Raw genomic sequence first — 72,089 nt, 5'->3', positions numbered from 1 at the left:
GATGCATCAACTGACAAAGTTTGATGATCAAAAGCTAGGCCTTAAAATGTCCAAAATATGTCTCAAAATCAATTTGAAAACAAATGCCTGCAAAATTATAAAAGAAGGTCACTGTGACCTAATTTTGAGTTAAAATGATGTAAAGTCCTAAGATTCACCAGTCGTACAAGATTTGAAGATCCTTGTCTTTATAGTACACAAAATATTAATTAACAAATTTATTTACTGTAAATTTTGGTCAACTTTGAAGTGACCTTGAGACCACGCCCTTTGCCCCAGGGTAATTCCCCTTGCAAATTTTAATGTTAAACATATGCTGATCCTTGTAAGTAAGTTTGGTGAAAATTTGCCTGGTGGTTCAATCTGGAATGGAAGATTTTTAGAAACCAGTACCTTTGGTTTTATTTTCCTGATTATCTCCCTTTGTTTAAGAGTCCCAATGCTAGTTTTAGTTTATTAATGGTTAATTTTTTTACTACTTCCACAATAAAAGCTTTATGTACCCCTTGGGCCAAGGATATACCCTGTTACAAATTTGGGGAAAATATTTAAATCTTTGGAATTGAGGTACATTATATTATATATTTAAAAAAGGAGGAAGCTCACCGATTCAAACTGTGCACACAGTGCCGTTATTGTTGGAACACCCTGCTGTCGTGAACAGATCCGGGCCAGCTTGCAACACAACTTGTAATCTTAAATGTGTGGTCACAGCACATCTGTATGATTAAAGTGTAAAGAATTTTCACAATTACTGACAAAAACATTAACAATATAAGTATAGTAAGTACATTATGTTCCTGAAATGAGTATGAAAATAAAATATCTAGTAAATTAAGTCAAAATGAAATGATTTCAGATGTACCAAGATATTATTTTACTGGTCAGTAAGCATATGATATGCATTATGACTTATACAGGTATACTTCTTTTTTTCTTATTTTTTTAAAACAAGTTCCTAAAGGATATAATATTTATACAACTCTTACATTTTTTAATTGAATGCATCATATTTCTGTTTACTCATATAAAATTTTCCCTATCATACATGATTAAATGATTGTTCAATCATTAGATCCAGATGATCAAACTATACTCATATTTTTACCTGCACATTCAAAGAATGATAGCCCTTTCTGTTCACATAATCTACTTCATTCAGTTTTGGCTTCCTAATTCTTATATGAGTTCCATCCAAGCATCCAAGGACATTTGGAAAACCTAAATTTAATTCATTAGAATAAAGAATTATTGTGTCACACTCACTGGCCTCTCCAGATAACTTAATAATTAATGCAATTATTTAAAATAAAAAATAGTTATGCTCTATAATAATACTTTATATTGTATATAATATTAATTATACAATACAAAAAAGTTCAAATTTGATAAATAATTTTCTTTCTCTTGTTTTATTATTGTATATCACTAAAGTATTCAAAAATATATAGAGTTCCGGTTCTCTAAAAAAAAATAGAGTGTACAGTCCAGTAATTTTTTTTTTATTAACTACAATTAATGGACAAATATAATTACACATTCCATGTTTGATTATTAATTTATTTATCTTGTTTTTTATTTATAATATTGTACTAAGTATTGCATGAAAAAAGAAAAAAAAAGTGAAACAGTATTGTATTTAAGGTAATTTCATTCACTGAGGTCTATAAATAACTCTAGGACCAAAACTAATGGGAGTCTAAACGACAAGGTTTCGAATTTCTAAAGTCATTTTCAACAACTTTCGTTTTCTTACCTGCAATGGCAGAGAAAGCACGCTTCACGGATAAGGCGTCGTTTCCAGTAGGGAATCTAACAAATCTCCGGCACAGATTTGAAAGATGGGAAGCGATTTCACGAATACATCTTCAGGTGTAAAGACGAATAATGACCCCCATCGAATAATGACCGGGGGGTCATTTTTCAACGACAAAAAATGACCCCCACCCGTAGAAAAAAATTATTTTTTGTAGAAAAAGGGTCCTAGGGGGTCATTATTTTATATGTTAGTCCTATAAAATAATGACCCCCATTAAAAAATGACCCCCTTTAAAGTGATACAAAATATACACTCTTTGAAATCTTTTTTACAGCGAAACTAACCAGAAAAATACAAAAAGTCGTATGAAATAACTGAGAGGTTCACGTAGTCTTTCAATGCTAAAATTGTGTTTGAAAAAGAGATTCTTTAATTGTCAAGTAAATAAAATTTCTTTTTAATATTCCTCCTTACAATGTTTGCTTAAAGAATGATATTCCAGTTGTTTTTAGAAATCAAACCATGCAAAAATAAGGTTTAAATACACTTTAATAGGAAAAATTAAATTTTCCGTCATTTCAACTTTTAGTTTGTTTAAGTTTGGCAAATCCTATTTTACAATGAAAGAGAAAGAAATTTTTATCCCCCCCCCAAAAAAAAAGAACATTACGTTAAATCAACAAAAAAAAAAAAATAAATAAATAAATGAAAAGCAAAAATATAAATAAAACTCTATACCTTTCAATAATTCTGAAAGAGGCTCTAGATAAAATATTGAAATGAAGTTAAGCCTTCACACAAGTACTATCATATCATAATTTACTTCGCCATGATTAAAGCATACTTTAAATGTTGGTGGAGGTATACTTGAAAGTATTGTGGCAAAGTAACAGTTAAAAATTAGTAGAATAGTAGATTATTTTTAGCTTATTTTTAATTCCTTCTTATAGAAAAATAAAGGTAAGGTGTTTTTTTTGCTTTTGTTCAATATCGACTTCCTCCTAAATAAGAAAGGGGGTGGGGTAAGTATAAGACCTAAAAATATGCTCTGTAAAGCTATGGGCTAGTGTAAATACACAGTCATTCTAATGCAAAAACTATTCATGTAGGCATAAACTTTTGATTTAGCACACAGTATTCATTACATTTCTTTTAACGTAGAACCTACTTCGTATTACATCATAACTTGTAAATGTGTTTCAACCTGTGCTAACCCATTAAGACGTCATAATTAATTTAATGCCACTTTTTCCCGTACTTGACAGCTTCAATAAAAATGATAGAAAATACTGCATTTTGAAATTCACAGAATTCAATCATGCCAACATAATCTTGATTCAATTCATATATTTTTTGTCTTATAATGCTTAATGGCAATATATTTCTGGAATAAGAGAAAATATGTAGGCACCTTTTATTTACTAGATCTAGACCTGAAGTTGACAAACCCAAGACTATCTAGTGTAATGGAATTACAATGTACATACAACTTTCGTAATAGTTTGAATGGTATGTAACCATTTTGAAGGAATGCATAAATCGTAAGAAATCTTTAGTTGCCAGCTATATAGTGTAATATCTTGATGAAATGTGTCTAAGTCAAAGATGTACGTGTTGTAGATCGTTTGATCATGTGTACATTTTTGTGATATCTATAATGAAATGATGTGCATTCCTTTTAACAATTATTTGTTACCTATTCATATTCTTGGTGTCTGATTACAATTTTTCTATTAAATATGATCTTTTTAAAGAAAAAGTACAATTTCTGATAAATATTTAATCTGAAAGTAACCCCAAACAGTCATTTAATTATTAAATCCCGTGTAAGTGCAAAAAGGTCAAGAATATGAGTATCGGTAAATAGCCTATCTTTCATTAGTTAGAGGGGAAAGGTATATATTTTAATCATTTTTTGTAATTGTTTGGCTATGTTCTTCATCATATTGAAGATTGAAAACATTGTGACAAAGACGTCTAAAAAATATTTACAAATATAGGGTGAATAATTGACTAAAAATAAAAGAGTTCATTTGACTATTTTTTTTAATGGTGGACTTATCTTTTATGTTAATTGAATAAAAAAGAAATTATTCTTGATAAAATATTGTTTAACATTATTCAGTTAAAAAAGTTTATAAACGACGATGTTTGAAGAAGTATATTTTTGTGATTTTGCATATTCCCTTTATGACAAGTACCCCTAAAAATATTTGAAAATGTGAAGTCGCAGTATGTAAATACCATACCAAGTTTCACAACCTGTTCTAGATTAAAAAACAAGGAAACATATCATGATATCTTAACTGATTGATAAGCAAGTACTAATTTACCATTTTGAAAAGTTTGAAAATCTTGTGACAAAGACTTTGCCGACATAGGTTCTACCTTAATTCTTGTTTTACTCCACCCTTTTACTCAGTTCTGAGTATATTTTTCAGAGAATTTAATATGAAAACCAGAACAAACATTTTCATTGTTGTAACGTCTTCTTTATAATGTATATTAATATGAAAAGTTAATTGAAGACCATTTCTTTTTATGTCCCTGTAATCGAAGATTCGGGGGTATATAGTTTTATCGTGTTCGTCTGTATGTCCCTCTGTCTATCTGGCGGTTTGTTTGTCCACAAAAACCTTAACCTTTACCATAACTTTTCATTTATTGGAGCTATGACTTTCATATTCAATATGTAGTTTTGTGACAAGACCTTACTTTGGGTACCACCAAATTTGACCTTTTGACCTTTACCTTGGAGTTTGTCCCATTTTACACAAAAATGCCAAATTTTTACTTTGGCCATAACTTTTAAACGGTAGATACTAGTACTCTCATACTTCAAATATGTAGTTTTTTGGCATTACCTTTCATTGGATACTAAAAACCTTGACCTTTTGACCTTGACCTTGGAGTTTTCCGTACTTATGATTTTTTTTTTACCTTAGCCATAACTTTTGAACGGTAAGGGCTAGGGTATTCATACTTCACATATGTAATCCTTGTTACATTAAACATTTTCTTAAGAAATCATCAACTTTGACCTTTGAGTTTGACCTACCTTTCAAAAACTTATCCTTAGCCATTACTTTTGAACAAGTGGTGCTAGGGCTTTCCTATTTTGCAGTTGTATTTCTTGTGAGAAGACCCTACGTTGGGTAACAATATATTTAAATTGCATTTAAGAAAAGTTTAATCTTCGCTATGTTGCCATACAGGGGCATAGCTGTTTCACAAACACATCTTTTTATATATGAGAATTTGCGGATAAGAGATGGATACCTCAAAGCGTAACAGACGGACGGACGGACATCCCAATCACTATATACCCTCCCGCTTTTCAAGCGGAGGATATAATAATATATTATACTGCTGATTTTTTCTGTCAGTTCGATGATTTCCACCATCAAAAAACAATGTTTACCTAACCCTTAAGGCTTGATAAATCTTTTACTCCTTTAGATTCTGAATCATTGCATTTACCTTAAAATATAGCTATAATTGTATAATGTTATGAGATCAACATATCATCAGTTTATTCCCAATAAGCTCAGGTGAGCATTTTGGCCAATATGCTTCTTTATCCATTTTTTTTTTTGCCCCTTAAAAATTTTAGCTTTAATATACAGAGGGTCATTTTTCTACGGGGGTCATTTTTCTTCACGTGGGTTCTGCAAATTTTTAGGGAAGTGACACTTTTTCTACGGGCAAAAGGGTCATTTTTCTACGTCGAATAATGACCGGGGGTCATTTTTCGCTGTCGAAATATGACCCCCGGTCATTATTCGATGGGGGTCATTATTCGTCTTTACACCGGCCGTACTTCGAGAAATATTCAAGGAGTCCCCGATGAGCAGGTGGATAGCACCAGTAGCCAAGAACCTCAGGCATAACAGTACCTGCAACAATGGTGGCAAGGGGTTGTTGCGCCCTGTGGGTCTAACAAGATTCGGAAGAAGCCCAAGGATAAACATGATCGTCTGAGGACGGAAACGATATCTCTCGAAAACTTCGTCCTCGTCCAAATCTTCCAAAGGATTGGAACGGTCTCTAAACAATCTCGGACGCCTGTGCTGTTGTGCATTTCGAGCTCGCCAAACTAAAACCCTGTGAGCTGCCATTTTTGTTTACATACAGATGACACTGGAGATTGACTCTGAGATTGGTTTGGAGCATACTTGAAAAATCTCGAGTTTGTACTCCGTTGGAGTTTGAGTATGAGTATAATAAATTTTTTAAGCTCCACTTTGGAGTACGAGTATGAATTTGGAGTAGGAGTTTGAGTTCGAGAACGAGTTTGAACTCTAAAAAGTTTTATAACCTCGGGGCCAGATCTATTTTTTCCATGATAGATTTCTTCCGTATAAATCCAGAACAGGTGTCAATTCCCAGCCGTTATGGGTTACATGTATCAAAATAGCCCGATTTTTAAAGGACAGATGTTTAATACAAACAAACTTTTCTCAGAAATTTTGAAAATAACAACTTGGGTCATGTTTTAATGAATAAAATTACCAACTTTCATAGCGTAGGTCTTATTTTCTTATTTAAAGTTGCAGAAAATAGAATTTAAAGTGTAAAATATTTGGATAGAAAGATAAGGATGGTTTCAGAAGGGTAGAATTTTGAACGTCACAGAAGGTTTACAATTTCTTTATATTCTAGAAATTTATTATTTACATCATTTGCAATGGCATTAGGTCGAAAAATAAATCCAGACATACATTTTTTTGTTTGTATCATCTCTCCTTAAACTGACAAAACTAAAGGCTAATTTTTGGAGATAAAAAATTAACAATTTTCCTTTGAGACTACAGTCAATCATAAGTAGGCAGATCATTGTAGAAAATGTGTACAAACCTATACATGAATATTCACTACACCTACAATTCTTTTAAAATTGAATTTCGGTTAGAAACACATGCATATGGTCTACATATTGCAGTCCTTTTATAAAGGACAGCAACTTGTTTTTCCATTTCCGTGGCAATACAATTTTTTGGGGGAAGATACTCCATCCAGCTGAGTGTTAATTTGTTAGGGTATATGACATGTTATAACTATGGCACGCCAAGTTCACAAACATGATATAAACATAGATTCACAGTCGATAAACTAGGTTTATCTCATACGTGTGGGTGATACAGGTCGTTGGATAAACTTGTGCTTTATCAACGGGTAGATGCTTTATCAATAGCACTTCCGGTTTTGACACGATCCCTCGCTTCAAAATTTTATTTGAAACTTTTATTCGTGATCCCTATTATTGCCCTAATAAAATAAATGATAAAGAGCGATAATATCGTTAAAAGCAAGAAAAAGGCTCGTATATGTCAAAGAAGTTTTATCAAGGAACCTGTATTGGCTACTTGAAGACAGATGTTACACCTCCCCCCCCCCCCTTTTAAATCGTTTTCGGAGAAAGTAAAGCCTAGCAGTTAAGTTGTTGTTATAAGATTCCTTTAACATCTTCAATAATGCTTTCTTATATTATACTACGTATGCCTACCTAGTAACGTAGGTGTAACTTACCATGGATCAACAATGAATCTACCAGTAGGCCCCTAACGTTAGCCTTGCCTATCACGTTTTGTACTGCCATCGTCCAAACGAGTTCATTTTCATGATCCAATGGTCCTTACAACTTTCAGTCAGAAGTCCGTTTGATGTAAAGCTCCAGCAATTGTCACATAATGTTTTCAAAGACGCAGACAGCAAAAATTCTAAATTTTGAACAAGATCTACTTTCTTTCGAGGGATGTCAACATCAACGGTGCTACGTCATCAAGTTGTACGTCATCAATTTGAATTTAGCAATCATTCATGTAGTTTCGCAGGGGAAGTCTCAAAGTTTTGTTAAAATGAAAGTCGTATGAGATAAATAGAACATCTATAATTGTGTGATTTGATATTGGCTTTATCCAACTCGTTGAAATGGTGTATATTCGCTCGGCAAGCCTCGCGAATATATACACCATTTCAACTCGTTGGATAAAGCCAATATCAAATCACACAATATAGATATCCTCTATTTATCGGTTGTAAACTATAGGTTACGGACTGTTAACTATAGTTAACAACGGTAATCTATATTTTACATTTGTAAACCATAGTTAACGCGATAACCTATGTTTCAGAACCGTAAACTATACTTAACACCAAAAACAATCATTTGCGATCGCAAAACATAGATTATCTGATAAATACAGCTTCACGATTTGTAAACTATGGTTTACAACTCTTAACTATAGTTAATGATTGTAAATTATAGTTTACAGACGTGAATCTATGTTTATCAACAAAATCTATTGTTAACGTTTTATTACAGACAGATAAACTTAGATTACCATTCGTAAACTATAGTTAACGAATTGTTAACTATAGTTCACGGTTTGTAAACTATAGTTTACATTCGATAAACCTAGTTTATAAACTGTGAAACTATGATTAGCTCATTTTTGTGAATTTGGCGTGTCATATATAACAGACCAGGAAGGAATCCCCATACCATGAGCGTGATGTGAATCTTTCAATTATTCTATTTCTGCATTATTTTGATTAACAATGTCTATTATTTTTTAAACTGGGTAACCATCTCAATTTTTCCTTTTTGAAACTAATACTCTTATTTTTTCTGATCATTTTTTTCAGAGTTCACTTTGTTGACAAGAAAACCCTAAATTTATCAGCTCCATTCAAACAATAACTGACGCAAAGGGGCAGTCTACATGCCTAAAAATCTAAAACAAACATGACGACATGATGTTGTATATTACCTAGTGGAGTCCTACAAGGCACAAATATAAATTAGGTCAAGGTTATATAACTATATCAAGGTGGTACATAAACATCGTGAACTTAATCTATTGAGGCTTAATAAAGCTATGAAATTCTTAAATTTCTGAAGTGTCTACATTGTTGATTATATATGCAATGTTCATATTCTCTAGATCTGATTCTTTCTCTAGGTCGTCCATTCTGTTTTACTGGGTGTTGGCTCAGGGAGTGGGGCCGCAGATGTCTTTGATGGAGGAGACAGTTCCTAAAAAAACCAACAAACATCATAAAGTTTCAGAGATTTTTTGTTTAAATGAATATTTACTTACACCCTGTTTCATATTTCCTTACTTATACAGCAATATACCTTCATCACCTGCATACGGGGTTTATATATCTCAGTTGATTCAATGTACATGAGCATGCTCTACCTATGAACAATTTGTAATAGGAGGTGAATTAATGACAAACAAGTTTTTGAAACAAGAATATCAGCAGTATCGTTTTGTAAGTTCTATGGTGGATACAATGGCCTTGTCAGCAAATACAATTTATCATTGAGAAAAATGCTGACTGACGTTTTTCATACTAATTTACATGCTGAATTGTCGACGGACTTTTCTGTTATTTTCTAACCATGACAGTGGAGCATGGCCACACAGCGGGTGTGACTGGTCGGCAGGGGATGTTCACTGACCCCTCCATGGCACCTGATCCACATCTGATGTTTTAAAGGCCCGTGTTTGCTCTGCTCCTATGTTGTATTCTTTAATAGACTTTTGATTTTGAATACTGTTCGTCATCTCCATATGTTTCATGCATAATTTTGCCGTTCTTGAATGTTGCTGATAAAATCTCCCGTCACATGCTGAAATTATCAGCCAAGTTTGGATGTATGAATGACATGATGTACATAGCCATGTATTCTTACAAAGCATAGATACATATGGAAGTTTTATCTATTATAGAGATGACGGAGGTCAAGTTAGCACAGCCGTATGTAATGTATATGTTTTATGTAGATATAGAGATGTATATTGAGGATGTAGGGCAACAGTCCTGGTCTACAAAGATGGGACAAGTTTTAGCAGGGGATATTATACTTTATTATATACCTAATGTGTAATATCACTCATTTTTACTGTAGATTTAACACAGTCATGTGACACCGTGATCCGACTTTCCGGATCACCACATTATGGTTTTCTGAATCAATATCACCACTCTCTGAAACTGATGACGTAGTACACAAAAACATTATGCTATTTTTCTTGCGTGCTAAATAGTCCATTGTTCTTATGCTTTGTTTTATGGATTAATATTATACATTTGATCTCTAAAGTTCTATTTTGCTATATTTAGCTAGTTATAAGGGGTTATATAATATATTTATCATTATAACAGTAACTTGGTCCGAAGAACCGTATCACGTATCGTTGACAGGCGCGGATCATCAGATCAAACTCAACGCTTCACGTCTCGTTTGATCTGATAATCTGTGCCTGTCAACTCGACGTGATACGACCCTTCGGGAGAGTTACTATTATAATTAGAGATACTGTGAGTAATGAGCTCACTTGGAATATACCCCCGCCTCCCATATGAATATAATGGGAGTGTCCATGTTTTGTTATGGAAAACCCAAATTCTGTGTCCGATCAAAAAGTAGAATTGGAGGCGCAGAATGGGAATATGTGAAAGTTTCATCATATTACATCCAGTGGTATGAGAGGAGTTGCGGATAAGAGATGGTACCCCAAAGCGTAACAAACGGACGTACAGACGGACGGACATAACGATTACTATATACCCTCCCGCTTTTCAAGCGTGGGTATAATTATAATATATATACAGTGAAATCCATTAAATCAATGAATTGATACCAGAACAACAGTTTGCAAAACATTAGTACTGGCCTGCATTATATATCTCACCATTTGTACTGTTATACATACTAGAGATCTTGTGCTACAGACATGTAGACACAATGAGAGTACAAACAGCTCTAGATGATCTTCAGATCCTAGTTCATTATGATCAGGGACAGTTTATAAAGGCCTTTACATCTCAGAGACATATCGTGGCAGAGTCTGGGGATTTTTCAACAGGTGACAGGGAACCTTTATGCTGCTCTATACTCATACAAATATTAACTCCACCAGATGTCATATAATAAGATACAGACTGCCACAATAATCAAAATTTTAACAGGAATTTATAATTTTTAATGTCTTTTAGTTATAATGTATCTGAAGGAAAAGTAGTCGAAGCAACCGATTCTTGGTGGAGGATGCAGCGTAGTGACAATAATGGCAGATATTTGGGTTACATCAAGCTTTCTTATGTTACTCAAAAAATAACCCTAAATACTGATGAGATCAATTATTAAGGTCTTCCGTTTCCAATGGAAGACCTTCTACTGATTCTGTTTGTAAAGATTATTAAGGTGTTCCGTTTCCAACGGAAGACCTTCTACTGATTCTGTTGGTAAAGATTATTATTCTTTTTTTTTTTCTTCTACTTCCTAGACGCCAACTTTGAAGCCTCATATCTCACTCATTTCTAAACTGATTTCGCTCAAATTTTCAGAGGTACTAGAAGGTACTAAACTCTATCAGAATAATTTAAAAAAATTCAAAAAGTCACTTCCGATTTTGAGTTATTTCCCTTTAAACGAAAATTTATAGGCTTTCGTTTCCAGACAAAGGCTCAGAGACGGCTAAAGCTGGAGCAGAAATTCTACTGATTTTAGATAATAGAAAGGATTGAAGTTGTGCACAAAGGTTTTTGTTTTGCGATTTCTCCATTCAAAATGGCGCTATATAGGGGTCAAAAATTAGAACGCTTAAAAGAACCAAAAATTACTCATATTTTGCTTCTTAACTTCTAAACTAAAAATATTTTGTTAAGACGTATAGAACAAAATTTGTGCAGAATTAGAAGATCTTTCAAATGATATCTCGGAAAAAGGGCTGATTCCTAAATTAAGGGATCTAGAGGGTCCAAAAGTTTTTTCCAGATATCTTAAAAAGTATTGAGAAATTGTAATACGTCCAAGAAGCAAAATTGTTCAAAATGTCAAGCCAAATCTATAGAACTCGTCAAAATGCGTCCGGCGACGTCATTTCCAGTCAAACCGGAAGTCGTCAGAAAATGCAAATTTTTACTGTTCTTTGGATAACATTTGTCACTGGAAGCATAAAACTTAATTTTCTGTCCCTCGACATCACTTCCGGTCAAACCGGAAGTAGCCAAAAAAGCTTCTTTTCAAAGGTTTTGATGCAAAATTGAAATTATAAAGTGACTGGACACGACTGAGCTCATTGCTTTCTTTTGTTGATGTCACTTCCGGTCAAAACAGGACGGAAGACCTACTCGTTGCTTTGAGGCCTCATATCTCACTCATTTCTCAACGGATTTCGCTCAAATTTTCAGAGATTATAGACGTTTATAAACTCTATCAGAATGCTGACTAAAAATTTCAAGAAATCACTTCCGGTTTTGAGTTATTTTCCTTCAAACAAAAATTTATAGACTTTCGTTTCCAGACAAAAGCCTAGAGACTGCTAAAGCTGAAGCAGAAATTCTACTGATTTTAGATAATAGAAGGATTGAAGTTCTGCACATCGGTTTTTGTTTTGCTATTTTTCTATTCAAAATGGCGCTATATAGGGGTCAAAAAATTAGAACGCTTAAAAGAACCAAAAATTACTCATATTTTGCTTTTTTTAATCATCTAAACTAAAAATATTTTTTAAAATTATATAGAACATAATTTGTGCAGAATTAGAAGATCTTTCAAATAATATGTCGGAAAAAGGGCTGACCCCTTAATTAAGGGATATAGAGGGGCCAAATTTTTTTTTCCAGATATCTCAAAAAGGGACAGACGGAAAAATGGAAGACGTATACATGACAAACAATATATGCCCGGCCATTTTTATGGGAAAGCATGAAAGTGTTCAATGAGAATGTTTTATTTGAAATTTGGAGACTTGTAAAATGATGCGTGGAGACCGATCCCATGGATGAGAACGGATAAATCAAGGTCTTGTGTCGGGATAGGTGCTGGCATGAAAAGTATCCAAAGCACCTGATTCCATCAGGCATAAAACTTGAAATTAATATATGCACAAGCGAATACAATTGAATATTTACATCCACTGAATATTTTCTCCTTTATTTCTTAAGAAACCCCATTGCGTTCATCACTGCATAAACTGCAGTAGGCAGGTCGCCTGTACAGATTTCTTAATCAGTGGCTGTTCCATCAATGAAACGTATAAAGACGTTCGCATCATTAATACAATAATTAATCTTTTTTATCCTACTTTAATTGATTATTTAAACAGATATAAATATAAACAATAAAATGTCTTTCTTTGTTTGTTATTACTGGAATGAACGGTCGCAGCTATTGCAGAAAAAATCTACATAACCCGCTTACGCGGGTTATATATTTTTTCTGCAACAGCTGCTTCCGTTCATTCCAGTAACAACAAACAAAGAAAGCATTTTATTGTTTAATTAAAACAAGCATGAGATAGAGTGAAATAAAATACCGGGTAATTTTTACTGCTGTATATTTTTACGAATTTGGGTAAAAAAAGGGTGATTTAAATTTTTACGTATTAATCTTTTACGAATTGAATATGTCCGTAAAAATTAAAAACATCAGACGTAAAATTCCAGATCACATTGAATGCATTAACGTACAAATAATGTGTTCAAAAACCCTATGTTAGAGATAGAAAGAAAGAGAGAGAGAAGAGAGAGAGTTATTAAATTGATATAACAATATGATAAATGCAACAAATTACATTATGAATTGTATAATTTTTTTAATTACCTTTATATCTCGAGCAATGTACCCTTCATTTATTCATGTTTTTAAAACACATAGTTAGGCACACCACATGCACGTCTTGTATTTACCGAAAACAAAGAGAGACAACTCAAACTAACATAACTGAAGTGAAGTATTCATGTACAGCGTATTATTAAAGAAGTCGAAGTTTAATTCAAAGCACATGAATCAGAAGAAACTGTCCAAGATTAAAAACACGGGTATACATTTAATTGGAAGACCTGTAATTATTCAGTCATTATCAGAAGTGACTCGTCTCGAAAAAAATACTAAAAAAAAAAAGAGTAACCAGGTAGGTCTAACTGATTAATTAATTGACGATGTTTGTATAATTTATCTACAAGTTAATTGAGATTTACCTGTATGGTCCCAATTTATGATTGGCTTAAAAGTGCTCAAAATACTTACAGTGTACACTACTAATTATATAGCCTCCATGGAGTGAGCTTAATGGCAATTAGCATTACTTTTACACATACCATATGTTAAAAATCTATACGAGCCGTTTTATAAATTATGTGAAATTTTACGCGTTTAAATTTTACGGATTTATAAACCTTTAAAAAAAATACCCATTATTCGGTAATATGAATGAGGCGAAATGATTTCAAAGCCAATTTCCAATTATAACTATTGGAGTACACGATATATTTTTAACACCGACATGCCCGCGGCTCTCTGTGGCCACGCACGTTAAAAAAATAATAGAGAAACAAGAGTGATAGTAAAAATAAAACGTACATATAGTACGTACATTACCTATCTCAATACTTCCATTACTAATTATAATTATTTGCCGAAACCCCTTTTCAATTACAATTTCAATAAAATAGGGAATAGAGAATAATTTTGCATGAACAGACCAAAGAAAGCGATCACAATTCAAAATGATTTTATTCACCAGTGTTAGGAATTACGAATTAAAAAATCGGTGAAGTATTCTTATTGAGTCGATATAATTAAAAACACAATTTTCTATTAATTGATAGGTCTTTGTACACAATGGATTTTTAACACGATCACAGACACTTGCTTTGTTTACGACCACAGGTGGCTGGTACACGCACTAGTGACCTCGATTGGCAGCGTGGAATTCGGGCGTTGGATTACATAACTGTTACAAACATCTAGGCGAACGTTGAGATCGTCAAATGTATACAACTAAATGATCGTGAATTATTCGATGAATAAAGTTTAAAATTACTTAATATAATAATTAACGTAAAAAGATAGATTTAATATATTCCGATGAAGACGTGTTCACTATAAAACTAATTAATAATACATAAAAAAGAAAGACTAATTGTTATAAATAATTTAATAGTGAACCGTAAAGCATGTATAAAGACCTTTTTAGAAGAAATTAGTAGTAAATACCATAGGGTATATTATTGATAGGAAGTTTGTGTAAATTATACACATGAAGAGGTCTGATTTCCTTTCCGAATGAAAAACGTTACCTTCTTACCTGGCCTGCTTTCTGCTTCATGTTACGCAATACCCCCGGTATATTCGAACAAATAAAGATTCTCATCAGATCAGAAAGGTGTTAAAAAACAATTTTGCTCGTAAGATCCAGATCGAAATATTTACCGTTTTTGAGTTATAAAGCAAAAACTTCCAAGCTCCATAGATCCCTAATTTAAGGGCCCAGTCCCTTTTCAATAGTATCAAATGAAAGCTCTTGCAATTATGCACAACTTTTCTTCTACATGTCTTAACAAAATATTTTCAGTTTTCAAGGTATAAAGGAAAAAATGTCAATTTTTTTTGCTATTTTCTGCGTTCTAACTTTTGACCCCTCTCTAGCGCCATTTTAAATGCGAAAATCAAAAAACAAAAATCGATGTACACAACTTCAATGCTTCCTCTTTTCAATTTCAAAGGGTTTTGTGCTCCAGTTATTATCTTTTCTGAGCCTTTGTCTGGAATACAGAGGTATGAAAAATTCAATCAAAGGGGAATAACTTTTGAATAGAAGGTGATTTCCGAATTGTGTAACAATATTCGAAAGGGTTTGGGAAAGTCTAAAAGCTCTGAAAATTTGAACAAAATCCGTTCAGGAATGAGGAAGATATGAAGCTTCAAAGTTGTCGTCTAGGAAAAAAAAGAATAATAAGACTAGAGCAAAGCTCGTTACAAAGCAACGAGTGGGTCTTCCGTCGTGATTGACCGGAAGTAGCTTTCATTTTTAACAAAAATGAGAAATAACGCCAAAAATGGTTTGAATCCTCTAAAGCTATGTTAATTAATGCAAAAATAAGCAATTTTTTGCTACTGCCGGTTTAACCGGAAGTGACAACGACGGACTGAAAATTAATTTTTAAGCTCCCAGAGACATATGTTACCCAAAAACTTGTCAAGAACGGCTAAAATACGCGTTTTTCGACTACTTCCGGTTTGGCCATAAGTGACGACGACGGCCGTATTTTGACGACCCGAATAGATTGAGCTTGACATTTTGAACAACTTTGCTTCTTTGACGTATTACAAATTCTCAATACGTTTTGAGATATAAAGAAAAAAACTTTCGGCCCCTTTGGGCTCTTAATTTTAGGGGCCAGCCCTTTTTACAAGACATGATTTGAAAGGTCTTGGAATTCTACACTTCTTTTGTTCTATGTGTTTTAACAAAATATTTCCAGGTAAAAAGATATCGTAGAAAAGGTGTTAAAAATTTTGAAATTCGCGGTAGGACTATTTTCGCACCATATCGAGCGCCGACGTGCGGCACTTCAGATAGAAATGAAATAAATTTTACATATCTATAGACTTCGGACTATCATATCTGAAATTTTCAGGTTTCTATCTATAGCCATTTTTTAGAACGTCCGAGGACAACCTGACCCTTCAAAAATCATAAAATCGACAATATCTCCAAACCGGAAGTGACGTCATCAAATCAGAAAAAATGCATAAGGTTCAAGTAATGTTACATAAGTTCTGGAAGTTTCATGGAAATCCATCGAACCGTTTCCGAGAAATCGCGTGCACAAAGTCGGTAAGAAAAAAAGAATAATAATAATAACTAGAGCAAAGCTCGTTGCAAAGCAACGAGTAAGTCTTCCGTCCAGTTTTGACCGGAAGTGCCGAAAGTGACATCAAAAAAGAAAGCAATGAGCTAAGTCGTCTCCAGTCACTTTATTATTTCAATTTTGCACCAAAAACCTTCAAAATAAGCCATTTTTGGCTACTTCTGGTTTGACCGGAAGTGACGCCGACGGACGGAAAATTAATTTTTATGCTCCCAGAGACATATGTTATCCAAAAACCTGTCAAGAACGGCAAAAATACGCGTTTTCCGACTACTTCCGGTTTGGCCGGAAGTGACGACGCCGGACTTCAGTAGATAAACATTGACATTTTAAACAACTTTGCTTCTTTGATGTATTACAAATTCTCAATACTTTTTGAGATATAAAGAAAAAACTTTTGGCCCCTCTAGGCCCCTCGTTTCAGGGGCCAGCCCCTTTTTCAAGATATCATTTGAAAGATCTTGAAATTCTACACTTCTTTTGTTCTATATGTTTTAACAAAATATTTCCAGGTAAAAAGATATCGTAGAAAAAGTGTTAAAAATTTTGAAATTCGCGATACGACAATTTTCGGGCCATAGCGAGCGCCGACGTGCGGCACTTTCGAAAAAAAATGAAATACTTTATACATATCTATAGACTTTGGTCTATCATACCTCAAAGTTTCATGATTCTATCTTGAGCCATTATTGAGAAAGTCTGGAGACAACCTGACCCTTCAAAAATCATAAAATCGACAATATCTCCAAACCGGAAGTGACGTCATCAAATCGGAAAAAAATGCATAAGGTTTAGGTTATGTTACATAAGTCCTGAAAGTTTCATGAAAATCCATCGAGCCGTTTTTAAGAAATCGCGTGCACAAAATCGGTAAGAAAAGAAAGAATAATAACTAGAGCAAAGCTCGTTGCAAAGCAACGAGTGGGTCTTCCGTCCTGTTAGACCGGAAGTAGCATTAATTTTTAACAAAAATGAGAAATAACGCCTAAAAATGGTTTGAATCCTCTATCGCTATGTTAATTAATGCAAAAATAAGCAATTTGTTGCTACTTCCGGTTTGACCGGAAGTGACGACGACGGACTATAAATTATTGTTTTGCTTCTAGAAACATTTGTTACCAAAAAACTTGTCAAGAACGGCAAAAATACGCGTTTTTCGACTACTTCCGGTTTGGCCGGAAGTGACGACGCCGGACGTTTTTTGATGACTTCAGTAGATTAAGTTTGTCATTTTGAACAACTTTGCTTCTTTGACGTATTGCAAATTCTCAATACGTTTTGAGATATAAAGAAAAAACTGTCGGCCCCTTTAGGCCCTTAAATTTAGGGGCCAGCCCTTTTTTCGAGATATCATTTGAAAGATCTTTAAATTCTACACTTCTTTTGTTCTTAATGTTTTCACAAAATATTTTCAGGTAAAAAAGATATCGAAGAAAAGGTGTGAGAAATTTTGAAATTTGTGATAGGTCTATTTTCGGGCCATAGCGAGCGCCGACGTGCGTCATTTCCGGTAAATTTGATATACCTGATGCACCTCTCCAGACATAGCTCTACCTAGCCCCAAAGTTTGAAGTTTCTATCTAAAGCCGTTTTTCGGAAAAATTGTGGACAAAAGTACCCTTAAAAATCAGAAAATCGACGATATCTCTAGACCGGAAGTGACGTCATCAAAACGGAAAAAAACGCATAAGGTTCAAGTGATGTTCCATACGTCCTGAAAGTTTCATAAGATTTTGTTGAGCCGTTTTCGAGAAATCGCGTGCACAAAATCGGTAAGAAAAAAATATTAATAATAAAAGTGAAAAAGAAACCGAAGAAAAACAATAAGGTCTTCCGCTGAAGAGAAGACCTTAATTACAAAATGTCGCTTAGGTTCACGTCAGAATATGGCTACCGCAAAATAATTCCTGAATTTCCCCCTTCAATTCGTGCATTTCTGCATTGGACAGGTCTGATATTTGTTATGAGATGATAAACCATGTGTAAACTTTCTTAGTTTAGCGGAAACATGATCAATTTCGACGTGATGACTGTTTTGTTTATAGTAGCGATGAGGCCATGCGCAGCTGCTGGAGCGGATCCCTGGATTTATGAATGAAATAAAAAAGATGAAATGGAGTTCGATTTCTTCTATATTATTTAATGGCATTATTCATATGCAAGTAATAGATATACAAGAAAATGCGAAATGCTAATAAATACAGCTGACAACCTTTATTTTCTCAATAATTTTTTTTTAAATAAAATAATTATAAATTCTACAGACAAAACATAGGGAGAATGAATGAAAGCAATTTATCATATGACATTAGGGGAACTGATTTTTATGAATGAAACTTTTAAAACGTTACTTGTAAGTTGTAGATATTATATCTGCGAAGGCTACCTGCCTGCGCACTTTCGGGGGGTTGGGGGGGGGGGCTGTCTTGAATATAGACTTGTAAATTACCATTATTTTGAAGAAAGAATTAAGCCTTATCATTTTCTTAACTTCAAGAAGAGTGTCTTGTTACATAAATGTCAAGATCAGTTGATGTAGAATGGAAAACATTAAAGCCGAATTAGCATTCATTTCAATATGTGAGAAAGGTGGGAGATAGGTCTTTTACATTTCAATAAAAAAAGAAATGGGGGGGGGATAAGATGAAGACATTTAATATATATTCTATACACACTTCATTCACTAATATCCTGTCTCGATTGAACCAGGGAAGTTTTTCTTCAGGTCCTTTTGCCATCCCGAGAGAGACTTTACCCTTCAAACTTGTGTATTACACAATGTGTATTGAACGCCGCGAGGTCTATTTATGAGAACATGAAATGAACATTTTTTAGTGTTTAAGGACACGTTGAACCTACGTTTGCGAAAGTTCTCAGATATTCCAAGATATTTAATTCCTTCTTTACTAAATTAAGAAACTGGCTATACGTAAAATCAGCAAATAGGGGCCTTTACTTATGCCATGAATATCACAGAAAAAGAAGGAAAGAACGACGAAGAAATTTGAAGAATCGACTTTTTATTCCCTTTTCTGTGACGACCGAAAGACTTGACGACGGAAAAAAACGTTCTTCGACACATCTTCAAGTCATGATCTATGATATCTGACACAATAAACTTTCATATCTTAAGCTGTTCTGGAGAAATGGACCGGACAAAGGTCATTTCCAAAATTTGGTCAATACGAAAATAGTAAGAATACTAGAGCAAAGCTCGTTGCAAAGCAACGAGTAGGTCTTCCGTCCTGTTTTGACCGGAAGTGACGTCAGCAAATAAAAGCAAATGAGCTAAGTGGTCTCCATTGACTTTATAATTTTGATTTTGCATTTAAACCTTCAAAAATAAGCTATTTTTGGCTACTTCCGGTCACTTCCGGTTTGACCAGAAATGATGTCAACGGACAGAAAATTAAGTTTTATGCTTCCAGATACATATGTTACCCAAAAATATGTCAAGAACGGCAAAAATATGCCTATTCTGACGACTTCCGGTTTGACCGGAAGTGACGTCGCTGGACGCATTTTGACGACGCCAATAGATTAAGCTTGACATTTTGAACAACTTTGCTTTTTAGACGTATTACAAATTCCCAATACTTTTTGAGATATAAATGAAAAACTTTCGGCCCCTCTACGCCCTTCATTTTAAGGGCCAGCCCTTTTTTCGAGATATCATTTGAAAGATCATGTAATTATACACTTCTTTTGTTCTATATGTCTTAACAAAATATTTGTATGTGAAACGATATCGAAGAAAAAGTGTTAAAAATTTTAAAATTCTCGACATGCCCTTTTTTGGACCATGGCGAGCGTCGGCGTGCAGCACTTCCGGTAAAAATGAAATGCGTATGTCACATCTACAGACATTGCTCTGTCATTGCTCAAAAACTCAAGTTTCTATCTTAAGCCGTTTTTGAGAAAACTCGCGGACAAACTGACCCCCTGAAAATCACTAAATCGCAAAAATCTCAAAACCGGAAGTGACGTCATCAAAACAAAAAATTATATATCAGCTTTGTTCGATGTTCTATCAGTCCTGAAAGTTTCATGAAAATTGAGCGAGCCGTTTCTGACAAATCGTGTACACAAAATCGGTAAGAAAAAAAACCAATAATAACTAGAGCCGAGCTCGTTGCAAAGCAACGAGTAGGTCTTCCGTCCTGTTTGACCGGAAGTAGCTTTCATTTTTAACAAAAATGAGAAATAACGCCTAAAAATGGTTTGAATCCACTAAAGCTATGTTAATTAATGCAAAAATATGCTAATTTTTGCTACTTCCGCTTTAACCGGAAGTGATGACGACGGACGGAAAATAAATTTTTATGCTCCCGGAGACATATGTTACCCAAAAACCTGACAAGAACGGCAAAAATACGCGTTTTTGACTAATTCCGGTTTGACCGGAAGTGACGACGCCGGACGTATTTTGACGACACAAATAGAGTAAGCTTGACATTTTGAACAACTTTGCTTCTTTGACGTATTACAAATTCTCAATACTTTTTGAGATATCAATTAAAAACTTTTGGCCCCTCTAGATCCCTTTTTTTAGGGGTCAGCCCTTTTTTCGAGATATCAATTGAAAGATCTCAAAATTCTTCACAACTTTTGTTATATATGTTTTAACAAAATATTTTCAAGTAAAATGATATAATAGAAAAAGTGTTAGAAATTTTGAAATGCTCAATATGACTTTTTTCAGTCCATACCGAGCGTTTACGTGCAGTACTTCCGGTGAAAGTTAACAACACAATGCAAATCTACATATGTTGCTCTATCTTCCTGAACAGGTTTCATCTTTCTGTGGTGAGCGGTTTTTAAGAAGAGCGAAGGACAAACTGACCCTTAAAAATCACAAAACTGCGAAAATCTCCGAACCGGAAGTGACGTCATCAAAATAAAAAAAAAGGGTATCGAGATTTTTTAATGTTCTATCAGACCTGAAAGTTTTATAAAAATCTATCGAGCCGTTTTCGAGAAATCGGGTGCACAAAATCGGTAAGAAAAAAAAATAAGAAGAAAAACAGTGGAAAAGAAACAAATGAATAACAAGAAGGTCTTCCGCTGAAGACGGAAGACCTTAATAACTAGAGCAAAGCTCGTTGCAAAGCAACGAGTAGGTCTTCCGTCCTGTTTGACCGGAAGTAACTTTCATTTATTATAAAGATGTGTAATTACAACCAAAAATGGATTAAATCCTATAAATAAATGTTTATTAATGCGAAAATAAGCCTTTTTTGCTACTTCCGGTTTGACCGGAAGTGACGACGGACCAAAAATTCATTTTTATGCTCCCAAGGACAATTGTTACCCAAAAACTTGTCAAGAATGGCAAAAATACGCGTTTTTTGACTACTTCCGGTTTGGCCGGAAGTGACGTCGCCAGACGTATTTTGACGACTTCAATAGATTAGGCTTGACATTTTAAACAAATTTGCTTCTTTGATGTATTACAAATTTTCAATACTTTTTGAGATTTAAACGAAAAGCTTATGGCCCCTCTAGGCCCCTAATTTTAGGGACTGGCCCTTTTTTCGAGATATCATTTAAAAGATCTTGAAATTCTACACTTCTTTTGTTCTATATGTTTTAACAAAAGATTTCCAGGTAAAAAGATATCGTGGGAAAAGGGTAAAAAATGTTGAAATTCACGAGAGGTCTATTTTCGCGCCATAGCGAGCGCCGACGTGCGGCACTTCCAATAAAAATGAAATACCTTACGCATATCTATAGACCTAGGACTACCATGCCTGAAAGTTTCATGATTCTATCTAAAGCCATTTGTTAGAAAGTCTGCGGACAACCTGACCCTTCAAAAATCATAAAATCGACAATATCTCCGAACCGGAAGTGACGTCATCAAATCGAAAAAAATATGTATCAGGTTCAAGTAATGTTACATAAATCCTGAAAGTTTCATGAAAATCCATCGAGCCGTTTTCGAGAAATCGCGTGCACAAAATCGGTAAGAAAAAAAAGAATAACTAGAGCAAAGCTTGTTGCAAAGCAACAAGTAGGTCTTCCGTCCTATTTGACCGGAAGTAGCTTTCATTTCTAACAAAAATGAGAAATAACGCCTAAGAATGGTTTTAATCCTCTAAAGCTCTGTTAATTAATGCAAAAATAAACAATTTTTTGCTTCTTCCGGTTTAACCGGAAGTGACGACGACGGACGGAAAATTAATTTTTATGCTACCAGTGACAGATGCTACCCAAAGGCTTGCCAAAAACGGCAAAAATACGCGTTTTCCAATTACTTCCGGTTTGGCCCGAAGTGACATCGACGGACGAACTTTGACGACTTCAATAGATTAACCTTGACATTTTGAACAACTTTGCTTCTGTGACGTATTACAAATTCTTTATACTTTTTGAGATATAAAGGAAAAACTTTCGGCCCCTGTAGGCCCTTTATTTTAGGGGCCAGCCCCTTTTTGGAGATATCAGTTGAAAGATCGTGTAATTCTACACTTCTTTTGTTCTACATGTCTTAACAAAATATTTCTAGGTAAAAAGTTATCGTAGAAAAGGTGTTAAAAATTTTGGAATTCTTTATAGGACTATTTGCAAAGCAACGAGTAGGTCTTCCGTCCTTTTTGACCGGAAGTAACTTTTTATTTAAAAAAAAAAAAAGAGTAATGACGTCTCCAATAATTTAAAACACTCAGATATGTATTGATTATGGCAAAAGTAAGCCATTTTCGACTACTTCTGGTTTGACCGGAAGTGACGTTGACGGACGGAAAATTGAGTTTTATGCTTCCAATGACATATATTACCCAAAAACATGTCAAGAACGGCAAAAAATATGCATTTTATGACTACTTCCGGTTTGACCGGAAGTGACGACGCCGGACGTAATTTGATGACTGCAATAGGATGCGCTTGACATTTTGTTCAACTTTGCTTCTTAATTTTTTATCGCTACTTATCTTCATATGACGTCACTATACAAAAAAGCTTTATCGGTCATAGACATAACAAAGCTGAGGTTAGCACAGCCACATGCAATTTAAACCAAAACTGAGGTTAGTACAGCCACATGCAATTTAAACCAAAACTGAGGTTAGCACAGCCACATGTAATGTATAACAAAGCTAAGGTTAGTACAGCCACATGTAATGTATAACAAAGCTGAGGTTAGTACAGCCACATATAATTTATAACAAAGCTGAGGTTAGCACAGCCACATGTAATTTAAAACAAAACTGAGGTTAGTACAGCCACATGTAATTTATAACAAAGCTGAGGTTAGCACAACCACATGTAATTTATAACAAAGCTGAGGTTAGCACAGCCACATGTAATTTATAACAAAGCTGAGGTTAGCACAGCCACATGTAATGTATAACAAAACTGTTCACAGAGAACGGTATACTGAGGCTGAAGGGGGACAATCCTGTTGTACAAAGTTGAGGTAGGCTGTATCACGTTAAATTCGACAATGAAATGATTTACTTCAGTGAATTATACTGGAGCAGCAAGCCTGCGTAGAGAACATTATGTCATCTCTGTATATCCCACCATCAGTTCAGCTACATTTTTGAGGTCTTGAGCTGCAGACATGTGGATAAAACGAGAGCCCAGACAGCATTACACGATTTACAGGTCTTAGTCCATCAGGACCAGGAGATAGAAATTCCTTCCCGACTCAGAGACATATCATGGCAGATTCTGGGAATCTGTCAACAGGTGACAGGGAACCTACTGGATGCCTTATACTCATTCAGACAATCTTTTGAACAATACCCATAACATGAAACTCAAAAAATTTCAATTATAAGAATCATTATAATCATATTCAGATGTTTAGAGGGTTTTTAATGTACTTGACTAACTGTGTGGCTAAACTTTGAATTGTTGCTAAGCAAAGAAAGTAACCAAGCAGTGCTGTATCTAAATCTTGTAAAGGGTTTATTGAATAAATGAAACTTATTAGAGATCTAACTTCTACGTTTTTATGTTTTAATCCATGCAGGGATAAAAATTCTCAGCTATATTTTCTAAAATAAAAGGGGGTGTAGGCATCATCGAGTATATTTTGAAGATATTGATTATGGGTTTTATTAAGAATAATGATTTTGATTTATTCAATTCTCAACCAGTCATAGCTTACAGCAAACACAAGAACATAGGTGACGAGTTTATCAGGTATCACCTAAAATGAACACAATGATTTATGTCTGTGACCCCTGATGAGCCTTCTTAATAGCCGAAACACTCTACAACTACTTGCATAATTCAAATCAAATTTATCTGCTCTTTGCAAAAAAAATGTTTACTATAAGTGTGGTTTGGAGTGTTGGGTCCTAATAAATCTCTTACAGGTTTGACTGATTGGTGTCGCTAACTTTCACACTGTCCTAATTTTGTTATTTCTCTGAAGAACATTTTTCTGGGTAAAATCTATGGTGAAGCACAATGAAATTCATTTATTAGATGGTAAAGATTTCACAAGGAAAATTGGGAGTGTCTGCCTCGGAGTTCCTTTATTAGTTCTCATAGTTGTAAATGCCCAAGATAACCGTCCATTCTTTATAAGTGCAAATGACTACACTCTCGTATGAAATATATGGATATAACGAACAGTATTCAAGATCAAAAGTCCATAAAACAATGCAACACAGGAGTCGAGCAAACACGAACCTCTAAAACATCAGAGGTGGGATCAGGTGTCACGGAGGAGTGAGAATCCGGAAAACATCAGAAGTGGGATCAGGTGTCATGGCGGAGTGAAAATCACCTGCTTACCGGTCACACCTTCTGTGCGCTCCTTGGCATGATTGGGAAATAACGAAAAATCCGTCGTCTCTTCAGTGTGTAAATAAAGGTTCTACAATTAGATCAAGAACGTCAGTCAGCATTTGGCTTAATGACAAATTGTATTTGCTGTCAAGGTCATTGTATCGATTATATAACTGACTTTTCTCGAATATGTCAAATTATCAGATTATCATAAGACTCTTTTCTTCTCTAATATACAGATTTTTCTGACGGAATTCCAAGTGATCTTAAAGCGGGTTGATTTCATTAAATGTTCTCTGCAACCATTCAATCAAATTATTCGAATTGATTTTTATCTTTAATCAGCAAAATTGTACACTTTACAATTCAACCAGTTATAAATATATAGGAAGTTATTGATAATGTCCAATAAACCACTATGGTTTTAAGGATATTTAAATTGCAAGGAATACTCGAATAAACTTTTATCTAGTCATCTATTGATTAGCAAAATTTAACACTGTACAATTCAAACATTTATTTATGATTATTTGAAACTGTTGTAATAAACAAAAAAAAAAAATATTTACATCTACTAAACAAATAAAAAAAAGAACATATGTCTTGGAAAAAATACTCGAATTAAATGTAATCTACAGTAATCTTTTTATCAGTAAAATTTTGTAAATAAGCAAAAAACAAAAACAAAACAAAAAAAACCAAAAAAACCAAAAAAAAAAACATTTACAACCCAACCCTCCCAGCACAAATGTCTTGTCTAAAGAAAACATATTTATTCATTTATTGTCTTGCAATCTTGTGCTACAGACAAGTAAACACAAAGATAGCACAAGAGTACCAACAGCTCTAGATGATGTACAGACCCTAGTTTACTATGATCAGGGACAGTGTATACCTAGAGATAACCGAGACATATCATGGCAGATTCTGGGGATCTGTCGACAGGTCACAGGAGACCTCTAGGCTGCTTTATACAAATACAAACTGCTTAAGAAATAATAGAAACATAATCCCCTTTCCTTAAGTAATAGGGGACTAACAAAAAAATACTTTGGTCAACAATAATTATGTTATAGTTAACGGTAGTTAGTACTTTGACTTACTCTGAAACTATTCTCTGGAACTTTTTCATGATCTAGAGGCTTTATTTAATTTTTCTTAGATTGCATATTAATGTAATTTTGACAACATAATTTAATATTCAAGAAATGGTTCTTTTTTTAAAATCAGAAATAAAATAATAGTAATTTTAAAAAATAAAACATATTTATCTGAAATTCATACTAAGAATAAATTGATTTACTGAAATAAAAACATTGATTTACTATTGTTAATCATAGTTAACTTCAATAAACTATAGGTAATTATAGCATTCCTTTTTTTTGGGGGGGGGGTCGAGCAGATTTCCTTACAAATGTCCCCGTTTCCCAGATGGGTTCAATACTATTTTTAGTTACAGAGCATTATAATTACCTTGCCCTATAAATGCCATTTTATTTATTTTATTTTCTCAGAGAACACAAAAGGTAAAAGGTAGATATAAAATGAAAGAAGATTTAAAGGGATTTTCTGTACTATTTATAGCACCTGGTAATTTTCATATCTTACCTGTAAAAATGAATTCCTTTAGAACTTCACCAATGTGAGTTTTAATTAATATTTGTGTATTACTTTAATTTTTGGATCACTTAAACTTCATATACAAGAAAACACTTTTATTTTCTTCTATTTTGCTCTTTGTAAATTTAATGATATGCTGAGAACAATTGATCATGATTCACAATGAAAGTGAATTTTCATTGTAAAAGTAAAAGCAATTTTTGAAGGCTGAAAGTTAAATAATTATAGATTAGCCAATAAAAATATAATCTTATAAAAATTATGTAAGTATTGAATGGTTAAGTAAATAACATATATCACGTTTATCAAGACATCTTAAATTCTCTTTAATCATCATTAGAAAGACAGCCCTACAAGGTGTGTCTGAGTCAGTGTTCCTGGGACTGTGTGTTAAACTGGGGACTTCACAACTGGTGGCCATGAGGAGAGATGTAGCAGACATCTGGGATATGGTGGTAAATGAATTGATAAAACGTTATGAGATCAGTCAGATGATAAGTGGAAGTCTCAGAGAAGGATTCAGACTGAATGGATCAGATGTAGACTATATGATGTGGCCAAATAATCACCGTGTGATCTGGGAATTCTCTCAGTCTCAGTATTACAACACACACAGACAAACACTGATCCTCTGTGACTGTTCTGATAGTCCACCAGGATTCACTTTTTTATACTTACTGTCACCAAGCATGGACAGAACAATCCAGAGAACCTGTCTTAGAATAAATGATAAGCTCTATATCGCCAGTTTAGAATACAGAAAGATTATGTGTTCTTCAACTTTTTCTGACTCCATTCCACATGGACCCTGCGCAAGCGGATTTCATGAATCACTTGAATATGATTTTGTCCACTGCTTTCTAAGTGATTTTTGGCCTCCATCTGCCTCCTCTTGGATAGAAAGATGTCACTCCTGGCCCAAGTCTCATATTGTTGATGATATAGTACAAAATGGATGTCACTTTGTAGCAATAGGACATAAATTAGAACATCATGTGCACAATGAATGGAGAATTTCTTTCTCTCTTGCAGAACATAAACTTGTGTGTGCTATGAATCACTCTCAATTCTTAACTTATGGCTTGCTTAAATTGTTCTTAACAGAAATAATTAACAATGGTAAAAGTGATGATGATAAATTACTGTGTTCCTATCACATGAAGACAGCAGTTTTCTGGGTGTTACAGCAGAATACATTACAACATTGGTGTCCACAAACTCTCCTGGAGTGTTTTTGGGTTTGTTTCAAACTCATCCTTAAGTGGTTTTATGAGGGCGTATGTTTTAATTTTTTTTATTCCCCAAAATAACATGTTTCTGAGTAAAGTCCATGGTGAAGCACAGCATCAGATATTTATAAGACTAAATGGGTTTTATGAGAAGGGTTTAGCATTCCTGCTACACATTCCCTCCATTAGATCTTATATCATAAATGTCCTTCACAACCCCCACCTCTCCATCTGTACAGATGAACATACTCTGATTTCTGAGACCAAGTTTGATAGAGAGCTATTGAAGGAGATATATAGATTTGAAACACTTTAGACACCAAACCTAGAAACCTGTATGAGATATTTACATACAGTAGAACAGATGATAGGTTCACCCCTCCTGACACAGTATCAAGTCATGATGCTACAGAAAGTTACAGCTTCTGTCCTTCAGAGAACTGCTTTTATATTACATATGGAAACTTACACACATAAAAACAAACAGAGGTATAGAGCTGACAAAATGTCCTGTCACATGCTGAAATTAGCAGCCAAGTTTGGATGTATATTTATAACTGACATGATGCACATAGCCATGTATTATTACAAAACACTTAGATACATGGAAGCTTTATCTTTTATAGATATGATCAAGGACAAGTTAATACAGCCATATTTGATATATAGGTTTAATATAGATACAGGGATGTATACTGAGACTGTAGGGGGACATTCCTGGTCTACAAAGATGAGTAAAGCTGTAGCATGGAATATCATACTATACAATGAAATCCATTACATCAGTGAATTGGTACAAGAACAACAGTCTGCCCAACAGAATGACTGGTCTGCATTATATGTCCCACCATTTGTATTGGTATACATGCTAGAGATCTTGTGCTACAGACATGTAGACACAATGAGAGTACAATCAGTTCTAAATGATTTACAGTCCCTAGTTAAATCTGGTCATGGACAGCGTATACCTTTAGATTACAGAGACATATCGTGGCAGATTCTGGGGATCTGTCAACAGGTGACAGGGAACCTCCAGGCTGCGCTATACTCGTATCAATATTCACTCTACCAGATGTCATTTCAGAAAATAAAGACTGCCACAATAATCAGAATTATAACGGCAATCTATAAGCTCTTTAGTGTCTTTTAGTTATTATGTATCACATGCTGATGCGTCGCAAGAAAAACGTGACAGAAGCAACCGATTCTTAGATGCAGCGTAGAGTAACAATAATTGCAGATCTTTGTATAACATCCATCTCTCTTCTGTTACACGTAAAATTAACTTTAAATACTAATGAAAATCAGTGATTCTAAATTTGTTTCCATTTATATCATAATAATTTTTCTTTGTGAAAGTTGTAAACTGTGTTTGTAAAAAAAAAAGCCAAAGTGTTTTACAAATTATAAGTTTATTTTTCAAGAAGTTTTGTAATAATCTTAAATTTGAAGTCTCTATTTACCATTATTATATACATGTCTAATGTTTGTAATAAAAAGCATTCAGAACAGAAAGAATATCAATTTACATATTTTTTTTAATTCGTTTTAATTTTCAAGATGACACTTTGGAAATAAATAATTATATTTTAGACATTCAAGCACCCTATTTAAAGAGTTAAAAAAAGACACGTATTTAAATTAAATGTACAGTGTACAATATTTCATCCTTAGATCGAGCTGATTATCTCCTTATAAACTTTTCAAATATTTTCAAAAGATAACAAGTCTTCCATGTAAACAAATGATACAGAAAGACAAATGACAAATTAATTTTAAGGACAGATGATACGTTCCTATTATAAAAAAAATTTTCCCCAAGAATTTGTCTTTGAAGTAATGCTGTTTTAACAAGTTAACTCACAAAAAATTGAGGTACATTACCAGGAATTTGTGCAGTATACCAGTGGATGGTGTTGCCTATTAATCTCTTTGGGAAAAAAACAATAAAAATTGCCGAAATATAAAAGTTAAGCGTTAAATTTTTTAAGACAATTAAAAACAAGTTTATAGAAATTACAAGGTAAATATAATTTTAAATATCTTTCATATATCACGAAAATACACAAAACAGATTTCTGAGGAACGTATCGTCTGACCTTAAGTAAAAAAATCTTATCATGGTGAAAGTGAATGGAGATTCAACATTCATCTACAATGCAGATAAATAAATTTTGGCCTCAAGATAAAAATGGTCCTTATAAGTAATGTATTTCAATCTTAAAGTAAGTCTTTATCCAAATTTGTGTTCTGAGCAATTTTTTTTTTCATTTTTAATTTCTTGTTTAATATATCATATTCTTTACTTTTTCATCTTTAACTGGCTACCTGAGAGAAATATGTATCTCTAAAGACCTACTGACAACAAATTTCCTTAAGACTGGATTATTTTTTTCAAATGCATGTACATTGCATTTATGGAAATGATTCAGGTAACTGTAAATCGCTTTTCATTAATTAGGGTAGGCTGTCATTCTCATGTATATAATAATAATAATATTTATAAACAACAAAAACTATAGCTAGAAATAATTTTGTCTCGCTTATAAAAAGGTATCTCGTAAAAATAATGCTTGGGAAAATATAATGATATACAGTTATAATTATTATTTCATAAAATAATAAAAGCAATTATCTGTTACACGGCTGGTTCTGAATTTCCTCACAAAGCTGATTTTAAGTAGTGCCATTTTGATCTATTTGTGTTATTCTGTGAGTACAGTATTGAAACAGCTGATTTCTACTTTACAAGATACATGTCAATTTGTTTTCCAATTTCCGAAGCAATACATGTAAAAAGATTATTTTCTATTAAGGTACTCAAAAGCATTCAGCTGAGTGTTAATTTTTTAGGAGCATGCAATATAAGTTTAGGAAAGAACCCCAATACCATGAGGAGATGGGATAACATGATTACCAATTATTCTATTTCTGCATCATTCAAATTAACAATATTTGTTTACAGAATCTAATACTTTTTTCAAATGAAATATATTGAGATAACGAACAGTAATCAAGATCAAAAGTCATGAACAATACAAAATAGGAGCGGTGAAACATGGACCTCCAAAATATCATATGGGATCAGGTGCCATGGAGAAGTGAGAATCCCCTGTCGACTGGTCACACCCGCCGTGTGCTCCTTGTCATGATCGGGAAATAACGGAAAAATCCGTCGTCGATTCATTGTATAAATAATGGACAAACAATTTGTATGAAAAACGTCAGTCAGCATTTGACTCAATGATAAATTGCATTTGGTGGCAAGGTCATTGTAACGACCGTACAACTTATGATTGATTGATTGATTGTATATTGTTTAACGTCCCCCTCGAAAAATGTTCATTCATATGGAGACGTCACCATATGCTGGTGAAGAGCATAAATGTTGACCTTTACTCGGCACCGAGGGCCATTGAGGAGTGAGGGATCTTTATCGTGCCAACTTCTGCCGCTGACATGGGGCCTCGGTTTTTAAGGTCTCATCCGAAGGACCCGCAACTTTCACTTCAAAGTGCCGAGCGCATGGCGAAGGAACAGCTAATTGCTACCCATTTTTTATCGACTTATTTAGACGCGGTCGAGATACGAACTCACGACCTCCCGATCACGGAGCGGGCGCTCTACCGACTGAGATACCGTGAACGATACGACTTACGAAATGATGGCTTTAAACGAGACTGCTGATATTCTTGTTTCATCAATTTGTTTTTCAATAATTTACCTTGTTTTAGAAATTATTCATACGTATAGCAAGCTCTTCATTCATTCTTTCTTTATTTATTTATTTCCTCCTATTATAGATTCATGAACATATAAGAATAAATATTGGAAAGACAAAAGATAACTTTACATAAGGGCTTATTATTTTTATGAGTACAAAAGTAAATTTGAAAATGAGCTTAAGCTCGGAGAAATTAACATGTACGTTTGCCACAAAGTTAATGTACAGGGATTAGAAATATCTAGTCCATTCAAGAGAACGCCGTTGTCATTCTGTGATAGACCGCTGCCACATCTCTTTCATAATGAAGTTGAAGATATGGAGTTCCGTGGCCCGTTTTACAAAAGGACTTACGACATAAGACTAGATTTAATTCTTCATATAACTTTTTAATTAACATTATATAGAAAATTATTTTTAAATTTTTCAAAGGAATGTGTTAAGATATTTTTACACAAACAATTTCAGGGAAAATTATTAATTTTGCATAATTTTACAACCATCTGAAGTTTTTAGGCTTACTCGTAAGTTCTTTTGTAAAACGGGCCCCTGGTGTGTCAACGTTCAAGAGTAAGGGTGTTGGCACTGAGCAGAAATAAATATCATTCATTTCCTGAGAGCCCTGAAAGTTCGGCGCCTAGTTAGATGTCGTAGTCCTCAATCACAGTTTACCACCAGGCGTCGCGATACAGAGATGTTTCAGGGCAGACAGTAGTCATGTGCTCAAACACGATCGTGAAAGATTTTGCGCAGAGGCAGCATGTTTCCGGTAGTGTATCTAAAGGGGTCCATAGCTTAACAATGAATTTACACAGAACAATTTCATGAATATTTTTTGGGATGGTCCACAGATGCTTAGATGGTTTGCTTGCGCAGGGAATGCTTAATCCAGTCAGGGTCGGCAAGCATTCGGTTGAGCGAAAAGACATCTAGAGAAACGAGGTGACAGAGGATTTCAATAATGTATTTTCCACTGAGACATATTGGGGAAGAATCCACTTTCGAGATAATCAGTTAACACACGGTTTAAATTGTATTTCAAGAGTGTAGGAATTATGTCCTGAATAAACCCATAATATTTATAGTACTGGTGATAAAAAGGCAGGAGAACAGTCGAATGATAAATACTCGCTTGGTAAGGTAAGTTATGTTGACTTCTCTGCTGTGATTGGAGGGAGATTTAAAAGGCTTTCGCACATGTCTGATCTTGTATGATGGGGCATTCCAATAAAATTCTTAACGACGAAATGTTGGAATGCGTTGTGTGTTCCTATGTCTTTTGTCCGAAGATTGCACCATAATTCGCTGCTGTAAAGAACTGATGGTAAGATAACTTTTTTTAAATACATTTTGGCTCTGTTATTGGTCTGAGCTGTTCGATTTTTTTTAATGCAAAATATGCTTGCCGTCCTTTTGCGCTAGCATTAGATGTTCTTTCGCCAGGGTCAAAACTGGAACTTCAGAGAATCCAAGATGATTGTATACGAGTTGGAAAATTCAATGAGTTCATTACCGAGACGCAAGCTTACAGTGTCAGCAGGATTTGGACGTTTTTGGTGGAAGTAGAGAACATTAGATTTTGCGTTTTAAAATCGTTTTAGAAATTATTCATACGTAGAGCAAGCTCTTGCATATCGAATCAACTGAATAAATAAACTCCGTTTGCAGGTGATGAAGGTATATTGCTGCATAAGTAAGGCGTCACACTGTCACGATTTTTGCTACGATTCCACACAACTTACAAAAAACCATAAATCGCCACGCTAGCCTAGCATTATTTGACAGAGGGTGATTTTTTCCAGTGTGTCACGATACGACTACGATGTCCGCTCAACAATGTACGAGGCTTATTCGATAACAGAGCGAGTTTTGGCGAGTAATGTACGAGCAAAGACGATCACAAAACGAACGCAATACGATCTTTATACGAATTTGTACGATAAAACGCGATTTTATACGATGCTCTTGCGAATATCTACGAGTCTTTACGATGCATATACGAGTTCTTACGAGTATACTTGGTTTGAGTATATATATCGAGGGGTTGCTTGAAATTCTTTAGCATAGTTTCGAAGTTGTATAATTATGACAGTAGCTACAGTGCGGAGGCATCAAGTGCTGCAATATTTGGGGGAACTTGAACAGAATATTGCTGAAAATGACGAGGCAATTGCGCATTTATTACACAACGGACGTCCACGGAGGCAAAGAAGAAGATACTGGATAAGACCCTGGATCACTAGACGTACTCAGTATGGATATTTTGATCGTCTGATGAAAGAACTTGAAACGGAGGATGTATTCAAAAAGTTGGCCATAACACTTCGGTATTTAGCAACAGGAGAGTCATACACAAGTCTTATGTACGGATTTCGAGTTCCACATAATACAATTTCCTTGCTGATTCGAGAAGTTTGTGAAAGTATAATAGCGGAATATGCTAATGAAGTAATTGCATGTCCTACAACTACAGATGAGTGGCAACAGATAGCTGAGCAGTTCAAAAATAGATGGAACTTGGACCATGTCATTGGTGCTTTGGATGGGAAGCATATTGCTATAAAATGTCCCCGAAACGGGGGTTCACTTTATAACTACAAAGGGTTCCACTCCCTCATTTTTATGGGGCTTGTTGATGCTGATTATAAATTCATTTGGGTTGACGTAGGTGCAAATGGTTCTGCATCAGATGCTACTGTGTTTAACAACTCAGAATTAAAAGATGTCACCAAAAATCAAAATATTGGATTTCCAGAAGCTGACCCTCTACCAAATGATAACAGAAACATCCCGTATTTCATCGTGGGTGATGACGCCTTCCCTCTTAGGACATGGCTTATGAAACCATTTGCAAGAAGGACTTTGACCAATGAGGAGCGTATATTCAATTATTGACTCAGCAGAGCAAGGCGCGTTGTAGAAAACGCATTTGGAATACTTGCCAACAGATGGCAATGCCTCTTAGCTCCCATGCGCCAAGAACCAGAAACTGTTTCATCTATTGTATTAGCATGTTGCTGTCTTCATAATTTGATGCGAATGAGATTTCCAAATCTCCAAGACGAAAAATCTTGATCAGGAAGATCTAAATCATCACGTGGTTCCGGGGGCTTGGAGAGACTGTGCAAACCTTACAGATTTGGATAACGTTGGTGGATGCAATCGAGCAACTATAGCAGCAAAGACCCAGAGGCTCTACCTGAAGCATTACTACAACTCACCCGTTGGGGCGGTTCCCTGGCAGAATGACATGATATAATGACTATGATTTAGAGATTTATAAGTGTGTTCTGATGATTCTTCTGACGACCGTTTGATTGTTAATGTACTACATTGTAAATTATTAAATAAATCAGGACATTGTTTTAAATTTATTGTGTATTAATAAACGTGAAACATTGGACAATGTTAATACTCATTCTCTGAACAAACCAGAAATAAAACAAACTTAAAATACAAACTCGTAATAACATATGTGTATACTGAAAATGAACAACTGAATCACATGTACATTTACTTGTAGATCAGTAACTTTAATGTCTTATGATAATTATTACAGTGCAATGTACTTTGCAAAGAAAAGAATAATAAAAATAAAATAAAACACCAATCATGACTAAAAATGTTTCATTCCGTGAATGGGCAAATTAAAAAAAAAAGGTTTGGATTTTTTCCTCAAGAAAAGGAACCTTCACAATTCTGAGTGCTATATATTATTGATTTTTCGGCATGAAGGTTAGATTCATCACAAGGTAAATCTGACTGAAGGTTGTTTAGAAATGAACTGATGTGGAAGGAGTTTGAGGACGATCTTGGAGTTGACTGAACATGTTGTTGTTGGTCATAACGAGGCTGTGTTGTGTCCCAGTTGATTGGTTGAAAACCGCCACAACTTTGTCGCTGTTCTACACTTGCTCTTTGCTGTTGCTGAGATGATGACAAATTTGTCAGATTAGAGGCTTGTGCTCTTTCTTTTCGTATTCTGTTGAATAATTCCAAAGGAGACTGTCGAAAAACTGTCGAAGATATTGTTCCCACAAGTCGTCATGGATATAAGGAAGCATGGTGCCCATCCAATTTGCCCAAGCTGTGCGGGTATTATCTGCTGACTTGACAAGCTCGTCAATTCTGTTCTGCAGTGTCTTTGACTCCGTAACCCTCTCATTAAGCTGAGCTAACATGTCCGAATCTCTGATGTTTGTTTTCTTTTTTGCAGTACGTGCCTTCATGCTTGGAAAGTTTGTAGAGCTTGGGTCTTAAGTGACAGTGGAAAAGTTACACGGTTGATTTCCTTGATCGTCTTCCTCATTTTCGATTTCCTCTTCACTATCGACCGTCTGAGGTGTGTCAGGTCTATCTGAGCTGTCAAGGCCCAATTTTGTCCGGAGCTACAGCAATAAAATAATTTATCAAAAATAAATAGAAGGAAAAAAATATAGTTGTCTGCATTTATAAGTAGTGTAATATATGATACTTACACTTACGGCTTGTCTACTGAATACACGAACTTTATGGCCGGATAGGAAAGAAAATGACTCTTTGACCCGTTTGTCTCTCTCAGTAAGTTCCTTACGGCCGTCACCTGATTTCGTTTGAGACAATGTTCCATACATTGTGCGCATACTTTTATACCAGATTTGTAAATCTTCCACTAAAAAGAAAACATGCAAAATTGTTATGTAAATTAACAAAACAATTGTGTCAAGAGTAACAATTTTCTCAAAATGCAGCATTTAATATAAAATTCATGCCTGAAACATCCATTTCTTGAGCCCTCTCCTGCCAAAGGCGCTGCTTTTTCTGTGTATCTTTATATTCTTTTGAGCCGTTATTGTAAAATATAGGGTGGTTCTTAAGCCATTCAACAAATTATGCCTCTTGTTCCTCACTAAAATTAAGGTTCTGTCGCCGCTTTTTATGTAACGGCTCTGATTCTTGTGGAGGTGGTTCTTCTGTAACTGTTCTTCAATTTTAGGACTACAAGTCTTTTCAGTTTCTTTTTGAGTTTTCTTCCCCTTTTGTCTTGGCGGCATTTTGATTTTTGACAGGAAAATCAACAGATATCTTCTTTTATGGTCAACGCGTATTCGTACAATCGTACTATTTCGTAGTTCACTCGCACGGTACTTGTATTGCACTCGCCGTCAATCGCCTGTGTTCGTATCATAGTCGCATGAAATCGTACGACATTCCTTTTGAGTCGAGAAACACTCGCAAAAACTCGTGGGACAATCGCAATAAATCGTAGGAAACTCTCAGAGTCGGAAGTTCTACGATTTTAGCGAGTGTCCCACGAATGTTGAAGATTTACAACGGTTATGTGTACGAGTGTATTGCGATTACTGTACGATCGCTTACGGATAATTAAAAATCGTATCTGGCCACGATTGTTTTGAACATGGAACATGGAACACTACGACTATCTCTACGATGAACTCCGAATTACCGCGAGTTTTTAACTCGTACTCTGTCGTAGCCAAAAATCGTGACAGTTTGACACGGGCTTAAGGGAAGTTGACGATAGAATGTCATCACGTTTATCAAAGATCTGGGTTTTTATATAATCAATAAGGGTCTTTCTCAAATAAAATACCCATACATGTGTATATGAAACAGATATGGCAAACTCTGTGATATCTTTTATCTTAAGCTCACCAGGATATAAAAACTTCGATATGAAAAGGGTGTTGCTAAAACGCGGAACGGAAAACGGAACGGGAAGCGGAACGGAACGGAAAACGGAAAATATTATTTTCGATTAGATGATTTAAAATGCATAAATTTTCTCAGAAACGATGTACTTTATACATATTTAATCACTCCTTAATAAATACCAGTTGATTTAGTCATGTTAAGTCTCTTACGAAATCCGCTGAAATAGTAGTGACGTAGCATCCCTTTTGAAAGGGGGGGGGAGGAGAAAAAAGTCGAACTTGACAAGCGAAAAAAAAAGACAACTGAGGATAAATTCCGACTCCAATTTCTTTCAGTACTATTTTTTTTACACCAACTTACTACATTAATATTTACAGACAGAAAGTGTTGGGAGTTTCAATGAACATTTCGTTTTTGTTTTTGTTATTTTTTGGTAAACAGTTGAAGGGGGGATATTTGGTATCTAAATGAATAATGGTAATTGGTAAGAAAAATAAAAAGTAGGAAAAAAATCTTAAGATTACTGTTAGCGCACCCCTTTCCGGCAAGCTCGGATAAACACTTCGATTGTAAAACTGGTTCTTAAATTTTATACAAAATAGAATCGCTTCCTGTCAACTAAATTCTTGGAGAGATCGAGTTGTAAATCTTAACTGTAGTAAAATTACTGTATCATCTTTACATTCAGTGAAGATAAAGTGTGATTTTTTGGAAGGGGGGGCGTAAAACATTTAGAGTTTGTTTTTCCTCTCAGGTATGAAAAGTTGCGATAAAAGGGAAATTCCTTTGCAAGAAAATTTCTTATATTTCAGCAATAAATTCAATTTGCATATCATGCCACTCATGGATTTATAGGGGACTAGGACCCCTCTCCTTTTTGTGACCAAAATATAAGATTCAATAAATAAATCAATTTTTTGTGTGACTGAGGGTACCTTCGACGACCTTAGCTGCCCTCCTTTTCAAGATTCCTGGATTCGCCAATGCATGCATAATCTGAACGTCATAACTAGTTCTTTTTTCTTTACTGATACACGTATGTTTGTATACTTACTACTAGTCTTTTTCCTTCGACCTATTTCAGAACAAGATTTTTTGTTTTTTAAGCATACTTAAAAAATAATTTGAACGCAACGTTTGACAGATTGATACTCAGGATTTGAGTCTTGTTATTTGAGTCTTGTTAGTACATCTATTACAATATGTATTTCATTGACCATCGCATGTACATGTGCAAGTTTTGAGGAACGCATGATTCATGTATATATCATATTTTACGATAATTTTTCATTATATATGATGCCTTTTATATCATGAATAATGCTTATGTTAATGATTTAACATACAACGAAAAAACCAAATCCAAACGGATTTTAGATTGAATATGTCAACGGAGAAAAAATAAAATTTAATTCTATTATAGATCCATTTTTTCTTTCAAATATTAGTAAAGTCTGATTTATAATTTAATAAAGCAAATATACCTGTCCTCTATTCCAATAGGTGTTCATTAATCATTGTACAGTAATTATATGTTTACATAGTTAATTATTTATTTACACACAAATTCCACCTATTCCCATATAAAATCTTACCTTTTTCTATCCGATTTTCAAAAAGTGAGAATAGGTAAAATGAACCTATACATACTTCTACTAAACACAAAAAAGGAAAAAAATGTCTTGTTTAGCTAGAAAACATGTGCTACAGATATGTAGACATAATCAGAGTATACGGACAGCTCTAGATGATCTACAGACCCTAGTTCACTATGATCAGGGACAGATTATAGATTTACGAATTAGAGACATATCATGGCAGACAACAGGTGACAGGAACATCCAGGCTGCTCTATACTCATACCAACAATCTCTCAGACTAAGACCACTCAATATAATATTTAATATGATACAAACTGCTTAGGTGACGATTATTTGATTCTGAAGAGTGTGGCAGTGTATCTATTTGAGGATCTGAGGAGTGTTTCAATTTTTTTATTTGTTTGGTTTTTTTTTTTTTTTTTTTTTTTTTTTTTGCTGTCAGACTTTTTTTCAGTGAAGATTCTTTTCTTGATCTTATTGTTGGAAATAAATAATCTGTCCTCCACCGACATAAAAATAAATAGTCTGACTCGGAAAAAAATTCCAGCTCCCCCCCCCCCCCCAATCAACTACTAGTAGGTCGTCCCCTAAAGAAATGAGAAAAAGTAAACTCCTTTTCTAAAGTGAAAGATGTATTTTTTGGGATCTTCCTTACAAATGTATTACTCTTCCTATTAACTTAACAGGGCCCCATGTTTCCTAGAGGGGTCCCATATCTCTTTAAGTATAAAAATTAACTTTACATGAAATTCTATTCTCTAATTTTACAGATCTCAGAAAACACAAAACGTATTTATTAATGTTACACAAACACGTGTTTGTGTTTGTTTATTCTTGTCATCTATTGGCTGTTAGAATGGTCACCTAGTCAGGTGACATTAATATTCATAGCACGGGCTATTACTGACCGTGAAAGAAATTCTGTATAGGGAAAGCCATTCGAAGGCTCTATTTCGTGCAGTCTACACGTTTTCGTCATTCATCATATTCTGTCATGGGCGATTCTGGAGACGAAATTTTGCTAGAGACTAATGATAATAAGAAAGTTACAAAGGAAACTACTGGTAGTAATCCTCCGTTGGATATTTCGGACGTGGTGAAGCTTGTTACAGGAGTTTTGCAGTCACAATTTCAAAACCTTTCAGGTCAGCTTAAAGCAGAACAGTCGGAGTCCATTGCTAAGAAACTTAAAGAAAACGCTACTCTTAAGATTAAATCTGAAGGGAATCGCGCTCAGTACGATTTTAATGCTGAAATTCTTGAGGGTCTAGAAAAACTAGAGATAAGAGCTTTCGAAAATAAAGACAGTGAATCAGTGTCAATAATAGGCGAATTGCGGAAAAAACTGAAAACGCGCCAGAAATATATTCGTATTGCCGATTCATCTCCTGCAGGGTGGAAGACAGTAAACGAGTATCAGTCCAGAGAAATTGCCGACAACTCTGACGATGAGAAGAAAATTAGAAGCGCTGAAAACCGAGCCCTTAGGCAGCAAAGGCAAACCCAGAACAAGCGTTTCCACCCGTATGGCTCCTACAGAGCTTCTACAGCGTCAGCAGCGGCAGGCTCGGCAGCCCAGCTTACTTCTGGTTCTTCCTCTACTGCTACATCTCAGACATATACATATCAGCAGCAGCCCTTTCGTGGCAAACTCACAAGGCGTCAACCACAGCCCAGCGACGTATGCTTCAACTGTTTTTCCACTGGTCACTGGAAAACCAACTGCCCCAAAAACAAGTCACAAAGTCAATGATAAGTATACAGGTTATACAAGCTATTCTACTCTTGCTGGCCAGGTGAAATGCCTTCAGAAAAATAATTCAAAACAAATGTCATTGATAAAGTACAATTTGAAAAGAAATGTTAGTAAATGGAGAGAAATTGGCACAAATCCTTTTATTTTGAAAGTTATTGAATCTGGATATGAAATTCCTTTCGTTTCAAATCCTCCTTCTATGTGTTTTCAAAATAACAAGTCTGCTATTAACAATTTTGAATTTGTTACTTCAGAAATTTCAGATTTGATGGAAAACAAACGTATTTTAGAAGTTCCTTTTCAGCCATTTGTGTGTAGTCCACTGAGTGTCACCGAAAACAAAAATAAAAAGAGATTGATCCTTGATCTAAGTAGGCTAAATAAATATGTCAAGTATGATGAAATAAAATTTGAAGACTGGAAGACGGCATTAGATTATTTTGAAAAGGGTTTTTACTGTATTAAATTTGATCTGAAATCAGGATATCATCACATAGATATAGCTGAGAATTATCAAACTTATTTAGGATTCCAGTGGGAAAACAAGTATTACTGCTATACGGTTCTCCCTTTTGGTCTATCGTCAGCTCCATTCATTTTTACTAAATGCTTAAGACCCATCGTAAAATACTTGTGAAAAAATGGCATTATGATTGTATTATATTTAGATGATGGTTTGGCGTTCGCTTCTACTGAGGACCAATGTCTTTTAGATTCTCAATTTATTCAGAAAACGTTGTCAGGAGTTGGTCTGGTGGTTAATGTTGAGAAATCACATTTTATACCAACACAAGTCATTGAATGGTTAGGTTTAACACGGAATTCAAATCTATTCTCTATTTCAGTTCCGGACAGACGAATCGATGATGCTATCTGTTGTCTACAGAAAACTATCATTCATTTTCCCGATGTAACAGCGAGGGAACTTGCAAGAGTAGTGGGGAAGATCATTTCTATGACTCCAGTAATGGGTAACATTTGCAATATTATGACGAGGTTTTCTTCTATGGAAATTGCTATGAAAGAATCAAGGGGTTCTAAGCTATTTTTCAAGCATAAAGATCAAGTGTTTGAAGAACTAAAACTTTGGGTAGAATGTATGCGTTGTGACAGTACAAGATTTTTACATTCTGTTAAAAGAAAAAACGTAATCATTTATTCAGATGCAAGTAATTCAGCATCTAGTGCATATACTGTTGAAGTTAATTCTAAGGTGTTCCATTTGATGTGGAAAGAACATGAGAAAACTATGAGTTCTACATGGAGAGAGTTGAAGGCCATAGAATTGGCGCTGGCTTCTTTTAAGAAAGAACTACAAAATATGACAGTAAAGTGGTTTACAGATAATCAAAGTTGTGCTAAAATAGTACACTCTGGTAGCATGAAGCATCACTTACAAGTTTTAGCATATAATATTTTCAAAATGTGTGCCGAAAACAAAATTTCCCTCGATGTTCAATGGGTTCCGAGATCAGAAAATGAAAAGGCAGATTTTTTCAGTAAAATTACTGATCACGATGATTGGGAAGTTACTAATGAATTTTTTGAATTTATTAGTTCTATGTTTGGTCCTTTCTCTGTAGATAGATTCGCAAACTTTAACAATCGTAAACTTGTTAGATACAACTCAAAATTTTGGAATCCTGAATCAGAGGCTGTAGATTGTTTTACAAAGAATTGGGTGGGCGAAAACAACTGGCTAGTTCCTCCCATTCATTTGATAGTTTCTACTATAAAACATCTATTAGATTGCAAAGCATATGGTATTTTGATTGTACCTAACTGGCCCTCAGCTGTTTTTTGGCCAATGTTATTCGATTTAGAACTGTCTTATAAGGCGTATGTGAAAGATGTGTTACTGTTTAAAGATACAAGTGAGATAATCAGTCAAGGTCAGAACAAGAACTGTCTATTTGGTTCTATATATTTTGGCTCTGGAATACTTGTGGTACGTTTAGACGCTACAAATTTGTAGTTTATGATGGTGTATTGCAGATGGTTTAGGCCCTGGTACACTTTAAACAAAGATTTTTGCCGAGCTGGGCAAATGTATAGATGATGTATTGCAGATGACAAGTGGTCCTGGTACATCAGAGAGGGTGCATTGCAGATGATGAAGGTCCTGATACACCATATAATATGTTAAAGTTAGAAGATGCTAATTTTTTGCTTTAAAAAACACATTTTTCAGATATATTTAAAGTGGGCAGATGGACGGGAATTAATTGTGGATTACAGGATCATCGTCTAGCGGAACTTGCTTCTGAACTACCCAGATATTGTGTAACATCTAAGGCCGAAAATACAGCAAAACAGTACAGGTATGCTTTTAATACCTTTTGTAAGTGGTGTAGCAGCTTTAACCCTGGGATTCAATCACTTCCTGCTTCGGAAAACAACGTTGCACTATATATTATACATTTAGCAAAACAATGTAAATCGTCTGGCACAATACATTCAGCTATACATGCCATCAGTTGGGCACATAGCCTAGCAGGTTATATAGATCCTTGTGACTCAGCTTTGGTAAAAACTGTTAAGGAAGGGGCAGTTAGAGAGACATCAAAACCAGTGATTAAAAAAGAGCCTATAACGCCTGAACATTTGAAAACTCTGGTTTCTACATTTGGAGAGGATGGAAATTTATACAATTTAAGAACATTGTGTATGTGCTTATTAGGTTTTGCAGGATTTTTGAGATTTTCAGAAATAGTTAACATTCGTTACTCAGATATCTGTATACAGACTAATTGTGTAGAAATTAACATTGTTAAAAGTAAATCAGATGTTTATAAAACTGGTCATAAAGTTTGTATTGCTAGAACATTTTGTGATACCTGTCCTGTAAATATGTTGGAAAAGTTTTTAAAATTGTCAAATGCTGACATGCATTCTCCTCTGTTCTTGTTTAGATCTCTGTCATTTTGTAAAAAATTCCAAACTTATAAACTGAGATCGGATAATCGTCCAATTTCTTATACAAGAGCAAGAGAAATCATATTGGATTCACTTGAAAAGATTGGTTTAGACAAGTGTAAATTTGGTGTCCACAGTCTGAGATCAGGTGGCGCTACCTCCGCAGCCGCCGCAGGTGTTAGCGACAGACTGTTTAAAAAGCATGGGCGGTGGAGGTCGGAAAATTCTAAAGATGGTTATGTTAAAGAAAACCAAATTGAAAAACTTTCAGTTACTAAGAATTTGGGCATTTAGGATATTCGCTTCAGTTCTAATCTTCTTTATCTTCGAAATAATTAAACTCACTTTCAGAGCGCTTCATATCCTATTTCACGAGTTTGTGTTTATTTCATAAATGTTTTATGCTCGTTTGAGTGAAACGAATAAGAACATAAACGTATTTATTAATGTTACACAAACACGTGTTTGTGTTTGTTTATTCTTGTCATCTATTGGCTGTTAGAATGGTCACCTAGTCAGGTGACATTAATATTCATAGCACGGGCTATTACTGACCGTGAAAGAAATTCTGTATAGGGAAAGCCATTCGAAGGCTCTATTTCGTGCAGTCTTATTAGTCCCACCCACCCGCCCATTGCTTAGTTTTGAATGTTATATTAGATTTATACCTTGTTGAAAATATTTATTTTCTATTTTGTAGAATTCGGACATTGACGAGGACAAAGAGATATTATATGTATTGTGTGAAATAATTAAACTGCACTTTCAGAGCGCTTCATATCCTATTTCACGAGTTTGTGTTTATTTCATAAATGTTTTATGTTCGTTTGAGTGAAACGAATAAGAACATAAAGGTAGATATAAAATGAAAGAAGATTTGAAGGGATTTTTCTGTTCTATTTATAGCACCTGGTAATTTTCATATCTTACCTGTAACAATGGATTCCATTAGAACTTTATCAATGTGAGTTTTAATTCATATTTGTGTTTTACTTCAATATCTGAATCACTTTATCTTTATAATTCATTATTACAAAGCTAAGTGAATATCTTGTTAAAGCCTTCAAAAAGGCATAATGCCATGAGTTTACATAAATGATGTTCTAGACACATATTTATTTGTATACTGGTATACATTGATATTAAATACATGTTTTTGATCACATGTTAATTAGCAATTTGATAACCCCAACTGCTGCATCTAGATGTACAGTTACTTGTACATATTATATCAGATATATACGTGTGTGTGTGTGTGGGGGGGGGGGGAGGGTGGGTGTGTGTGTGTGTGTGTGTGAGGGTGTGTGTGTGTGTGTGTGTGTGTGTTTATGTTTGTGTTAGTAACCTTTCTTTCAGAAATTCCTTTATTGTAAAAAACCTTTATGCCTTCTGCGTCCAAAATTGGAAAATGATTTGTCATATTTATAAGGAAGCATCTTCAGATACTGTAGATTCATGTTTGTTGAGATCATGAACCCTCCCCCTTCCCCACGGGTAGGGTGTGGCCTCAATGAATGTTCAAACTTGTATGAAAAAAGTTCATTGAGTCAAAAATACTTATATTAAACACCCTTACTTAGTGTCGATTCCAACATATCCGTCCTGGCATACATGGAGAGATAGACAATTAAATGACATGCTCAACACCACTGCTGCAATAAAATAATTGAAACTCACCGACATTTTTGTTTTCAACTCCAGAGTAATTTTTAAATTCTACAGATATATATTTCCTTGAATGCATGTTCGTGAATTATTGATAGTAGAATAGTTTCAGTTTTTTTTAAATTTAAGAATTTTACAAGTCAAATTTAATATTATGGAGTTTGTGCTTTGTAGCAAGTATTTACTAAATATTTATAATTTTCTATGATTTTATCGCACAGTAGATTCATGTTTTAGAGCAGAGCTTCCACTCAAGTTTTATTCATGCCGTGTTAGATCTAGAGGTAAAGGTACTAGTATTCATCCTTTCTAAGCTATATCATTATTGCTTATCACGCCCTTCTAATTCTATATAAGAAAGTGAAGTAAATACCGTTGTAAATAAATGAAGAAAATTTAGAAATGTTTAGTATTAGGCTAAGTCGATCAGATTAGAAATTCAGCAACTATCGAACTGTAACAAAAATCTTATTTTGATTAGATTTCAGGTATAAGCGAATGTGTGTGGATATGTGGAAGGGATTGTATTTATTAATTCATTCAAGATTTGCTAAATTGTTCGTTTGGGCGGAGGCTTAAAAAAAAGTGACACACTGCATGTACAGGTACACGTCAGTAAATGTTCTGATTAATTTAAAATTCGAGGGACATTAATTTATTTTAGTTATCTAACGTAATCTTCAGAGAGTGAGACATTATATATTTTCTGTTTTTCATGCTGCAGATTTCCTTTCTTTTGATTTACCGTTTACACAGGCCTGTGTTTAAACAACTGTTCATAAATGCTGTCAATTGATATATGCTAAGAGAAAACGATACATTTTTCGGTAATTTATTTTTTATGGGGAAAAAATAGGTGAAAATATATAGATTGACACCTTAGTATTTACCTGTGTATTATGATGTTACAATCCGTGACGATGACTGGCCAGGATGACAGAAGGGCTACCCGTTAAAACAACTCATAATCAACTCAGCGGACCTACAATTAGTTCACTTTAATGTTTGTATTTCAAACGCAGATTACGCTTTACATGCGTATATTTGTGCACTCTTCCATATGCATTATACTTGTAAAACGTGCATGTTCTGTTCTTGCATTCATTTATATTTTATGTGTCCATAAAACCTTAAGCATTAATACGAGAGCTGATAAAGAAAAAATAACGGAAACCTGCTCGCATGAAATTACAAGTTTATTAGAAAATAATTAATTGTTCAAGATCAATTAGTTGCCTAATGGAATAAAGTTACGCATGTGTGTCTCAATCTACATACTTTGGAGGCGCGTGTGAATGTGGGATTTTGTATTGATGTATTTTGAAAAAAAGCTCGATATTCGTATATTTGGGGCGCCCTTGCATAGAATACATGCATATACAGTTGTACATTTTAAGGGCTTCGACAAAAGAACGTATATTAACCTACATACATGTACATTTAAGATACAAAAAATCTATCAGTGAAATTAATCAATGTAACATATTTTCGATGGTATTTGAATAAAAGAGACCATGATCTCGATGTCGAGAAATACATTAGGTATTAAAAAACAAGATGTGTTTGTGAAACACTGATGCCCCCGTATGGCAACATAGCGAAGGTGAAGCTTTCTCGAATGCAGATCAAATATGTTGGTACCAAAGTAAGGCCTTTTCACAAGAAATGCGAAATATAAAACGCTAGCTACACCTTTTTCAGGGTTATGACCAAGGTTAACATTTTATAATATAGGATAAACTCCGGGTCAAGGTCAAAGGGTCAAGGTTGTTGGGTTCTAAAGAAAGGCCTTGTCTCAAAGATTACGTATGGGAGTATGAAAGCGCTGGCCCTTACCGTTCAAAAGTTACGGCCAAGGTTAAATTTGTAAAAGTAGGTCAAACTCTAAGATCAAGGTCAAAGGGTCAAGATTCTTGATATCCAGTGAAAGCACTTGTCACAAGGATTACACATGTGAAATATGAAAGCTCTAGCCCCTTCTGTTCAAAAGTTATGGTCAAGGTTAAAGATTGTAAAAAGTAGGTCAAACTCCAAGATCAAAGTCAAAGAGTCAAGGTTCTTGATATCAAATGAAAGGTCTTGTCACAAGAATTAAATTTTTGAAGTATGAATGCCCCATTTCAAACCCTTCAAAAATTATGATCAATGTTGTAATTTAATGTAGGTCAAACTCCAAGGTCAAGGTCAAAGGGATAGGTTCTTCGGTATCAAATAAAAGGTCTTTTCATCAGAATTATATATGTGAAGTACGAATGCCCTAGTACTTAATGTTCAAAAGTTATAGCCAAGGTTAAAGTTTTTTCATAGATACGGAAATCTCCAAGGTCAAGGCCAAAAGGTCAAGTTTGTTGGTATCCAATAAAAGGTCTTTCCACAAAAAATACATATATCAAATATAAATGTCCTAGTTTCTATTTTTCAAAAGATATGGCCAAAGTAAAAGTTCAAATTTTTTGTGTTGAAGTGGGTTTAACTCCAAGGTCAAGGTCAAAAGGTCAAATTTGGTGGTACCCAAAAGAATGTCTTGTCACAAGAAATACACATGTGAAATATGAATGTCATAGCTCCACTAAATCAAAAGTTATAGGCAAGGTTAAAGTATTTGCGGACAAACATATAAACAGACAGATAGACGGACGGATTCGACAAAAACTATATAACCCCCGAAACTTCGTTTACGGGGGCATAAAAATTATAATATGCAACTTTCATGTAATTCAGCTAATAAATCATTAAATGAAATGCACTAGCGACATACTCAGTCAAATATATTATGAAATAATCTGAAAGATTCAACATATTTATCCACTCATCACTTAGTTAACTAAATTAAGTTAACCATTCTGTGGTTTTTTGTGTATGACTCTGGATCGCTGGATGGTGTGTTCCCATTTGCCTTAACTGTGAAATTCAGGTAAGAAAAAGTTAAAAAGTACTAAGGCGAAATGGGGATTTTAGTATTTGTAAATATTATTACTGGGTTAATTTTTAGATTGAATTTAACAGTTAATAGGAATTTATGAATACAGTGAATGAAATAATACATGTAATACTAAGTTTGTTTTTTTTTAAATACTTCATGCTAAATATTATAGATCTTCATCACCTTAATTCACCTGAGAGCTTACTAAGGTGAAATGGTAATGCTAAATTTTACTGTTAAGGTGAGATGGGAACAAACGAACTGGATCACACGCCGATTGATTCCAGGTGACACTCGCGCTATCAAGGGAAGCGCGTTATATAATTGTAAACTAAGGTGAATGTAAAAGTCGTGCATAGTATATGCTGTATAGTTATATTTTATTTTCTCGCTATATTCTTTGTTTTTATATGATAAGAAGAAAAGATTATCTTTTTTTCCCCTTTTAGTAGACTTGGTTTATACGATTTAAAAAAATGAAATAAAAGGGAACATTGTCAGTGAATAATCATGATAATTTGTGAAAAAAAACACAAAACACTTCAAGAACCTTATTCTAAAAGATATTAGCATCCAATGTGGCCATGTTTATTATTTATAGTAAGTTTGTTTTGGTTACACGCATGAAGAGCTCTCGTTTACGTGCAGAGTGAAAAGAATTACTTGTACATGTATGGATCATGCATCTAGCTCATTAAATTAAGACTCGAACAAAATAACAATTTCATGAGATCAATGAGATGTTAAAGCACAACTTTATAACCGACAGTCATTTTGAAATATTTGCCGTTTTTGAGTTATAAAGCAAGGATTTTCAAGAACCCTATAACACTAATTTTAGGGGCCAGTCCCTTTTAAATCACTGATATCAAATGAAAGCTCTTACACACATGCACAACTTTTATTCAACACGGCTTTACAAAATATTTTTAGTTTTGAAGATATAAAGGAAAATATTTGTAAATTTTCGCTCTTTTTGAAGTTCTAATTTTTTATCCCTATGTAGCGCCATTTTGAATACAGAAATCAAATCAAAGTATTCAGAAGTACAGAGAGCCGGGCTCATTTACAGAGTAGAATGGATTTCTTACATGAATCACGTTTATATTCTGATGAAAAAATTATTTTAAAACTATCAATATAAATGATAAGACACTGACAGCGAGTTTTTCAATCCTAATACCACGGTCCGATTTTGTCAGAATCAGAATTAATCTGGTACCGCAGCTGAATGTAAACAAACAGGCCAATCTGGTTCCCTCTCCTGCTTTACCTCGCATGTGTAGAGAACTACGGTAACACTGATTATCAAAAATCCTTACGCTATTGAACTATGTTCTTTGACTTATGAAGTTTTCAAAGTCATTACTACTAATGTTTATTTTATATAGATAAAACTTCGTTTTATTTTTGTTGCTTTATTTAGCGTTTGTATTATCTCAAAAGCGGTTGAGAGTAATAACTATATTTTTGCACGTAACTTTGAAATGGCGACTATGGGGTTAACATCCTGCCTTGAACAGGATCACATAAGCCGGCAATTGCTCTTTGAGCAATAAGCCCGGCTAAAAATGAAGACCGATATGCACAGCTTCAATCTTTCTGTTATCTAAAACCAGTAAAATTTCTGCTCCAGCTTTTGTGGTCTATTGAGCCTTTATCTGGAAATGAAAGCCTATAATTTTTCGTTTAAAGGGAAATACCTCATAAGTGGAAGTAAATTTTTAAAATACTAGACGGCATTCTGATAGAGTTTATTACCGTCTATAATGTCTTAATATAATTTTAGCAAAATCCATCGAAAAATGAGTGAGATATAAGGCCTCAAAGTTGGCGTCCTGGAAGTAGAAGAAAAAAAAGAAGAATAATCTTTACCAACAGAATCAGTAGAAGGTCTTCCGTTGGAAACGGAAGACCTTGAATAAAAATATAATCTTATGAAAATTATGTAAGCATTGAATGATTAACTAAAGAGCATATATCATTTTTTACGAGTTATTTTGAATTCTCCTTTAATCCTCATTAGAAAGACGGTCCTACAAAATATATCTGAGTCAGTGTTCATGGGACTGTGTGATAAACTTGGAACTTCACAACTGGTGGTCATGAGGAGAGATGTGGTGGACATCAGGGATATGGTGGGAAATCAACGGAGAACAAGTGATGAGGACAGTGTGATGTGGAGTGGAAGTCACAGAGAAGGATTTAGGCTGAAAGAATCAGATATAGACGTTATGTACTGGCCAAATAATCACCGTGTTATATGGGAATTACCTCAATCTCAGTATTACAACACACACAGGCAAACACTGATCCTCTGTGACTGTTCTGATAGTCCACCAGGATTCTCTTTGTTATATTTACTGTCACCAAGCATGAACAGAAGTGTCAAGAGAGCCTGTATAAGATTGAATAACATGCACTATATCTCCAGTTCAAAATACAGAAAGATTATGTGTTCTGTAGTTTATTCTGATTCCATTCAACATGGACCCTGTGCCAGTGGAATTTTTTCAGGTGAAATAGAATATGATTTAGCCCACTGTTTTGCTTGTGACTTTTGGCCTACGCCTGCTACTGCATGGATAGAAAGATGCCACTCATGGCCCAAGCCTCGTATTGTTCATGATATAGTTAAAAATGGTTGTCACTTTGTACCAGTAGGGCATAGACAAGGACACCATGTTCACAATGAATGGAGACTGTCTTTCTCTCTTGCAGAACATAAACTTGTGTGTGCTATGAATCACTGTCAATTTATAACTTATGGCTTACTTAAATTGTTCTTAACAGAAATAATTAACTATGGAATAAGTGCTGATGATAAATTACTGTGTTCCTATCACATGAAGACAGCAGTTTTCTGGGTGATTCAGCAGAATACATTAGAACACTGGTGTCCACAAACTCTCCTGGAGTGTTTCTGGGTCTGTTTTAAATTCATTCTCAAGTGGGTGTATGAGGGGGTCTGTCCAAACTTTTTTATTCCCCAAAATAACATGTTTCTGAGTAAAGTCCATGGTGAAGCACAGCATCAGCTATTTTTAAGACTGTATAGATTGTATGCGATGGGTATAGTATTCTTGCTACAGAGTCCCTCCATTAGGTCTTATATTGTTAATGTCCTCCATTACCCCCACCTTTCCATCTATACAGATGAACGTACTCTGATTTCTGAGGCTGAGTTAGATATGGAGCTATTGAAGGAGATATACAAACATGACATACTTTACACACCAAACTTAGAAACCTGTATGAGATGTCTACATACAATAGAACAGATGTTAAAGTCACCCCTACTAACACAGTATCAAGTCGTTATGATACAGAAAATTACAGCTTATCTCCTTCAGAAATCACCTTTTATGTTATACATGGAAACTTACAAAAATAAAAACAAACTGAGATATAGAACTGACAAAATGTCCTATCACATGCTGAAATTAGCAACCAAGTTTGGTTGTATTTCTGACATGATGTACTTAGCCATGTATTATTACAAGACTCTTAGATACATGGAAGCTTTATCAATTATAGAGATGATCAAGGTAAAGTTAGCAAAGCCATATGTGATGAATTGGAATACTTATGTAGATTTAGTGATGTACACCGATGCTGTAGGGGGACAGTCCTGGTGTTCAAAGATGAGACAGGCTGTAACAATGTATATATTACTTAGAAATAAAATCCATTTTATTAATGAATTGATACTAGAACAAATTTCTAGTCTACAGAACAACTGGACACATTTACATATCCCACCATTTGTACTGTTGTACATGCTAGAGATCTTATGCTACAGACATGTAGACACAATTGGAGTACAAACCGCTCTAGATAATCTACAGACCCTAGTTCACTATGATCAGGGACAGCTTGTACCTTTAGAAATAAGAGACATATCATGGCAGATTCTGGGGATCTGTCAACAGGTGACAGGGAACCCCCAGGCTGCTCTATACTCATACCAACAATCTCTCAGACAAAGACCGTCCAATAGAATTCAAACAGCTACAGAAATTAGAATACAAGAAGTTTATCACAGATCATCAAATTATTGAAATAAAATCATCTTTTTGAAGCCCATGTGATAGAATTTATTATTTGTATATTTCTTCTCATTCTACCAAATTTTCTGAATGACTATTTCATCGATTTAAAAACAGGTGACAGGGAACCTCTAGGCTGCTCTTTATTGAAACATTCACTCTATCAGATGCCATATACTGTAAACCAACTTTTATTCGCGACGACTTTATTTCGCGATTTAGCAAGGATAAACTAGTTCGCGACGATTAATTTTCACGATCAAGCCTTTTGGATCTTTTATTGATAGACAAATAACACTTTAAGGACGGGTTCGCGGCGAGAAATATTCGCGATGACGAGGCTCTCGCGAACTTCGCGAAAATTACTCGCACGCGAATAAAAGTTGGTTTACAGTAACAAAAGACAAACTGCCAAAATTATCAGAATTATAACAACAATCTATAAACTTTGAAATGTCTTTTAGTTATAATGAAACAAATGATGATACATGGCAAGAAAAAGTGGCAGCATCGACAGAATTATAACATTATTTATAGACTCGTGAATGTCTTTCAGTTACAAACATGAAATTGTCTTGCAAAAAAGCACCAATAGCAATCAATTCTTGGTGTAGGATGCACTTAAACTAGTCAGAGTTTATAGTAATAAAATAACAGCAGACCTTTTGATAATGTCCATCTTTCTTCTTTTACATGAAACATTAATTCTCAAATATTTTTAATACTGATGACAATCTGAATCTGAATTTGTGAAGATTGTAAATTGTATTTATCAAAAACAGACAAAATGTTTTACAAATTATATTTTTCTTTTTTCATCAAGTATTTCTGTAAATAATCTAAAAGAGCTCAGTTCACTTTGTGCATAAAACGGCCCTGTAGATAAACCAATTTATTGACTAACATTTTATGTTCTATTTAAAACATCCTAATAAAGTAGAGACTTAGTACTTTCATTACCTATTGAAAATTTTCTCCTTAAACTCGAGTTGTTGAAACACAGGCTTTATGGAATTGCAATGTTCTTGAATTTTAATGTAACCAGGTATATTTGAGTACTTTCAGAGAAGAAAAATAAAAAATAAAACATGTCTTATAATCCTCAGAAACAGTTCTATCATTTACTAGTTGCTTATTTTAGATCAGAGATTGGACTCCATATTAAATATTGGAAAATAGCTTTAAAAACTGGCTGATTTTGTAGACTTTTCAGAATATGAGGAAATTGGCGCATTTCGTTACGTCATAATGCATTGACTAGCCAAAAAATACGTAATTTTTAATAGATATGCAATCACCAATAGTCTAAATAATATTTAATGCAATGTTAACAAAATTTAAGCAGTTTCAGTTTTTCAGAAATTCACAGGGCCAAAAAGGCCATAAGTGAACTTTGTTCTTTGAATAGGTCTCCCTTATTTTATGTAAGTCTCTCTTTACAATAATTATGTACATGTATTTAATGTTTGAAATAAAAGGCATACAAAACAGAAAGAATATCAATTTTAATATTTTCATCATTTTTATTTTCAGAGATGATACTTTGAAATAAATATATTTATTACATTCGAGCACTTCCCTATATATGAAGTTAAAACAAGACAACATATTTAAATAATTGTACAATATTTCATCCTTGAAGGTGAGTATCTCCCTATAAGCTCTCTCCTAAAATACTCTCAAAGCATAACAATTGTTCTATGTAAACAAAATGATACAGAATGACATTTGACAGACTGATTTCAAGTCACAAAATCTTATCTTCGTGAAAGTTTATATCTTTATATGAGATTGTGGAAATGCCATGGTTTATCTACAATGTAGATAAATGAATAATTTCGTCCTCAAGATACAAAGGTCCATTGTTCTGTATTTCAATCTTCTAGTAATTCTTCATCCAAATTTATGTCCTGAGGGAAAAAATTCAATTATCAAAATATTTCATTTATATTAAATTCTTTACTTTTTCAGCTTTAACTGGCTAATTGAGAGAAATATATACATGTACAGTAGAGCCTCATTTATCCAGATGCTTTGGTTCCCAGTCAATTTGTCTGGATATGTGAAGCGTCCGGATACCTGAATCACCAGTTAAACAAGACAAAATAACATTAAAAAATTATGTTCCGATGAAATATGGTACACAAGTATATTTTATTAGCCAGTTTACATTGCATGATTCAATATTTAGAAATGGGTCAGGTTAATCCTTACTTTATATTAAACAAGAGGCCCATGGGCCACATCTCTCACCAGAGTAACTTTAGCCATTCTGTCATTTAGCAGATTTCCCCCTTTGTACTACCTATCTTGACCTTGACAGTCTTACAAGGTCTTGCTTAAAACAATTTAGAATCTACACTACCAAAGGATGCTTCCACATAAGTTTCAGCTTTTTTAGTCCAGTTGCTCTTGAGAAGAAGATTTTTAAAGTTTTTTCCCATATATTTCTATGTACAACTTGGATTCCCTATTATGGCCCCGTCCTACCCCCAGGAGTCATGATTTAAATAATTCAGAATCTACGGAGACTAATTATCTTTTTTTTTTATTAATAAAAAACATCAAATTCATCTGTTCCACTCAATCAATAACTGACAAAAAGGGTGGTAACATACTAAAAATCTACAACCGACATGTCAACAGGATGCTCTAAATTAACTGGTCTCAAATGGGGTCCTATAAGGCACAGATATAAATTAGGTCAAGGCTATATAACTAGGTCAAGGTGATATATACAGTGTGGAGATATCTATTGGGGCTGAATAAAGCTATGAAATTCTTCACTTACTGAAATGTCTACGTTGTCAATGTTCACATTCTCTAAATCTAATTATAATTCTTTCTTTCTGTAGATCATCCATTTCTGTTTTACTGGGTGTCGACTCAAGTGGTGGGGCCGCAAATGTCCTTGGTGGGGTAGAGGATTCCTGGAAATTAAATCAAAATGCATTTTGATTTTTCAGAGATTTTTTGTTTGAAATGAAAAATAATTAATTGATTAAATGCAACATTAAGAGCTATTAAGCACTTTATAAATTTAAAAAGTGACAAATGCATTCTGATGATACTTTATTGTGTTCTTTCCAAAATTAATATTTTGTTGTGAGGTTTCCAACTATACCCTTGACACTACGTAGTGTGGTTCTGACTTGACTTGACATTAAATAATGTTGTTTTCTAGCTTTACCTTGAAATTTTTGTGTAGTAAGAGGCCTGACGGCCATAAAACTGAGACGAGCTCACTTGTGATCTCATTTTCACTCTTCCAAGATAAATTCCTTTGGAAAAAGAGAGATTGAGATCAAAAGTAAGCTCGTCTAATTGTTATGGCCCCAGGGCCTGGACTTTAACTTGACACTTTTTGGTTGTTCTCTCGACTTTACTATGATAATTTGTGAGTTGTTTTATGGCCCCAGGGCATGGACTTTATCTTGATACTTTTTGGTTGTTCTCTAGACTTTAGCATGACAATTTGTAAGCTGATCTCTTGACTTTACCTTGACACTTTGTTGGGTGTTCTCTTGACACTTTGTTGGGTGTTCTCAAGACTTTACCTTTACAATTTGTTGGGTGTTCTCTTGACACTTTGTTGGGTGTTCTCTTGACTTTACCTTGACAATTTGTTGGGTGTTCTCTTGATACTTTGTTGGGTGTTCTCTTGACTTTACCTTGACACTTTGTTGGGTGTTCTCTTGACTTTACCTTATCACTATGCTATGTGGTCTCTAGACTTTACCTTGACACTTTGTTGGGTATTCTCTATACTTAACCTTAAGGAAACACCAAAGGTTTCCAAAGACGAATTTGCTTGTAATTCTCTCATTATCAAAGATAACATAATTAAAGTATATATCAATTGAAAGCTTCTTTAAAGAACACAGACCATGTTTAGCAAAATTCGGCCTAATGTCAAAATATGAAAATATCACAATTTAGAGACCTTTGAAGAACTTGTCTTCAACCCTGTATTCTTATTTTTCATATATATGATGGGGAAAATGCTCATTTTGAAGTTTATATTAAAGGAGTATAACAAGTGATGACGCGTAATTTTATTACGTTGTGGAGGGGTGCTATAACACGTCAACTTATAAACAACTGATACAGTTTTTATTGAACTAAGTTTTAATTTTAAAACAGTTTTTTTTATTCTGAAAATGAAATGGGGAAGGCAAACAAATGAAATAATTGTATTTTTAACATATGCGGCGCACCATACATGTACTTAAAAATCAATCGGCCAAATATGTACTGCAAATCAATCGGCAATCCTCGGCTGACGCCGCTACGCTCCATTCAAATCTCGGATGTGATTAGTGGAGGAATACGCAACAGATCCTTACATTTCTCCGCCGGAAACTGCCTTATCACTCATTTCATATTTCGCTCTGCATAACGTTCTTCGAAAATGTTTCTAAATTTGTGCAATTCTTTCTCGTTAACAGGTTTTGATTACATCCTCATGTTAATAGGCTTTGAAAGCAAGAAAAAACTGTTGAGTGTGCCACAAAATAACTCCGATTTCAAATGTATGACATTTGAAATAAATTCAAATAAGATCACATGACTGAATCAGCAAGATTGAAACACGCCGTATTTTGGATGTTTTCACTCTTTATTTCATAATAGAAATTTAAATGCTGATGGCCTACAATATAATATGAAAAGAGATGAAATCTAACAACAATTATTATTGTGAAAATTACATTTACAATTTGCAATGCAATTGCACAAATAAATAAATTTCATTATACTCAGGCATTTGTATAAATTGTTATTAGGACAATATTATATATAACAATATGCATGATCTTATTCATGGATAAAAACATACCCTAAGTAAGGGAGTAATCAAAAATCCATGGATCTGGATCCGTCACATATCTGTTATTAACCTAATGTGATAATATAACAGACCTTCAATGCATATTCTATATCACTAATCATTATATTCCAAACTAAGTGTAACAATAACATAATTTGAAAAATAAAAACTAGTTCATTGATTTGTCAAGACGACACTATTGTTTTACTATTCTATATATAATATGTGATTTAATAATTGTTTAACAGAAATAATAAATTTGATCAATGATTTCTTTTGTAAGAAAAAATTTCATGTGTAAACAATCAGCTCGATCATTGAATATCCAGAATAAACTCTTAATGTACTATAAATCAAACATGATTTTACAGGATACTGAATAGATAAATACTTTACATAGCTTGATATAACTTCTATATATGTAGATAAACTTTTATTAATTTGATTTTCAAGTGCTTCTGGTAGCTGTGCTTTTGATCGCAATGGCGTGTCTTATTATGAACAAAGGATGATTCAAACAAAGGAATAAAACTTATTACATTAAAGAAATATTATTATTTCATTATTTTCCTATATTGAGATGGACATTTTAAATAAGGAACTTACATCAATCCAAGAATAATTTTAATATAAAATATTTAGTGAAGTAAGTTTTAATTAGTATCATGGCTATTTAAATGATTTACGATGCAAAGGTCATATCACTCCGTGGTCCAGCTGATAGGCAGCTCGCCCCACAATCCAAAGGACCACGGTTCAAACCCAACCATGACCACACTTTTTTAAAACCAAAATCATTTTGTTAGATATATATTCTATATATAGAATACATTAAAACTATTTCACCATATCACAAGATGGTAGATCACCGTTGACGTCCGAAGTTATGTGCGAGGTAGCCTGGTCCCCTGTCTCATCCTTGCCAAGGCAGGAGAGGCCCTAGTGACGCAGAGTAAACGAAGCAATACAGGGACAGGGAACCAGGCTATGTGCGAGGTACGAGTCATCCGAGGACCTCCGAGTGGATTCAAATCTTGGTAGCCTGGTCCCCTAGCTCATCCTTGCCAAGGTGACGCGGAGTATAAGAAGCAAAACAGGGACAGGGAACCAGGCTAAAATCTTAGATGATGTAATTATGGTATAACAAACCCGATCTATGATAATGTAATTTTGAACCCAACATAAATGTAGTGTGGGAGAAATTTTCTAACAAGTCGGAGTGTTCAACTAATGGTCAACTCTTGTTTTGCATGAAATATTCAAAGTATTAGCATTCTACTAATGGTCTACTGGCCGTCTTATGCAAATCAGTTGAACGCTTTTCAGAAAAGCATTCAACTCCTAGTGGTCAACTGTTTTCGCATTATCAGTTGACGACTAGTTGACTGCTAATTGACGACTACTTGACGGTCAAGTAAACATTTTCGTATGGGAATTATTTTTGCTTGCGAGTATTCATTTCTTATGAAATTAAAGTTTTAAAATTTTATTCTGTCTCAAATTAATTAAATTATTAGTATTTTATCAGTAGAGTCAGTTTTTATCGAATCATGAAATTGAATATCAAGCGCGAAGTCATTAACCTGTATCAATTTTGGGAAAAGGGGAGAGTGTAATCAAATTCCAAAATAAATACATTAGCTTAATTCTGATTGATACAGGTACGTCCTTTTCTTCCATTCAATTTATAAGACTTACAAGTATTATTGAAATGTTGTAAATAAACCTAAATCAATTTCTTATAAGAATAAGATACATGTCTCCTACATAACCCCATAAATTCATGCTTATTTCAATCAGTGTAAGAATTCATTTATCTATAATTTATGTTATTCTGTACTTTTACGTTCAACAATTTATACATGTTTGTACGCTGTGGTCAAATTACAATGTTTATGTTTTTGCGCCTGTGCAATGCAACGTTGTCAAGAACTTAGTCCTGCGACTAAGCATATCATTTATACGACTAGACTTATGCCACTTGGTTAAACGCAAAATTTTGGTGTCAGCCCCGGAAGTACACCTAAGTTAAGGCTTAAATTTACGACTTTTGAGGAAACGGGCCCCAGATGTAGTGCATTGTCCGACCAAGGTAATGATAACTTTTGTAGGTTCATAGAAAGCTATTCTTAATTACTCAGATGCTTTAAATATTTATTTAAAAACATTCTAAACACACGTGTTATGATTGCTTCCTTGTATGTTGTTCTTCTCGAGAATTTTTCACTCAAATGGAGACGCCACCACTTGCCGGTGGAAAGCTATGCTCGGCACTTAAGACTGTTGAGCAGAGAGGGATCTTTTTTGTGCCAGTACCTAGTGCGACATAGGACCTCGCTTTATACTGTCTCATCCGAGGGACCGGTCTCCACGTTTTACAGTAGGATTGTAACCCGCCACGTAAGGATTGACTTCTTATAGTTTGCGACTCTAGAATTCCTCAAACAGAAAACAATTACTTGAAAAGGTATTTCTGCCTGTCCGGAGTTGCCCCATCAATTTAAAATTGTAAATCACAATTAGATATTTTATGCAATATACAGTTTGAACAGAGGAATTAATTTTTGTCACTCAATTTTTAAGTGTATTGAAGGCCTGATTTGATGTATTATTACCTCCTGTTCTTTATAGTTTTGTTTTATATGTCGTAGTCTAGATCCCGCCGCGCCACTTCGATTTCACTACGTTTTGGGAAGTGAAAAAACGAAGTGGAGGGGGCGGGAACCAGGCTATACAGACAAGTAATCAGTAATCAGCGGTCTACCAGCTGCGCTCATTGGCTGATAAAAACTCTCGCTGACGTAAAAATTTAAATGTGTCGGGGACACAGAGTTAAATTTATATATAGATCTTTACTTTTTAAAAGTTCTCGTCATTTGCTTTGATGCAACCAATCTAACACGGTCACAACAGTCAATATTTTCTCATATGTAATACTCATATATTCCCTTTTTTCAGATTCTGTTTAACACAATTGTTATTGTATCTTACACATTTTATACATTCATCGGTTGAGGATGACTCACTGACACAGAATATCAGTTTATTGTGGTTATTTCCCATGCTAGAGTGTAGAGCAGTGGCGATACGCGTAGATTGGAGAATCGATCAAGCCAGGAATTCCTCGCTTAGATGGCGGTAGTCACTTGTCGTTCCGGAACGAACGAGACAGGAAATGCTAGTCTATGAAAAAAGGAAAAATGGCTTCCATCATAATAGTACAAAGGTAAGAAAGAATTAAACAATTGATCCAATTGAACAATTTTCATTAGATTATTATGATTTTAAAAATATTTTTACTTCGAAGAGTTTAACTTTTAGTGAACCAGATAAACAGCTTGTATCCGAGTCGGTGTATATAGGACTGTGTCGTGTGATTGGGACGTCAAAACAAGTCGCCATGAGGAGAGACGTACTGAATATTGCAGAGATATTGTGGAACACGACAAAGACCAATGATGAGATTTTAGCCATGACGATTGGAAGTAAGAGAGAGGGGTTCCGAATGAAGGGATCAGACGTGGATGTAATGTTCTGGCAAAATGACAATCGAGTGATCTGGAAACTGTTTCAAATTCAGTATTACAAATTAGGCAGCATAAAAGCAATCCTTTGTGACGGTTCTAAAAGTCCTCCAGGATACACTCTGTTATATTTACTCTCACCAAGCACCTATGAAAACCTACAAATAGCATGTGTTAATATAAATAACAGGCTATACGTATCTAGTTCGAGGTACTTACAGTTCATGTGTTCTGCAATAAACCCTAATTCAAAAATTCATGGACCATGCGGGAGTGGATCTATAGGAACGTTTCAATATGATAATGCTCCATGTTTTGCTTGTGATTTTTGGCCCCCTTCTGCCTCTTCTTGGATAGACAGATGTCATATGCATTCATGGCCAAATCCTAGTATTGTATATGTTATAATACGAAATGGATGTCATTTTGTACCAATAGGCCATAAATCAGGAGATCATGAAATTGATGAATGGAGAATTTCTTTTGCTTTGGCAGAACAAATGTTGGTGTATTTTCTAGATCACTTTCAATTCTTAACGTATGGTTTGCTGAAATTGTTCTTAAAGGAAGTTATTAATGATGGATTAAGTGAAGAAGATACATTACTGTCTTCCTATCACATAAAAACAGCAGTTTTCTGGGTAATTCAACAAAACAAAATAACACACTGGTGTCCACAAAATCTCCTGGAGTGTTTCTGGATCTGCTTGAAACTCATCCTTAAGTGGGTGTATGAGGGTGTCTGTCCTAACTTTTTTATTCCTCAGAATAACATGTTCCTGTGTAAAATATATGGTAAAGCACAATTAAATTTGTTCACTAGACTTTATGCAATGTATGAAAACGGTGTAAAATTTTCTGTTTTACAAATTGACTCTATCAAGTCCTATGTAATTAAAGTTTTTGAAAATCCCACACAATCCATCTGTACAGATGAACATTCTCTGATCTCTGAGATCGACTTTGATTTGGAATTATTCACTGAATTACGCATTAATGATGCAGTGTACATTTTAAACTTACGTCATTGCATGAAATACCTACAAACAGTAGAAAGGTTGATACGGTCACCTTTAACACAATTCCAAACTGTCATGCTCCAGAAACGAACAGCAACATTGCTTCAAAGACTTGCATTTATTTTACACAACCTAAACAGTACAAACCTAGTTTCAAACAAGCTTATGTATGTTACTTATAAAATGTGTCGTCTTTTATTGACAGTGGCAACTCACTTTGGGTATGTTTCAGACATGCTTTATATTGCTACTTATTTTTATATGACATTTAGATACAAAGAAGCTTTATCTGTTATAGACATAACAAAGCTGAGGTTAGCACAGCCACATGTAATTTATAACGAAAATATACAGAGAGAACGGTATACAGAGGCTGTTGGGGGACAGTCCTGGTGTACAAAGTTAAGAAAGGCTGTATCCCGTGACATTAAATTTGACGATGAAATAATTTACATCAGTGAATTGATACTGGAACAGCAAGCCTGTGTAGAGAACGTTACATCTCTGTGTATCCCGCCATTAGTTCAGATGTATTTCCTTGAGGTCTTGTGCTGCAGACATGTGGATAGAGCGAGAGCTGAGACAGCAGTACACGATCTACAGGTCTTAGTCCATCAGGACCAGGAGATAAATATTCCTTCTAAACTCGGAGACATATCGGGCAGATTCTTGGGAATCTGTCAACAGGTGACGGGGTATCTCAAGGATGCCTTATACTCATACAAACAATCTTTTGAACAATACACATATCATGAAATTCAGAAGGTTTCAATTATAAGAATCATTATAATAATATTCAGACTTTTCGAGGTTTTTTAATGATATACTGAAAAAACTTTTTGGCTATTTTTTTTGTTTGTTTCTTAGTTATGAAAGCATCCAAGCATTGATGTATTATTGAAAACATAAACACTTATGAGAGATGTTTTTTTTACCTCATTTTATTTTCATGCAGTGGTTAAAGTACTTAGTTATAGTTTTTAGCTCACCTAGCCCAAGGCTCAAGTGAGCTTTTCTGATCCACATTTTGTCCGTCGTCCGTCCGTCCATCCCTCCGTCTGTCTGTCCGTTTGTAAACTTTTCACATTTTAAATTTCTTCTCAAGAACCACTGGGCCAATTTTAACCAAACTTGGTACAAAGCATCCTCGGGTGAAGGAAAGTTTAAATTGTTAAAAATAAAGGGCCAAGTTTCCTTACAAGGAGAGATAATCAGGAAAAGACAAAAATAGGGTGGGGTCATTAAAAAATCTTCTTCTCAAGAACCACTGGGCCAGAAAAGCTGAAACTTACATGGAAGCATCCTGGTATAGGGTAGATTCTAAATTGTTCAAATCATGACCCCCAGGGGAAGGGTGGGGCCACAACGGGGAATCAAAGTTTTTACATAGAAATATAGAGGAAAAATCTTTTAAAATCGTCTTCTCAAGAACCACTGGACCAGGAAAGCTGAAAATTATGTGGAAGCATCCTGGGGTAGTGTAGCATCTAAATTGTTCAAATGGGTAGGGAGGGGCCACAATAGGGAATCCAAGTTTTACATTGAAATATTTAGGAAAAATCTTTAAAAATCTTCTTCTCAAGAACCACTGGGCCAGTAAAGCTGAAACTTATGTGGAAGCATTCTGGGGTAGTGTAAATTCTAAATTGTAGGAATCAGGAGCCCCGGGGGAAGGGCGGGGCCACAATGGGGTATAAAATTTTTACATAGAAATATATAGGAAAAATCTTTGAAAATCTTCTTCTGAAGAACCACTGGGCCAGAAAAGCTGAAACTTATGTGGAAGCATCTTAGGGTAATGTAGATTTTAAATTGTTCAAATCATGACCTCTGGGGGAAGGGGGGGGGGCCACAATGGGGAATCAAAGTTTTACATAGAAATATATTGGAAAAAATCTTTGAAAATCTTCTTCTCAAGAACCACTTGGCCAGAAGAAACTTATGTGGAAGCATCCTGGGGTAGTATAGATTCTAAATTGTTCAAATCATGACCCCCTGGGGAAGGGCGGGGTAACAATGGGGAATCAAAGTTTTACATAGAAATATATAGGAAAAATCTTTGAAAATCTTCTTCTCAAGAACCACTGGGTCAGAAAAGCTGAAACTTATGTAGAAGGATCCTTCGGGTAGTGTAGATTTCAAAATGTCTAAATTATGATCAGTGGGGTAGGGTGGGGATGCATTATGTATTACAAGGAGGAAATCTGGTAAAGAACAGAATGGTCAAAGCTCTCAGGTGAGCAATGTGGCCCATGGGCCTGTTGTTAAAGTAAATAAGGGTGTGGACAACATGAAGTATGTTTTAAGGTGTTAGTTGTGGATTTAGAGAAGAAAAATACAGGAGTACTCTAAATATTCAGTTCATGTATGTAATCTTAAAGTCGTATTCACTGTTATACATGAATATATACTATTACTGACAACCAGAAAACAAACCCATCTGACCTACATATTCCTCACTCCTAAAAGGTTTTTGACCCCCGATGGCACCAAATCAGGGTCTTCCCTGGCAGTCTTTAACCTTTCACTTTAATGTAATATAGCAGACCATAGTTTGAATCAGGAATCACTTAATCACTAGTCAAGTGCTCTTCCATCGGAGCTACATGGGCACTGGTGATCGGACCTGTCTGAATGCAACATCTATACCCTTATAAATTGTCCTCGTCATGGAACACCCAGCCTTATTAAGTTTTTTTGTTGTTCCTGGGAGGAATTTTCCCTGCAGAGTCTATCCTTTAAAGTAAATAGTTCAAGCACTTGACTAGTGATGCAAGGGTCCCAAGTTCAATTTCCAGACAAACCATATATTTTCTCCTTTCCTTTTACATAATTTGGTGTCATGACCAGGATGTCACAAGTGAAAGACCTGCCAGGTAAGAGTTTTAGTTGGTGTCTTCGGTGTTGTCGCTTTTATACAGGATAAACGGTTGCAGCCATTGTGAAAAAAAATATTCGTGTTTTCACGTCTTTTTAACAACAATCAAAGCAAACGTGTAGGAATAGCCAATTATCCATTATTATAGAAACACCTGGGGTGTTTTGAGGTAATGTGAAACCTTAAACTCTTGCCTGACTTCCCCGTTTTAATTACGAAGATAATTAGAATATCCTGTAAGGTTTCCCAATTTTTATAGGTCAAAGGTCTTCCTTCTGTCCAGACAAATGGAAGGGACCTTCTCTTGTCCCTGTTTTGTCTTTAAATCAAACGTCTATAGGTTATACTGTCTACACTATATATGTGGAATCTTAAAAAGTCTTTTGAGCTTCAATGCTCACTAAAAATTCCTTGGGTCAGAATTTATGGTAAACAAGATGTGTTTGTTAAACACTGATGCCCCCGTATGGCAACATAGCAAAGATTAAGCTTTTCTAAAATGCAAATTTAATTATTTGGTACCAAAAGTGGGAGATTCTCATTGGAAAACAATTGTGAAATTTGAAAGTAAGCTGATTTTAATGTTTTTTAATAAGTACAAAAATCTCCAAGGTCAAGGTCAAAAGGTCAATGTAATTAGTATCAAATGAAAGTTCTTGCCACATAAAATACTTATGTAGAGCATGAAAGCCCTAGACCTAACCGTTCAGAAGTTATGGTCAACGTTCAATTTATTAAAAAGTGGGTCAAACTCCAAGGTCAAGCTCAAAGGGTCAAAGTTATTGTTATCAAATGAAAGGTCTTGTCATAAGGATCAAATATGTAAAGTATAAAAGCACTAGCCCTAACTGTTTAAAAGTTATGGTCAAGGTTTGCTTTTTTAAAGTAAGTCAATCTCAAAGGTCAAGGTCAAAGGGTCAAAGTTCTTGGTATTCATTGAAGGGTCTTCTCACAAGGATTACATATATGAAGTATGAAAGCCCTATTACTTACCGTTCAAAAGTTATGGCCAAGGTTAACGTTTTTTCACAAGTACAGAAATTTACAAGGTCAAGGTCAAAGGATCAAGGTTGTTGGTATCCAGTGAAAGGTGTTTTAGCAATCATTGCATATGTGAAGTATAAATGTGTCTACTGTTCAAAAGATATGGCCAAAGTAAAATTTTAAAATTTTCATGTAAAAGTGGGTCAAACTCCAAGGTCAAGGTTAAAAGGTCAAATTTGATGGTACCCAAAGAAAGGTCTTGTCACAAGGAATACACATATGAAAGTCATAGCTCCACTAAATCAAAAGTTATGGGCAAAGTTAAAGTTTTTGTGGACAAACAGACAAACAGAGAGACAGACAGAGAGACAGATAGACAGACACGACAAAAACTATATACCCCCGAAACTTCGTTTACGGGGCATGAAAATATTTTTTTTTAAATATCAAATTTTGAAGTTTTCTGCTAAAGAAAAATACCTGTATCTTGAGTACACTCAATTATTTGTAAAGTCACTTTTTTAGGTAAAATGAATCAATATTTTCTCCATTCTTGGGGGGTACGTCAAACAGAAAGATACATTAGCCTTAGAAATAATGGGAGAAATTAACCTCGGTAAGAAGTGTGGTTTCAAAGCTGCCATCTACATTTAAGACTGTCAATCTTGTAGATACATTAATTTTTGATATTCTTGTAAAGGCAATCAAAGTCATCAGAATAATTCCCTGATTCAAGCAGCCCCTCAAAACTGACCCCCATGTCACTACATATAAAGGTCTAGATAGTATCGACTTCTGGCCCTTTAGTAAATAGATAATAAATAATTCTACGTAGAACCTGTTTTTATCTCTTTTATCATCGTTGTGATAACGTTTCATTTACTAGTAACAAAAATCTAAAGATTTCATTTATACGCATTAGTATAGATAGTACCGATATCTTACTTTAGATACATGTACATACATGTATAGTACCTGAAAACTTAATATATACTGACATAAAATGGCCTCAAACATCGCTTCAGATTTGTAAGTATAAACGGTCCATAGTAGTTCAATTAGTTGATCTACAACAATTTTCTACAATTTAATTATCTTCTGTTAGTCCTTTAATGTCCGAGTCGGTGTTTGTAGTACTCTGTCGTTTATTGGAAACGTCTCAACAGGTGGCCATGAGAAGGGATCTAACGGACATTATAAAGGATTTTACTGAAGAATCAAGTCAGAGTAGGTGATGGTATCAGTGGAAGTTACAGAGAAGCAATCCGACTATCGGGGTCAAACAGAGACACCATGTTTTGGCGCACTGAACACAAGGTACTTTGGAACTTATCACAGCTTCACTTCTACAATATACACAAAGAGACCTTGATCCTCTTCGATTGTTCTGAAAGTCCACCAGGATTCGCCATACTCCAATTACTGACGCTAAAACGACCTGTCCTTTCATCATGCATCACAATGAAAGGCAAACATTATATATCAAGCTCTAAATACCGCCATCGCATGTGTTCCAAAGAGCTCCTTAACTCTAAGTAATGGACCATGTGGGAGCGGATCAATAGGAGCTTTAGGATATGATAATGCCTACTGTTTAGCCTCGGACTTTTGGCCTCCATCTGCCTCCTCATGGGTAAACAGGTCGCACTCATGGCCAAAACTTCACATTTGTCATGATTTAATAGTAAGAAATGGATGTCACTTTGTTGCCATAGGACATAAACTTGGAAACCAGGAAGATTGTGAATGGAGGATTTCATTCTCTCTTGCAGAACGAAAACTTGTGCAAGCAATGAGTCATTGTCAATTTCTAATTTATGGTTTGCATAAATTGTACTTTAAGCAAATTAACAATACACTAAGTGTTATTGATAAATTACTATATTTCCTATCATATGAAGACAGCTGCTTTCTGGGTGTAGAACAAAACACGATACCCAATTGGTGTCCCCAAAATTTCCTGGAGTGTTTCTGGATCTGCTTCAAAGTCATCCTTCAGTGGGTGTATGAGGGAGTCTGTCCAAACTTTTTTATTCATCAGAATAACATGTTCCTGGGTAAAATATATGGTAAAGCACAAAGAAATTTATTTATCAGACTGCACGAAATGTACGAGGAAGTATTAGAGTGTCTTCTATGCAGTTTCAGGTTCTTCCTCGGAAATGTTGCTCTCCATAAGCCCACTCGCTTATCTGGCTTAGGTGAACACACTCTCATATCCGAGTTTGAATTTGATGTTGAAATATTTAGGGAGTTTTACCATAGGGGTGCATTATACCCACATGCCTGCACAGCTGTATGACACACCTACATGCAGTGGAAACACTGATTGGTTCAACCCTGACTCAGTATCAAGTCATCATGTTACAAAAACTTACATCAACCATTCTTCAAAGAACTGCTTATATATTATATGACATGTTCATAAACACTTGGGTGAACAAAGAAATCTACATTGTTGACAAAATATCACGTCATATGTTGAAATTATCAGCCAAGTTTGGTTGTATATCTGACATAATGTACATAGCCATGTATTATTACAAGACGTATAGATACAGACAAGCTTTATCTATAACAGAGACGATAAAGGCAAAGTTGAAACAACCATACGTGGTGTATTACGTTAAAGCAGATGCAGAAATGTACACAAAGGCTGTAGGGGGACAGTCCTGGTCTACAAAGATGAGACAAGCTGTTGCATGGAATATTGGACTTGAAAATATTAGCGGCAACATGTACATCAATGAATTAAAACCAAAGCATTTATCTGGCATAGGAAACATGGAACCGTTGTTAATAATCCCATCATTCATTCTGTTGAATTTATTGGAGATTATGTGTTACAGACATAGCAACACAAAAAGAGGACAATAAGCTCTGAATGATATACAAACCCTAGTTCACAGGGTAGGTATAATTCTCAGAGACATATCCTGGTAGATTCTGGGGATCTGTCAACAAGTGACAGGGGACTCTCACGCCGCTCTATACTCATACAGAAATTATATGTATTTAATTTCGCCCCTTATTATATTCGCCCTCATGAGGATAGGGCGATAGGGGCGATAATAAAAAGGGAGCGAAAATTTCCCTGTATACAGTAATTATCTTTTTATTTAAATTCCATTCTATCATACTAGAGATCTCAGAGAACACAAAAGGTAAATATAAACTAAGTTAAATTGATGCAAAGCCTCTAATCGCCGCACAAATATATCATTTTAAAGAATTTTTGCAAAAAGGAATTCAAATGAAAAATTACATGTACCATGTACGAGTAACATTTCGTTTGAAACCTGTTCCATTGACTTACTTTTTCTATCCATTTTTATACTCTTCAATTTTCTGTGTGATCAAAGAAAATAAGAAATTCATTGATATAAAAAAATTAATAGTATCATAATAAAATTATTTGGCTAAATACAAATGCAAAAAATAATTTTAAACTGACTAATTATGAAACTCTGGATGCTGAAGAAAAAGGACGTTCAAACTTTACGTGCTTTTTCGTGTGATAATGCCTTATACTCCGATCAGTATGTAAAGTGCGAAAAAATCGGGTCATTTGAAATTATTCAAAACAAAATATACTTCTTCACTTTTACAATTTATTAGTTATCATAGGGACTGTAGTTCATATCCGGAAACTCAATACGTTTTGTTTCTATATCGCATGTATGCCCATCTTGGGAGTACATGCAACAACTTTTTATTAATTCATAAATTAATGATGTACATGTATGCTGGGAAATGATAAACAAATTGAAACCTTATAACAACCTTTAAGACAAAGTAGATTATATTTATATATAGATTATATATAGAGTATATTTAAATCTTTTATTCATGACTTTTATGTTTTCTATCAATAAAGAACTATTTCATTAGGTCACCTGAGTAAACTCAGGTGACCTATTGCCATCTGTTTTCGTCCGTCGTCGTGCGTTGTGTGTTACTGCTTGAACATTTTCAGCTTCTTCTCTGCAACTACTGAACCAATTTCAACCAAATTAGGCACAGAGCATCTATGGGTGAAGGGGAACAAAATTTGTGAATTTCATGATCCCTGCCCCCCTGGGGCCTGAGGGGTGGGGCCAAAACCACTAAAATTAATGCAATCTTTAAAAATCTTCTTCTTTACTCCTGGACATCAAGCAGTCAAACTGTTTGCATGATTGTAATCAGCAATGAGTCGTCTACCAAAATTGTGAAATTCATGGCCCTGGGGTCAGGGGTTCTAGTGCTAGGGCGGGGCTAAATAAGTAGGTAGTGAAAATGCATTATTTCTTTGAAAATCTTCTTCTCTGCTCCTGGGTATTAAATAAACCAACTAAGTACATAGTTATGATGGGCAAGAGTGCCTCTACCAAAATTGTGAATTTTATGGCCCCAGGGTCAGGGGTTCTGGTGTTAGGGCGGGGCTCTATTGATTGTATAGTGAAAATGCATTATTTCTTTGAAAATCTTCTTCTCTGCTCCTGGGTATTAAATAAACCAACTAAGTACATAGTTATGATGGGCAAGAGTGCCTCTACCAAAATTGTGAATTTTATGGCCCCAGGGTCAGGGGTTCTGGTGTTAGGGCGGGGCTCTATTGATTGTATAGTGAAAATACAAGAATTCTTTGTAAAATCTTCTTCTCTGCTCCTGGGTATTAAATAAACTAACGAAGTACATAGTTATGATGATCAAGAGTGCCTCTACCAATATTGTGAATTTTATGGCCCCAGGGTCAGGGGTTCTGGTGTTAGGGCGGGGCTCTATTGATTATATAATGAAAATACATGGATTCTTTGAATTTTTTTCTCTGCTCCCAGGTATTAAATAAACTAACTAAGTACATGTATATAGTAATGATGAACAAGAATGTCTCTTCCAAAATTGTGAATTTTATGGCCCCAGGGTTGAGTTTCTGGTGTTTGGGCGGGGCTCTATTGATATTATAGTGAAAATACATGAATTCTTTGAAAATTTTCCTTTCTACTCCTAGGTATTACGCAGGTGAACATACCTATATAGTTATGATGAGCAAGGGTCCTAATCTTCCAGAATTATGAATTTCAAGGCCCCTGGGTCAGGGGTACCATAGACGGGGGAAGGGGGGGGGTATTTATATAGTGAAAATGAATGTATTGTTTGAAATCTGCTCCTTGGTATTAATCAAATATTTTTGAAAAGCAAGGATGCCTTTTTAAAAATTGTGCAATATGTGGATCTAGGCCTAAGGGTCAGGGGTTCATGTGTGAAAGGGGCACTACGGATTAGTTGACATGCATTTTCTGCTCCCCTACCCTGCCTTTGGGTATTAAGTAACCAAACTAAGCAACTGCTAAATGTATATAATGATCAATGGTGCCTCTTTCAAAATTGTGAATGCTATAGCATCTGGCTTTAAACATGAATCAAATTCAGTCACTGGAAAGTTGTTGCATAATGCTCAGGTGACCTATAAGGCCCATGGGCCTCTTGTTTAATTAATTCCCCATGTGTACATTTTAGATCCTGCGGTCGATAATGAATGAAGATTTAGAGGGATGTTTTCTGTGCTAATAATAGCACCTGGTAATTTTCATACCTTTACCTGTTAAAATGGACTACTTTAGAACTTCACCAGTGTAAGTTTTAATAACTGTTGTATATTACTCAAATTCTGATTAAGGGTACTGAACACGAACAAAAAAAAATGATGCATGCATTGATATATATATTTTTTGACTGATTTTGATTTGAAATGACAAAATTTTGCACAACTTTTTGACCTTATAACAAAGTTATAAATATACCTGGTAAACATTCTATCAATTATCTAATTTAAACATAAATCTATGAGAAATACTGCTGATTTCTGGAAAAAAAATTGTTTGTGTTAATTATCCTTAACTTTAATTTCATATACAAGGAGCACTTTTTTTCTTTATTTTCTTCTATTTTGCTCTTTCCAAATTGAATGACATTTGACCATTATATTGTACAAATAAAAAAAATTTAGAAGAGTGAACTTTCATTGAAAAGTAAAAGCAATTTTTGAAGGCTGAGGGTAAATTATACATTTATGCGAGTATTGAATGGTTAACTAAATGACAGATATCATGTTTATTAAGACATTTTAAATTCTTCTTTAATCATCATTAGAAAGACAGCCCTACAGCATATGTCCGAGGCAGTGTTCATGGGACTGTGTGATAAACTTGGGACTTCACAACTGGTGGCCATGAGGAGAGATGTGGTGGACATAAATGAAAAAGTGTACAGTCAAAGGAGAACAGGTGAAGAGTACTGTGTGGTGTGGAGTGGAAGTTACAGAGAAGGATTTAGACTCAAAGGATCAGATTGCGACATTATGCTGTAGCAAAATGATCACCGTGTGATATGGGAATTATCTCAGTCTCAGTATTACGATACACACAGACAAACACTGATCCTCTGTGACTGTTCTGAGAGTCAACCAGGATTTACTTTGTTATATTTACTGTCACCAAGCAAGTACACAGAAATTCAGAGAGCTTGTGTTAGAATAAATAACAGGAACTATATT

At 34.6% G+C, this 72,089-nt stretch overlaps 2 protein-coding genes, 1 long non-coding RNA gene and 2 pseudogenes across 3 annotated transcripts; 3 read left to right on the top strand and 2 right to left on the bottom strand.

Moving 5' to 3' along the window:
• Positions 1 to 6,076, bottom strand: part of LOC134255408 (putative nuclease HARBI1) — a 6,937-nt pseudogene extending 861 nt beyond the window's left edge.
• Positions 6,077 to 26,796: 20,720 nt separating this feature from the next.
• Positions 26,797 to 28,572, top strand: LOC134255413 (uncharacterized; annotated as a pseudogene).
• Positions 28,573 to 40,240: 11,668 nt separating this feature from the next.
• On the top strand, positions 40,241 to 43,975 carry LOC134255412 (uncharacterized). The gene is made up of 4 exons (XM_062737927.1): positions 40,241 to 40,773; positions 41,611 to 41,736; positions 42,957 to 43,086; positions 43,678 to 43,975. Exons 1-4 carry the CDS (start codon positions 40,458 to 40,460, stop codon positions 43,973 to 43,975), a joined length of 870 nt encoding a protein of 289 aa, XP_062593911.1. The 5' UTR covers positions 40,241 to 40,457.
• Positions 43,976 to 50,301: 6,326 nt separating this feature from the next.
• LOC134255410 (uncharacterized) lies at positions 50,302 to 52,330 on the top strand. The gene has a single exon (XM_062737926.1). The coding sequence runs from the start codon at positions 50,333 to 50,335 to the stop codon at positions 52,328 to 52,330; it is 1,998 nt and encodes a 665-aa protein (XP_062593910.1). The 5' UTR covers positions 50,302 to 50,332.
• Positions 52,331 to 54,164: 1,834 nt separating this feature from the next.
• Positions 54,165 to 55,833, bottom strand: LOC134255411 (uncharacterized). The gene is made up of 3 exons (XR_009989538.1): positions 55,819 to 55,833; positions 55,110 to 55,248; positions 54,165 to 54,228 (listed from the first exon to the last, which is right to left on the bottom strand). It is a non-coding gene; the product is annotated as an uncharacterized LOC134255411 (long non-coding RNA).
• Between the last annotated feature and the right edge of the window lie 16,256 nt (positions 55,834 to 72,089).

This window comes from Saccostrea cucullata, unplaced genomic scaffold (assembly GCF_032062105.1).
Source record: "Saccostrea cucullata isolate Sc308-1 unplaced genomic scaffold, CSIRO_AGI_Scuc_v1 ctg966, whole genome shotgun sequence".
Taxonomy (NCBI): domain Eukaryota; kingdom Metazoa; phylum Mollusca; class Bivalvia; order Ostreida; family Ostreidae; genus Saccostrea; species Saccostrea cuccullata.
Note: the sequence above shows the minus strand (reverse complement) of the source record. Positions and strands in the feature narration are given on the sequence as shown.

What these genes read in the sequence shown, in the direction of transcription:
- LOC134255412 (XM_062737927.1), top strand. Translation starts at nt 40,458, where the DNA reads ATGAGAAGAAAATTAGAAGCGCTGAAAACCGAGCCCTTAGGCAGCAAA. An exon ending in AGTCAATGATAAGTATACAG is followed by an intron (nt 40,774 to 41,610) that starts GTTATACAAGCT and finishes TCTCTATTTCAG; the next exon opens with TTCCGGACAGACGAATCGAT. An exon ending in TTCTATGACTCCAGTAATGG is followed by an intron (nt 41,737 to 42,956) that starts GTAACATTTGCA and finishes CACATTTTTCAG; the next exon opens with ATATATTTAAAGTGGGCAGA.
- LOC134255410 (XM_062737926.1), top strand. Translation starts at nt 50,333, where the DNA reads ATGGGACTGTGTGATAAACTTGGAACTTCACAACTGGTGGTCATGAGG.